The 72,089-nt window shown below is 35.2% G+C and overlaps 2 protein-coding genes across 2 annotated transcripts; one reads left to right on the forward strand and one right to left on the reverse strand.

Annotated features, from left to right (window-relative positions):
• Window positions 1–13,104: 13,104 nt before the first annotated feature.
• LOC127850876 (uncharacterized) lies at window positions 13,105–28,979 on the forward strand. The gene is made up of 20 exons (XM_052384266.1): window positions 13,105–13,153; window positions 13,563–13,705; window positions 14,047–14,284; window positions 14,734–14,967; window positions 15,328–15,492; window positions 16,227–16,355; window positions 16,630–16,809; window positions 18,019–18,158; window positions 18,826–19,006; window positions 19,500–19,673; window positions 20,629–20,772; window positions 21,099–21,239; window positions 21,597–21,782; window positions 22,029–22,216; window positions 22,535–22,638; window positions 22,851–23,085; window positions 24,000–24,245; window positions 25,536–25,753; window positions 26,069–26,377; window positions 27,098–28,979. The coding sequence occupies exons 2-20, from the start codon at window positions 13,676–13,678 to the stop codon at window positions 27,342–27,344; spliced, it is 3,489 nt and encodes a 1,162-aa protein (XP_052240226.1). The 5' UTR covers window positions 13,105–13,153; window positions 13,563–13,675; the 3' UTR covers window positions 27,345–28,979.
• An 11,487-nt stretch (window positions 28,980–40,466) lies between these two features.
• LOC127849892 (protocadherin gamma-A5-like) lies at window positions 40,467–50,899 on the reverse strand. Its single transcript, XM_052382643.1, has 12 exons — window positions 50,857–50,899; window positions 49,798–49,971; window positions 48,638–48,781; window positions 48,022–48,162; window positions 46,602–46,787; window positions 46,168–46,355; window positions 45,818–45,921; window positions 45,401–45,635; window positions 43,963–44,208; window positions 43,207–43,424; window positions 42,590–42,868; window positions 40,467–41,361 (listed from the first exon to the last, which is right to left on the reverse strand). The coding sequence occupies exons 1-12, from the start codon at window positions 50,897–50,899 to the stop codon at window positions 41,184–41,186; spliced, it is 2,136 nt and encodes a 711-aa protein (XP_052238603.1). The 3' UTR covers window positions 40,467–41,183.
• Between the last annotated feature and the right edge of the window lie 21,190 nt (window positions 50,900–72,089).

Here is a 72,089-nt window from a genome sequence, read left to right on the forward strand (position 1 = left end):
AAAGACATTCATATTGAAAAGAAACAGATATTATTAACATGTATATATATATATATATATGTTTAACACTGTTTACCGTTACGTACTAATTTAAGGTAGGTATATTATATGCATATTGTAGAGTCGTATCTTATTCAAATAACATTGAATGTTCTAAGAATGTGTAAACATAGAGCGTTTATTGCTATTACTACAAATAGACAGTAATATAGAGAGAAACTATTGATAATACAATTTAGTACGGAATCCGGATAGTGCCATCTATAATCTCGCACTTCTAACATCAAGGGCGACACTAGACACGCGAAGCGATACTTGATATTTTTCTGACAGTCGCGGCGACGCACGATATTTTCTTGACAGTCGCGGCGACGCACGATATTTTTCTTGACAGTTGCGGCGACGCACGATATATTTAACACAATTATATTTATCTACCATTCCAACAATACCAGCAACAAAAATACCGTGTAATTAATGTATCAATAGACTGGACATTAATGGTGCTCGTCAATAATCTGGATAACCTATACATAATCATTACACATGTACTGAAAAGAAATCTTCTGGTTTCATATTGATGTCTTACTTGAAGTAAAACGTTATCTATAAATTGGAAGTGATACAGATTAAAATGATATATTATCTTAAAATCGATAGAAATTTTACGTCATTGATCAAATTTCTAAATAGTTTTAAACATATATCCTTGTCAATATATATCAAAATGATTACTAATGCCAGAATAATCTTTTATAAGTGCGCCGATGGCAGCAATATTAATAATAAATGGTTAACAAGAGCACCGCATAACGGGTTCCACGCTCGGCTGCGGGTGCAGTTTTGAATAAACGAAAGCTTGTCAGATTTTTTTTAGAGGTCACAGTGACCTTGACCTTTGACCTAGAGACCCAAAAATGGGTGTGGCGTGTAGAACTCATCAAGGTGCAGCTACACATGAAGTTTTAAAGTTGTAGGTTGAAGCACTTTGATTTTAGACAAATGTCATGGTTTTAGAGGACGGCGGACACGACACGACGAGCTGGCTATGACAATACCACGGGTTTTCTTCGAAAACAGCCGAGCTAAAAATTACTGTAACACCGTTTAAGAAAAACCTGACAGTGGACAGGCGATATTATTACAGCCATATTTGAACAGTACAAATATCGTGCGTCGCCGCGATTGTCGCGCAAAATATTGTGTATCGCTTCGTGTGTATAGTGTCACCCTTTGAACGCGCCACTAGACACACGAAGCGATACTTGATATTTGTCTTTACAGTCGCGGCGACGCACGATATTTTGCTTGACAGTCGCGGCGACGCACGATAGTTTTCATGACAGTCGCGTCGACGCACGATATATTTAACACGATATATCGCCTTTTGGGCTACCTACACAAGTGCGATATATCGTGTTAAATATATCGTGCGTCGCCGCCTAGCCGCAAATAAATGTTGCAAGATTTTTAATTGTTTTTGCGTTGTTAGTTTGTAATAGTTCGATACATTTTAACATATTTGTTTGATTCCAATAATATCTTTGTATATATATATTCTTTTCTAAGACTATTTAAAACTGGACATTCGAGAAAGAAATGGGACTCATCTTCGAAACGTTACAGTGCTTACATTTTCTGTTATCATACGGTGTCTTTGCAGGCTATTACATCGCCCTGCTTCGACTTCCAGTCTACGAGCAGATACTCTTAATCGCGTAAACTCAAATCTAAATTTTGAAATATTTACAACATTGAGATAAGGCTGAAATCTAAAATTTTCGTAAATGCAATAGCTTTTACCCCTCGGTTATCTAATTGTGAACGTTTATATCATATACGCGTTGTTTTACAATAGATATAAAACAATATTTACGTCTTCTTCTCCCTGAAAATACCATGCCTCACAGAAAGCTAGAGTATTTAATATATGTTTAACAGATTTTACCCAAGAATTGTTTTTGGGATAAAGTTCAAGATCATGCAATACGATATTATAAACAAGTTTAATAATATTTAACACCATCAGATTGTTATATTTTTAAACAATATTTTAAAACATAAACGATCCGTTTATTTATTAGGGGTTTACGCCCAAGTGTCCTGTAAATCAAATTATTTTGTGTTTGAGATCGGACACCAAGCACCTGTTTACAATAACGTAGGTGCATTCTTTCAATTTGGATGCTATTGTTTTATCCCCAAATTTTACAGCAATAACTTGGTTCAATAAGCTTATCGAATAATTCTAGACTTTGGCTAACTGAGATTATAATATTTGTAAATTTTATCAACTTGAAATTTGATTTTAACTTAAACAGTGCTTTTAGGGCTAGCCCTAAAAGCTCATCATATGTTGCTGAAAAAGATCCGCCCGTTGTGAATTCTATACCAAGATATGTAAATTTATTTACAATTTCTAGCTCATTTCCTTGATATATAAACTTCAAATTTCTTCTATTTTGTCTCCACTTAAAAAAACATTATTTTTGTGTTATGTATATTTATACAGAGTTTCTTTTTCGCAAAATACTCATTTAACAAATCTAAACCATGTTGTAAACCAGCTTCCGTTTCTTTAAAAAGAACAATGCCGTCAGCATACAACAATAAATATAATTTTAACATGACAATATCAACGCCTTCGGCTTTGTTTAGAAGAAAGTGTTCCTCGATATCGTTAAGATACATTGACAATAAAAAGGGCGATAATGATTCCCCTTTCCTTACCCCTAAAATCATGTAAATAATTCATCACTGATTTCGTTCTTATATTTTAATTTGGATTTAAACACAGTTTACATTTATAATACTATATTTTATATTTTATCTCTTTTGCCTAGTTTGATTAGTTTGTAGCATATAATATCTCACACAACAAAATCAAATGCCTTTGTAAAATCAATAAATGCCGTGTAACGTTTCTTATTTTGATTCAAAATATGAGAAATTATACCTTGCACGACAAATATATTTTAAACTGTTCTCATACTTTTCCGAAATCCGGAATTTGGCTTCTATGTAAACATTATACCCCCCCCCACAGACACTTAATCGATTGCTAATAATTTTACAAAATATTTTTCTTATAGTGCATAACAATGTTATAACTCTACAATTGGCCGTGTCGTCTAAATCGCCTTTCCTATGTATAGAGACAATTAACCCTTTGCTCCATGGCTCTTGAAAGTAACTTAAGTTCAACATTTTATTAAAAAGTACATACAAAACCTCCATAAAATGAATTTCGGAAACACCATGTTTTAAAAACTCATTAAATACATAATCCGGACAGCAGACTTACCAGTTTTTATGCCCCCGATAGGGTGGCATATAGCAGTTGAACTGTCTGTCTGTCTATCTGTCTGTCTGTCTGTCTGTCTGTCTGTCTGTCTGTCCGAAAACTTTAACATTGGCCATATATTTTGCAATATTGAAGATAGCAACTTGATATTTGGCATGCATGTGTATCTCATGAAGCTGCACATTTTGAGTGGTGAAAGGTCAAGGTCATCCTTCAAGGTCAAAAGGAAAAAATACAATCCAAGGAAATTAATAAGATTTGAAAGGGAGATAATTTCCAAACCTGCCAAATGATATATTGAAATTTTATTTCAAAGCGGCGCAATAGGGGGTATTGTGTTTCTGACAAACACACCGCTTGTTAAACATCTTTTTTAATTTCTTCACGTGTAATCTCAATATTTAACTATTTAAACATTACGTGTAATTCGTCATTAACGACAGCTCCTTAAAATAAACTATGTCTTCGTCTGGTTGCTCGAAGTGTGAATTTGGATAATTTAGTTATTTAAAATATCTTACAAAGTCATCTGTATGCAATGTGCTTGACTTAATAGGATTAACATGTTCTTTTAACATAGTCCAATATCTCTTTGCATATGATTATCTATTTTATTCTATAAATTTTGTCTGTTCAGTATCATATTTTTATATTTATTGTCTAGCAAGACATTTTTATAAACTACGTGCACTGGTCTATATTGAATAGTTTATAGAACTCCGTTTTTGTTGATTGACACTCATCACTGTAACATTTCTTATTTTGAACATATTGATATTTTTCATTTTTGGCCGTTTTTATATTTTTTTATGATAATGATGAACATGCCTAATAAATAATGGAACAAAATATTATAAGCTTTGGTCTACATACGACAAAATGTTAGAGGTATTAATATCATTGCACACCTCAATTGAAGAAGGTATAATACTTTCATTTTAGAGTGACAATATATAAAAATAGGTTTGAGTTTTATCCCATGTGTACATGAATGTTGCATAAGCTTTTTTTAACATAACCTTTGTATCAATATCATCAAAAGTATCCTCATTATTGTAGGCAGTTATACAAAACTGTACTTCACAGTGATCCGATATTAAATTAGGATCAAAGACCTCAAACTGATAAATACATTTGAATAAAGAAGGTGAACACATAACAAGATCGATCACACTAGACCCTTTACTGGTTAAACAAGTGAATTTTCCAATTGTACCATCTACACCTACTCTACCATTCAACACTTTTAACCCAGTCATCTTGCAAAACTCAAGTAGACAATTAACATGCTCATTTACAACTTTATCTTGACTTAATATTGATTAACAACTATCTGCGATATAATCTTCTGGTATCACATTAAATAATTGAAATCGTTATTTTCAACATAATTGGCTTTAATGCCAAATATTGAATTAAAAACTCAGCAAATATATACTGCTACTACACTTCCACCATGACCACCACCACCGCCGCCACCACCACCACTACCGCCGCCGCCACCACCACCTACACCACCGCCGCCGCCGCCACCACCACTACCACCAATTAAAATGCTTATAATAACCATATTTAACATTAAACAACACATGAAGTTTGTTTATACCATTGGCATGTTTTCGAATATATATTTGCATGTGTGTGGTTCTGCTATGATTCAATAACTATAGCGTGCAGTATAAGTAACCTCGTTTATAACGAAATGTCGAATCGTACTCAAATGTGCCAAATGCTGCTGACAATAGATTCCAACTTTAAAAATGAGTGTCTTTTTGTAATATATTAATATGTACATATTTTATGAGATACCGGTTACTCGTACTTCTGATCAAACATATGGAATAATTGACGATGTGATATATTGACATTAACAATTAACCTCAGTATATTAGCTCTTATCTTCACCATTCGACAGAAAATCAGATCTCGAGTTTAAATTTTCGACTCTCTCCGGCAAGCTAGTCTTTGTCGCCGTCTTCTTTATCCTACAAAAATCGAAACAACACAATCAATGCTATCAGTTTACGCGAAACCGCACATGTTATTATGATACCAATCATACCATGCAAACAAAACGTTTATATAAATAGGCTCCTTGGCGTAATAGCCCATTTAATTCTGATTTATTACACCGTTGCTTTGATTTGATAAATGCGCCAAATTCATAATTGTTTGGTAGTTTGCCTGTACAGAAACCTTTAAAAATGCATTATTTAATTTGAGTTTTGCACTCGGCCGTTAACTTATTTTTCGGTCGACCGTTATCTCAAAAAGTTGGATATTTTTATTAATTTTTCTTCAGACTGTAGCTCGATCTCGTCAAATCCCCACGCGACCTCTATCCACGAGAACATGAACGGAGTCAAGTCCTTGTGGACCCTCGCGACGAGTTGCGACTACAACTATCTGTGTTCATACACTTACAATTACGAATGCAACTGTGGAGGGGATGGCTGCGGGTGAGTACGCATCGTCTCTCGTCCGGCACCGTTTGTCTTCTATCGATTTTTCCGCTTTGCCGGCCACAATAACAATTTTTCTTTTTCATTAAGGTTATTCAATTTTCAAGCAATATCCATTTAAAAAGTTTATACTTATGTTTGTATTTTTTTTCCATTGCCATCGTAGTTTAACCGTTTGTACTTTGTCTCCCTCAATATTATTGGTTATGGGTTTTATTATATTCTGTTTTTATATAATGATCATCAATTAGTGTCGTCTATTTAATTGTCACAAAAATCAAAACATTCTTCTTTTTACATTCTTTTTTTACTTTATATTATAAATAATCATTTTTTTCATGTTGATATTCTTATGTTTACTTTTTATTCAATCAAATAGAACTCTTTTCTAACAAGCAGCCCGTGCCAAGGCACGGCTTACTAAACGTGCTACGATACTTCGAGCTGTAACACATGCAAGATAACCTCAGTCTCGAACGGAGGAGGAAACCTGTTTTTCTTATCTGGTAAGCATATAGTTGGTCTATTACCTATAATTATAATAATAATAATAATAATAATAATAATAATAATAATAATAATAATAATAATGATAATAATAATAATAATAATACAAATAATAATAATAATAATAATAATAATTACTTTATTTCATGAAGAATTAACATTAAGAAATAATTTCTTTTTTACAATGTGGTCTTCAGTAACATAACACAAGTGTATATTTGAAAATGCATACGAACCTACAAGGGATAATACAAAATATGCAAAATATGATACAACAAGAGATGTGTTCGTCAGAAACACATTGCCCCCTACTGCGCCGCTTTGAAATAAAATTTATATTTATCATTTGGCAGGTATAGAAATCATCTCCCTTTAAAGCTTATTACTTTGCTTGAATATGTATTTTCGACCTTAGACCTTGAAGGATGACCTTGACCTTTTACCACGATGTGTTTGTCAGAAACACAATGCCCCCTTCTGCGCCGCTTTGATTAAATTTAAAAAATATATATTATTTGGCAGGTCAGATAATTATCTCCATTCAAAAGTTATAACATCCCTTGGATTTGTAATTTCGACACTAGACCTTGAAGGATGATCTTGACCTTGAAATTTTGCGGCTCAAAATATGCAGCTCCATGAGATACACATGCATCGCAAATATCAAGTTGCTATCTTCAATATTGCAAATATTATGGCCAATGTAAAAGTTTTCGAACGGACACACGGACTGACAGACAGAGAGACAGACGGACTGGCAGTTCAACTGCTATATGCCACCCTATCGGGGGCATGAAATTCAAAATTTTCAAAATAAATCACATTAGACACATCACAACAAAGTATTAACATAAAGAAAACCAATGATTTGTTTGTATAGATTCTTTAAATTTTATTTTGAATGTAGTATTCGAAGACACGTGTCAGATGCTTATTTGAATGAAATTCCATACGGTTGGTGCACGAAACGAAAACGCTCGCTTTCCATAATTTGCTCTAAACGGAATAGATGATATATCAGTGTGGGTGGTGGATCTAAGAGCGTACATATTGTTATTTACGATATGAATAATATAAGTAAAATAAGAAGGCATTGCGCCTATTACAAACTTATGAACAAAAGATCCACTTAGGAAAGTACTGTTATTAAATGTCAACCAACCAAGTTCTTTGAATAAGGGAGCTGAAGGAGTTGAATATGGTTTATTCAGTATTATTTTAGCAGCTCGTTTTTATTTCGAATTTATTTTACGTAAGTGTGACTGTGTTGCTGAACACCATAATGCGCAACAATAATACATAGTCGTTAATATATATGCGTTGTAAAATAGTTTCTTTGTTTCATAGTTAATAAAAGAGTTAATTCGTTTTAATAAGGTCTGTTAAAAGTTGAGTTTACGACATACACTGTTTATGTGCGATTGCCATGTAAGATGCTCATCAATCGTAACTTAAATTCTTTGATTTGTTCAAGGATAATGCCATTAATATTAAGTCTAAGAGTGTCAGTAGAACTACGAGCTTTTGATAAAATCAACATGTTTGTTTGTTTGAATGAACTGACATGTTATTAATGGAGCACCATGTTGCATTGCTGTCCAAATCGTTTTGCAAATTTAATTTTATCCCACTTTTACAGAGAAATCGGTTGATTAAAGCCCCGTTTATTAAATTTCATCTATAATCAACGGCAAGGCTATAATCAATGGCACTAAATGACGTCATCAACTGCCGAACCGGGACTACTTTTTCCCACGCACCTCGTCACCTGTGTTTGCCAAGTGCATCAATAATAAAAACAATCTCAAATGTTTGTCAATCTTAATGACCATAAAACAAAGGAAAGTAGCAAAAAAACGTGTTTTTTTTGTCATTTATTTTTATTAAAACCTCAAGTATTAGGTAAATGTAACACTATGCAAATAGGTTCTGTCGTTGTTGCTCCCCTTTGAAGAAGTCAGTGCGAGTTGCTCCCCTTTGACCGTAGAAAACAATCGTCTGGACCAAGAAATCCTGTGTTAATTTACAAGCTGTACTCGGATATGCATCCATCTGATTTTTCTTCAAAGCATCTTTTCTACCTGGCAATACGCACAAATGACACTGCATCCCGGTGATTCTTGCGTCAACAATTGGGTGTCAACAAGTTAGGTCAGATGCTGAAGGCCATGGCAAAAGACTCCGGCTTTCTCAAGCACAAGAGAATAACGAACCACTCAGTTCGCAAATTCCTGGTCCAAAAATTTCGAAATACAAATATCCACCCACTGAAACCTTGGCAATAACAGGGCACAAAAATGTCCAGTCCTTAACCAATTATTCCAACATATCTGTTGAACAGCTGCAAAAGTGTTCATTCTTGCTCAGTCCAGTAAATGTAACAATCCAACAGTTCCTCTTGTACACCTTCACGCACCGAAACTATGGCCGAAATGCAGCCTAGACAACCACTGTCTACCGTCGAACAAGTTGATCTTGATGTTCGCCCCACCCAGTCACTTCACGGTTCACCAGCGTTCGAACAACTTTGCCTCACAATTCTTTGGTGCCACTTTCAACATTCAAAATGTTAATGTATATAATTAGCTTAAATCCAAGTAATCTTTGTTATTTCGTCACGAAATAACCACATATTATAACAAAGAAGCAAATAATGTGCACCTCGTGATCGACTCGATAGTTTGATATCGAAAGTGAATTGTGTGTGGTGTTAGGCTACGTTGTAAACAAATGTAGTTCATTGTATATAACAACTTAATGTCATATTGATATCATAAAACTTAAAGATTTGCAATTCAATATGATTAAAATTGTAATTAATAACGCTCGACACTTTTTTACAGAACGATATTCTGATTAAAAAAAATGATTATTTGATCAGCGGTTATTTTTGGAACGCGGAGTAATACACTGACCTTGGTTACACTACAGTCATTATCAAAGTACGACAAACACTCGTGAAAACTTATTTTGTTTAAATAAAAAAAGTTTACTGAATAAAAAGTGGGATAAATAGAATAATAGGTCAGTGTTGATTATAGATCAGGTTTATCATGCTTGGCACGAAAACGAAAAAGCACTCGCCAAGGCTCTAGCTTTTTGTTTTCTAAGCCTCGCATGATAAATTTGATCTATAATCAACACTAACCTATTATTCTCTATGTACATTTTGAATATTATAATCCGATAGTGTAATGTTGAATCGTCTGCGTAAAGATCAATTGTTGAGATTTTAACGAAGGATGGGATGTCATTAATGTAAATAAGAAATAAAATAGGCCCAAGTATAGAGCCTTGTGGTACACCGGTTTTGATATATTGAAACGATGATTTTCTGGAACCTATTTTTATACAGAAAATCATCGTTTTGATGTATCAAAACCGGTGTACCACAAGGCTCTATACATGATATACTAGTTAATATTGTATGTTTATGAAAATGAATCCATAAGAAAAGTTTTATTCCTATGAATACCTCCGTCATCATAATAATTTTAAATCATAAATCTTTAACGACAGAAGCATATTTGTACAGCAGGAACCGACAATAGTGCCATTTACCCTTCGTTGTGCGCCTGGAAATTAGGGCTTTTTTGGGTTAATCTAAAAAAAACGTCACAATTGATTTCATGTGTCTGAACTTAATCTTTGAGTTGTGACCGGGACCTTTGGTCAGAGACCTGGTTTGTACGTGCGCAACTCAGGATGTTAAGGTCTGCTACCAAGCAGATGGAACATTTTCTTCATGCTTAAGACTGTGTTTTGACCTTTGATCCCTTGGTTTTGACCTTAACTGAGGGGATTATTTCATGTGCGTGATCCTGTAACCATACAAATGTGGCAATTCTTCAAAGGTATTTGAAACTAAATCCATATTGGACAATGCTTCGTTCGAAAAATCAGTGTCAGTGGCTGAATTGTAATATTTGCTATAGAACCTCAAGTGTGACCTTGATATGAAATTGACACACCGACTCAGAGTGCTTTTCAATTGTTTTTTTGTATACCAAATTTTTGCTATGGACAAAGTATTGACCTTTCACATAGAACAAACTCTTATATTACTTCCCTATCAATCTATAAGCGCGCATTGTCAGCTAATATATGCGAAGCGAATGCAGCGCATGTGTAGCGATTGTGTCTCGTTTTGGGTTCCGTCAAATCGCGGAACGAAGAATCACTCATCCGTCATTCAGGCGCGGAATAATACTCAGGAAAAAAAGTATTATATTCATTGGACGTAAGGGAATATATCGCTTGCAGCTAGGGGCTTTAACATCTATTATGTTTCGTTGAGTATTATAACAAAGTGGATGACAGGAACGTTGTTTCTTACTAGATAATAACTAAATATGTGAAAACGTGTCAGACACAATATTCGCACTTACTAATTTGATAAGTAAAGGCAGAAATATTCCATCATTGTCGATGTGCCTTTCAGGATATTTAAATAGAAAATATCTTGTTAATCATAAATTTAACTGATAAATTGAAAACAAAAGCGTAATATCTAGTTACCGTTAGTGAACATGAAGTGGCAAACAACTGCATTATTTTTTCCTGTTAAGATAATTACCGGTAAATGGATAAGGCAAAAGCTTTTACGTGCCATCAAATGACATAATATGAGTCAATTTCAGAAAACATTCGACCCTACTAAATCGATAAGCGAATGGTAGAAATATGCCACCATAAGATCCAGCTTTATCCGCTGTTTAAGAAGAGTCAAATTGTTTTATTGGATAGGCTTTACGCTGTACAAACAAGCTTGTCCGGATATTACGTGCGACAATTGTGACATATTGCGAGGATGCGCAAACGCAGGAGAGTCGTATGACGTCACTATCCAATGCTGGAGAACAAACGTCAACTCATACAGTGATTACAACACCGGGTATCCATCTGCGACAAAAACGTTTACCTTCTATGCGAACACGCCGCCGACATTCTACTTTACAGGTATGGCTCTAACAACTTTGTATAGAACGGAACGGACTCTTGTTTATACAACTTTATATATTACTTTACATTCTGACCCTACTACAGTATACAGTTTTGTTATGAATTTATAATTGTGTTCACCAAGCAATAATGAACGGTTTGTTCGACCACTTTAAACAATCTAAAATTATATACTTCATATTGGATTCAACGTACAATTTATGTTTCAATTCATTGGGGACAATGTCATATTTATGCATTTGAAAGCAGGAGTGTGTAATGTTATAATCTTACAGTAACTATTTTTACTTATATATTGAAAATAAAATCTTTACTGGGGGACATATTTGCCAGTGTATTTCCCTTCATGTTGTACCCTTTACCATTCAAGCCGATTGTATTTGTACGCCATATCTGTTTTTAATTTCATATAAATATTTACAGCTGGACAAAGCATCAAGATTTTCCAGAACAACACGTATGAGGGCAAAGTTATCAACCAGATCATTCCGAAGTTCATTGACGAAACCGAGGATAATGACGTCATATCATATTATGTCAGCAGCGAACCTAGGCGTTCATGGATTCATGACAACGACCTCTTTGATTTTAACACAGGTTTTTATATTTCGGAACACATAAGATCTTGTTTGCTACATCAGAAGGTTAACATTTATTTCATAATGACCAGTCGTATATTTATATAAGTTGGATCAGCATGCCGGTTCACATAGCTTTGTATATTTCTATAAATCAAATATATGAATATAGTATGATGCTTTGGAGTCATCGGAGAAGTCATTAAATTCGTCGTTTATTCAACTGTGTGTTGAAAAGAAAAAGGAATAATGTTAAGCGAACACACGATTGATTTCACTTAAAACAAACATAAAAAATGACTGATACACGTATGTGTTTTTCGTAGAAAACGGAGAGATTTACCTGAGCAAGACCCTTGAGTATGAGTTCTCGTACACGTTCGACATGGGCCTGTGTATTGTAGATCGAAGAAGAGACACTGCTTGTCATACTCTCCACATCGAAATGTGTAAGTTCTAATAAAGTACTGCGATTTATGAATTCTGTTCAAAAATCCGATGATATCGAAAACTGTTTTACACATTAACAATATGGTTTAAAACTCTGGGTATATAGATTGACAGGTACTTCTTTTGAAACACTTATCGACTGAAGAGTTCTTTAAAGGAATAGTAAACAATACACTGGGAATGTAAACACGCACAAACACAATGCTTGATGGTAGCATACTGACAATTTTCCAGGGGCCTGCTACCAGACCCCGAATTGCACCGACCAAGAGATCCTTGACCTCAAGGACACCCACGGTATTTTGGAACACAACTCCAATAACTCCCTCTTCGGAATGATTTACCCAACTCCCTCTGACCACTTTCCGTATTTCAGGTAAGTACACAGCCTAAAGCTAAGTTTGTTTCTCATCTGACCTTAATTTCCGACTTATCACTAGTTGTCTGTTACATTTTTTATTAAATTATTAGATTAAAATTTAACAAGCCTTTGCTTTAATTATAAAAAGAGCATGTTGTTACATCCAAAACATTAATTTAAGATACGTTTCTTTCTAACCATATTTCATATGAACAATAAATGTGTTGTTGAACTCGTTAGCAACGTTATAATGTTTGTTTGAGAAATTTCTTGTACTTACTTACCACCACCTCCCCCCAAAAAACAACAACAACACGCACATACAAAAATCACAAAAACAAACAAACACACACAAAAATAACAACAAACACCCCCCTCCCAAAACAACAACAACAACAAACAAACTAGGTTTATTCAATATCAGATATATTATCTTACATCATTGCTCTTCTTTAATAGAAACACGTGGTCTAAACTTGGTCTCTAGACGACGGTGGATTTTCTGAGTCGACCATCGATGCAGACTCGGGTACTGTCTTACGAATGCTGTATCGCTTGTTTCGATTTAAACATGTAGAATGCATACACCTTTCATGCAAAACCCATCTTATTAATGATAACATGATTACAAATTAATAAACGAACGTTACATTTCTTTTGACAATACAAACCTTAATAATTGTCTTATCACTAAGGAAGGGGAAGTTGCATAAAGGGAATTCAAACATACATGTTCATTATTCATTTTATCAGAGATAAATCTTAAGAATGATTTTATTTTACTTTACTTTATTTCTAAGGACATAGATAACATTACTGAAAAATTGTTTTTTAATAAGGTCATAAAAATTGCCAAGCGATGTATTTGAACAAAGTAGGTTATTGGAAAACACACCCATTGCAACATTATCGATGCAAAGTTGTTTTATACTTATTAGGTCACATCTACCTTACTAAGAACATCAGTATCTGGCCCGCCTGGCCGACCAAGTCGTACTTAGAAACGGTCACGGTGAGCAACTCTGAGTCCTGCAATACAACAACGTGTAAAATGAGGGTCACCATCCACTATACAAACTGGGTAAACAGCGCAAAGCAATTTTACAATCGTTTAATATATTATTAAATATCAAAAATATACTACATTGTTTATCCAAATATCAGTTAACATGTACATTCAACTTATAGATACCTTATATACCTTAAACAATTAATACAATGACAAAATGCTATCTCATTTTTGCTTGGTTATTTACACCGCAAAGTCCTATATAAATTCCCAAACTATTTAATATGTCATATATGGTAAATGGGCTATGAATGTTTGTTATCTTAGAAATTAACATTTCTGCCTTATGAATTATTTATTTGTTTCATTTATTAGTTGTTGTAACAATGAAGCATTTTTTACAACTCCTTCAGCCCCCGCACATTATTAGTCTCCCCGCCCAAACCTCGCTACACGAGGACAACGACACTGAGACGTTGCTTCACAACCTCAAGGTGTACGATTACAACTACGATGCGCCTGAGGACGGTCACGACATCGAAGATAACATCACGTGCTGGATTAAGTACGTGCACGACCAGTGGGGAGAGAATGACATGGAGCTGTTTGATCTTCGTCTGGATGACCCCAACGACCAAATAAGATGGGACTGTAAGCGTCATCTGATGAAACAAATGTTCATGTAATGTTAAATAGTGAAGGCATAGAATTGGTAAAGACACCACTTATGTTTTCCATCAACTTTAAGAGACAGAGTCATCCAAAATGAGCTCAAGTTGGATTTTATCTAACATCAAATTTTCGTTAATTGTTTTTCTCAGTTAGTCAAATAGCGTTGTCTTAAGTCATTTAAGTACGACATTCTATGTATTTTTGAGTATTTAGGAATTTATACTTATATTGAATTTAAACAATTACTGTGGTACTGATATCTGTAACATAGGTATAACGTATTTTGCCGTAATATGATCATTGTCTGTTTAAGCTCATGTGCCTTTTCAGACAATTTAAAAAAATTTCAATTTCTTATTCATAGCATCAAAACATTCAATACGGTTAATATTTGAGCTTTGTCGAATCACGGTATATCTATTTTGTAGCATATAAATTATACAAGAAAGAATGCACCGTCCCTACATCCCAGTACTCTCCCCCATGCGGATACAAACGCGAGAATTACACGTGTCCGAAGCATAGCGGTTGTATGACGCACAACGTGACGCAATGGTACAACGTGTCAATCATGTGTAAAGACGGATACGGAGCCATTGACAACAGGAACTTTACGTTTTATCCCACACGCAACCAGGCCCCAACGTGGAGGAATCTACCCAGTAAGTTGACGTTTCTCTACGTAATGGGCTGAATAACAAAGCATGCGTTTAGTGATAATGTAAAAGTTGCAGCTCGCGCAGTTGCATCACATGGAATTTATCAACTATTAATGTTTGACGTACACAATTTGATTTTACTAATTATTCAGAATTTGGAGAATACAGTTAATCATTGTACATAAAAAGGCTAAATTAAGTATCTTGTCTGTCAGCCTCGTAAAATACATGTCTTTTATGTACGTGTGCATCACCATGTATCCCCATTGTGTTAAGAACACCTGTTTTCCAGTCCGCCAGGTACAATTATTGTTTAAAAATGTTTAATACAAATGACCCAATATATGTTATCATTCTGTTCAGAACACCTGGACTTGGATCTCAAGCAAGGCAGTGAGGAGGACATTATATTCTCCATAATGTACCAGGATGAAGAGAACGAGAATCTCACCTACGAGTACAAGTTCATGAAGAACGACGGCACCGTTACCGCGTACTTCCGGGGTGATCCTAGCGGCAACTACTTCAGTAGGTTTCACTTTTTGCCATCTCGTTCATTTATAGTCAAACTTGCCCTCTCAGCGATGGAATCTGAGCAAAAAATGGCGCCGTCTTGCTATTAAATACCGAGAGTAAACCTTAAGTATGGTTCTAGCACAACAATCTCAACCTCATCCTGTTTTTCTTTATTCACGAGTATATTTGAATGTGTAAGAATTTCATGGGTTATAAAAACAGGTAAATTAGGCCGATTATAAATAAGATTGCCGTCGAAGTTTCATCAAAAGCGGATTAGTCATATAAGTTATCTTATGCGGGACGAACAAAATTGTGATCAAGACAAAGTAACGATTTCATAGATATTTTACAGTTTATTACAATATTATTATATACGCCGTCACGAATATATTATAAATGTGTTTAAAATAGATTTGACCATTTTCATATAATTAAATGTAATTCATACGCTTGTTATAGTTTTGGGAATGTCAACATCCCAACTGGTGTTTGACTAAACGATAAGCAGTTTTAACGGTTACACCTTTTCACCAATTGTTTTCGTGGATTTCTTACAAACCATAACTATCCCTTTCTGTGTGAATAGCATATCTAGTAGTTTCGCAGAAAAGGTGTCATGAAATCGCGGTTCCAAAAAATAAAAAGGAAATTCGCGCAAAAATGGACTTTTCGACAAAACGTCGACGGAAATGCTAAAGAAGTAATTGTATTTAGTAAAACGACCTTTTTCTTTATTCTATTAGACCAGCTCGGTAACATTTCACTCACGACGTACCTCTATGATGTTCCCAAAAACACGTCATATACCATCGAGATTTGTGGACACGAGAGACGTAACGAGATATGCGAACTTCTCACTATTGACCTAGAGGGTAATTATATAGATTTACTAAAAGTGATGGATGCGGTATGATGTTTGATTTTCTAAGATTTTTTCTTTTTTTTTAATACTATTTTAAGTTTTTGAAAAAAGCTCTATGATAAAATTACTTAAATATTATTTTAGATTTGGTGCAAGTTGTCTACAATAATCGATAAAAAACAGACTTAATATATTTTTGTGTTCTTTTGCATGTTGTACTTGCTGCTACTCATTGTATTACACTATATGTTGTGCGCACTACGTGGATATGTTTCTATTAAAAGATTATTGTGGCCCTGTTCCAACCTGTTCATCTTTGGAGAAGACAGTAACCACAGAGGAACCGGTTCCGAGTACTTTGTTTGACGTCAAAACTGCCGTTGCGAATTACGCGAGCTACTCTAACATCACATTCACTCTGACGTCACGTTCAGCTAACACGTTTGAAATTGACGAAAACACAGGTATGTTTGGAGTTTTGTAAATATAAGAAAGTAGTTAACATATTCAATTTAAGTATTTTCATTAAAAAGTTTTTCTGATTTATACCGGAATATTGATATTGTAAGCTTGGATTTGAATGCGAATTGTATTCTTATCAAGTGAACAAAAATACCGAAACAATCTTCCGAACTCGATGATTTGTTTGGTTATTGAAAAATGTTCTGAAAATTACTAATTATTTTATGAGATCCTGTCCACTTCTAATAAAGAGGCGTCAGATTGGTGATGATTTTAATGATATTTATGCACTGTGTAGATGTAAGCACGAAAGGATAAGATAAACTCAAAGTTGTGATGTGAATGAAATAATTTTAGAAACGGCAACCAAACAAACAAATCCATGTCGACATGTGCAGAAAGCGTTAACAGATTCTTGTATGACGAGTCGTTAACACATTGTTGTATTGATAATATATGCTTTAAAAAGGCTTCATTTGAATCAACAACCTTCAGTTGCTACGGAAAATGCAATACTAGAGTCTATTGGCTAGCAAACGTAAATATATGTCACCTTCTAAAAGATTAAATACTAACATTTTTGTCGGGAAATACAATACACTGTCGGCTTTTATGGCATGTTTTTTTTTTCAAATATAAGTTTTGATCTAATAATTATGAAAAACAAACGAACCTATTTTTATTTTAAATAAAAATGTGTCGTTGTTTAGCGTGGGTATGTTTTCTTACCGATTCGTGACAAGATTATTGCAGGCAACTTAGTTTTACATTTTAATAATGTTGATTAGGAATCCTGTACAAGCGTTTCACATTAGATTTTTACGTTTACTTGTTTTAATTGTTATTTATATGAGTCGCGTTCTGAGAAAATTTGGCATATTGCATGTTCGTAAAGTGTCATCCCAGATTAGCCTTTGCAGTCCGCACAGGCTAATCAGGTACGACACTTTCCGCCTTAATTGGATTTTTGCTAAGAAGAGACTTTATTTAAGCGAAAAATGTCATAAAAGCGGAAAGTGTCGTCTCTGATTAGCCTGTGCGGATTGCACAGGCTAATCCGGGACGACACTTGACGCACATGCATTAAGTCCAGTTTTCTTAGGACAAGGCTCATATTATCATATTGCCTACATATCATACACAGTATGCCCATTATTTTTTTTTAATTTAATTCACGAACACCTGTGTGCGGTATATTCAAACAATTCCAGGAATTGTAACGCTACTCTCGACGCTAACTGCCAGCTACCCGTCTAGTACGTACGTCCTGAACGCATTTGTGAGAGACGCCCAGTCGTGTCACTATTACTCAGTGTGCCCATTGACGTTACACGTGACCTACGTCAACCATGTAAGTAAAGAAAGTTTGTCAATTGACGTTACACGTGACTTACGTTAACAATGTAAGTAAAGAAGATTAGTCCATTGACGTTACACGAGAACGACGTAAAAAAAGTCAGTAAATATAATTATTGCCTATTAAAATATAAATTAAGTGCAGCATATGTTGATGATTGTTGTTTAAGTTCATACCATTTACGCATATAAATTGAATACACGTTTTAGAATAATGCTGCTATTTGAATACCCTAATTAGCTTGTATTATAATGTGTTGAGGTTATGATATGTCATAAGCGTTTTGCGCATTTTTAAGAGTGTCATTAAATTCCTACAATGCCTTAATGGAATTCAATCAAAGGACTAAAGAGCTTTATGTAAATAGAGTGTCTCTAGCAGTGCCCCAACACGTGTCATCAATTTCAAATGATGCTTTGTTTATTAGCGAAGCTGTATTTTAAGTATGAGTTCACGGCAAAAGTTTAATTTCTCTAACTGATTGACAGTTTACAAATATTTTTAAATATATGACAACAAAGTTGTCTTTTTGACAATCTGTAAACAAGCTCCTTTAAACTAAAGTGTATAGTCCAAACTATTCACATTAATTGTGTATCGTTAAAGATGCATTACCATGTTGGCAACACTGGGAATAATTTCAAAATTTTATTGTATTTAGGCGCTGAAGATAATTAACTCTGTGACGACAACAGCTATACATGAAGATGAAGCCAAAACCCTCACATTGTTCACCATAGAAACGAGTGATCTTAACGATGACGACGACGTCACATGTGCAATGACAAACCCTTCAGTCAACAAACCATTCTATGTTACGGAAACATTTTCGACATCGCAAGGTGAGTGCCCAAAGGGGACAAGGAAATAAAAATGCATAACCAATGCATAGTTTTTGTTTTGTGATAGTGATAGAAACATAGCTGAAGCGTAGAATGGACATATCATGTAACACAAATTTTTACTAGCAACAAAGGCAAATCAGGGCTGTGTTACATGATGTACAAAACATTATTTTATACAAAATTCACCGGTTATACTATGTTAAACCAACACACGGGACTAGGCTTCGGTTATGCTTATAAAGCGAGCACTGCTTGAAGTTTTTGTTTCCGCTTTACATATGTATCTAGTATAGTGCACATAACTTTCACTATATACTTTACTAACGATGTACTAGCGTAATGTTTCAGCCCATCTTATCGTAGTATGTGTACGCTTACATTTTGTTTAACTATGCATGAACTCTGACAATGTTTTTTTTAAATGATATTCGGGTCACATTACTTACAATTTATACTTGCGGTAGTGTGAAGCGTATAAATGTCCTTTAAGTGTACGTGGTCAAGAACTACATCGCTGGAACGGATGTAACCAAGAAACTGTCGTCTGCCAAGACGGTCTACACACTTGACGTCAATTGCACGGACCGATACGGTGCCGGAGAAGTGAAAACGTTCACTATAAATGTGGCGCTGAACCAACCACCAGTACTTCAACAGCTTCATGGTAATGTGGGATAATACACGCAGGACATAATTGAGCATTCCAAGAGTAAATACATTTTAAGGTCTGTCACACTAACACAAAAATGGAAAAAAGCAGCAAATTACGTAAATAGTCCATAAGCGTCGTGTATCATTATCGTTTTAACGTATTTTCTTAGACCATTTAAAAAGCATGGTCATTATAAATGCTATTTACTCAACTTGTATATGCAGTGATATGGGATTTTGTTTTTGAATAAAATGTGGTATTTATTTGAAATGACTATTCGAGTGTAAGGTCATTCTTTTTTATCTCATTCTCTAATCAACATATGCATATGAAAAAGGAAGATTAAACATACTTGATTATCTTTCTTTAATGGTACAATCCATTAAATGTTGTTAACATCAATAAAATAAACGACCAATATTACGCCTGCTGACACGTTAACTCGTATTTGTTACAGAACCTTACATTCGTCCATGTGTCGTAAATCCTAACAACATTGATGTCAGTTCTAAACAACTGTTGCAATTACTGTAAAAACGTATTTTTCGTTGGTGTTCTGATGTAGTTACGCAGAGCTTTTATTTGACTTTAATACATGTTTTAACTGTTTGGAAAAAGTCATATCGTATATAGATGTACCCGCTTTAGTTTAAATACTGCTACGTGGATAGTTTCTGTGTCTTTAACATCTTTCAGTGCGGGAACCGAATTTTAAAGGCCTTTGCAAACAGTTTGGATCCAGATGAGACGCCACATAACGTGGCGTCTCATCTGGATCCAAACTGTTTGCTATTCTGATAGTATTCTTTGAAAAAAATCGAAGAAAATGCTAATTTTAGAAATTCGGCAGACGACATTTTAGCAGACGACAAATTTCCCAGCATGCAAAGGGTTTAAGAGGCACGCTCTATTCAAACTTTCTTACGCCGATCCACCTTAGCCAATGGTTTTGCGACGTGACTTTCAGGTTTGGTCTCTCGTAATGTTGATCAGTCCACGATGTTCAGTGGAAGCACGCTGATTACGGAGCAAGCATTCGACGAGGAAAGGGATACCTTGGTGTACACTTGTTATGTGAACAACTCCAATGTACCGCTGAAATGCGACGTCGGTAAATTGCTAATCAATTCAAATAGCTTTCAATTTAATGTACATTTAACCGTTACAGTTGGAAGCACACGACGCTAACTTCAATTCAAATAAAGGAATCAAATTAGGCAGTTGAAATCTTTAAAACATTTACTTCCTTTTAAGCATTGATATCCATACATATCACGCTATGTGCAATTATTTTTCCACAGTTTGTTTCTCCTCAAACGACTTAACTATCACCAAATATAAATATGATATTTATCATAATTTTAAACGTTGGTTTAACATCATTTGATGGTTAACTCTGATACTGATTGTTAGCCAACATTGGGTATGTCATTTCAGTGTCGGATACCCTCCAGGTGAAGCTACGGCGCAACGTTAGCATATCCAGTGAAATCGGAGACGTTTACAGCATGAAAGTGTGTGTTGGTGACGCTAAACATCCCCTTGCTGACTGCGGGACCCTTCAATTAAACTTCACAAGTACTTTTACGCTTATTAACGAGTTATATTTGATATATTTCAGACCTTTTATATATTTCACAAAAGCAAGGTTCTTCACAGTAAAGTTGTGGTAATAAAAACAACCTTATTCTGCATAGAATTGGTAAGACATTTATGAAATACTTTGCAATTATTGAAGTTTTATGTGTGTTTATTTTGGATATTTCTTAAGTGTGTGTGTTGTGCTTCGTTCGGAAATTAATTCAAATTTTCTATTGAAAAGATTTATAATTTTGTCCCAGCGATACATGCAACCACCGGTAAGATGATAAACATTGTTCGCTCGCCTTTAAGTTTTAAGCATTTGATAAGTTATACACGTGCACTTCGTTACAGCACAGCATTCCTATCCATCCATCAGCAATCTTCCTGCTGAAGTCGAAGTACCGGAAGACGCTGCCATTGGCTACACGGTGTTCACAGCCACTGTGTCAGACACAGACATTCCGGCGGAAATTCATACGTTGTTCTTGAATAATAGATCAAATGACACAATTGGCTATTTTGAATTAGATAGATACGGTTAGTTGTCACGTGGTTTTACACCCTTATACTGCAATACCTTTGTTATTAAGAGAGTACGGACAGACACACTTTTTTTACGGAGGTTTCTACGAATAGTATTACTGGCGGACGTATAATACCTAACGCATAAAATGTATGGCATTCTTTGTTTCTTCTTTGCTTTACTCGAATATACTTGGGATGACATTGCCTAACTTGTAATTAGACGTGACCTTTCGCTGCAATCATTTATCATATTTATAGCGGGAAGTATAACGCTGTTGAAGGCGCTCGACTACGAGACCAAGAAGAGGTATACATTGCGGCTAACAGTGCAAGACCCCTTCCTTGTCAGTCCCGAGTTGTACAAGCTGGTGATCAAGGTCAAGGACGTAAACGAGCAGAACTACTTAACGGCGAAGAATCGAAGCATCACTTTCAAGGAGAACGCGGTATGATAACTTTACCCGGTCAGACGAAGTAGAAGCAAACAATGTCGGAGTAGTAATAGTTGTACTTATAGGAGTAGCTTTTGTTATTTACAGGGGTGTTAGTTACATGTTGATCTCGAATTAAAAGTCTTCATTCACGGAGTTGCGGTATTTCCGTAAGAATGTTTCGCGGAAATTCAGAGGCTGAAAACATGCATCTTCAGATTGTTTACTAGATTTATTATATCTGTCGTAAGTCTTTTAAAATTGTTACTCAACACTATATAATATGGATCGCTTAGATTACTGAGATAATATTTTGCATATTTTGTTCTAAAGAAAGTTGGCAGAATATTTCATATCGGACTGGAATGCACGGACTTTGATGAGGAAGATACCCAAACCATAACGATTGCCGGAGGGGACCATGTGGAATATTTTCTGTAAGTTGAATTAAATATATAAACCGAATATATTTGTCCTTAATATGCCAAGACACGATTCATTCATTAATAACATTAACGTCCTGATGTCAGAATAACGGATCTCATGAGTATACTTTTATACGTATTTATCTGCGACGTAAGTTACATACGTTTAGTCTTAAATATTATTAATATTTAACTGAAATAAACACTTTACATGAATATTTAAGCTATAACATAACAACTAGAAAAATCCACCTGGCCAAAGAGTGGGACCTTGATGACAGCATCTCAAATCTTCCTAGCACTACGACGTTAACCATACGTTGCACGGACAGCGCAATGCACACGTCTGATGTCGACATAGTGTTCAATATCGAGGACGTCAATGATCAGAAACCCTCGTTTATACTTGACAAATCAATCAGCAACAATACTCTGTCTGACGGATCCGTTGCTATCAAGGTAAGAAATTAACGCTGATGTGTGATATTATTCAAGCCAACATCAATTTAACTTCCGGTTTTGACTTTCGCTAGATTAGAATACCTCTATTTGTTCCTTACACAAAGAACGATAAGTATTGCAATTTATATTTGATGTAAAACAAACCATGTGCTTAATTGGGAAACTAATATGTTATGTGATGCCATGTGTTGCATTATTTTTATATATTGTTACACCGATAATGGTTTATGAGCACATATTAAACGATGTGTAAGCAATGGGATGAGTATTAAATGAATTTAAATTAAGTATATCATTAAAATAAAAACGATCAAACGTGTGTTTATCGGTGTTGAACATAGTGTGCTTATAGTTTAAAGACGTCTTATTAAACGCCAATTGACACAAACGTATTACTATGATAAGCACGTGTCCATTATGATAAGTATTTGTCGTATAACGTATATTAAATTTATCCCAGTGTTCATTGATTAGCAAGTACATGTATATACAAATGTACTGAAAAAAGTATGGATGTTGGAGTTGCCAATGAGCTAATGAGGCTATGTTCAGCATGATGCACATTTGATCTCTCTAAATTGACACCGTTTAGTTTACACACGTTATCAGTTTTGTTATTATTAATATCTTTGCAAGTCATCCAAAATGATTTCCAAGTGTATTTTACTTGCATTTTCTGTCTTTGAATCAAAACATGGCTTTGTAAAGAATTCAGTGTATATTGATTGTTTTCATGTATGGTTTCTATGTATGTGAAAGTCGTTGCATTTTTTGTGTGAACGCAATGCTAACTTTATCAATTTAATGTATACCGAAAACTTTCTAAAGTAGCTAAGATTAACGCGCCTTGTAGGAGAATTCAATGAGAGTACATACATGAAGTCTATTATGTCGCCTTTTTTACAATCCAGGTTGATTCTTCAACAAGTCCCAGCGAGCCGCTTTTAACAGTGACATGCGTAGATGGCGAAAAGGGTAACCACGGCGCATGCGCATTCAGTATCCTTGGCAACGGTCTAGGCAGACGATACTTCGAGTTGCGATCTGTGACGACCGCGGGGCGACGAAAGAGAGCTGGAGTGAAAAATTCGGCTGTTTTGTATCTGAGGGAGGAGATGAAATTGAATTACAACAAGAATTTTCAATTCTATGTCAAAGTATGTGCATTCGTATTATTATAAACAATACATGTTTAAAATGTGATTTAACGTGAATAAAATTCTTTACATTATAAAAGCACAATTATGCTTGAATAGAACTTTAATAACTTTGTAAAATGGAAATTTTTGTTAATATACATAAATTAAAAATATGTTTATTAAATGCGTCCATGTGCCACACATTGAATTAAACTTGTGGCGAATATTACAGCAATAACATAAAATCAACAACAATTAATACCTTAAGAATTTACCAAATGAAAGTTTTTATCCTAGACATGCTACGTCACGCATATGATGACTTCTAGCCTGACATTACTATGTAACTCATATGATGACTTCTAGCCTGACATTGCTACGTCACTCATATGATGTCTTCTAGCCTGACATTGCTACGTCACTCATATGATGACTTATAGCCTGACATTGCTACGTCACTCATATGATGACTTCTAGCCTGACATTGCTACGTCACTTATATGATGACTTCTAGCCTGACATTGCTACGTCACTCATATGATGACTTCTAGCCTGACATTTCCACGTCACTCATATGAGGTCTTCTTGCCTGACATTACTACGTCACTCATATGATGACTTCTAGCCTGACATTGTTACGTCACTCATATGATGACTTCTAGCCTGACATGCTACGTCACTCATATAATGACTTCTAGCCTGACATTTCTACGTCACTCATATGATGACTTCTAGCCTGACATTGCTACGTCACTCATATGATGACTTCTGTCCTGTTATTGCTATGTCACGCATATGATGATTTCTATCTTAACATTGCTGCGTCACGCATATGATGACTTCTATCTTGACATTGCTACGTCACGCATATCATGACTCCTATCTTAGATTGTTGATTTTTTCTTGGTTGAGAGAGAAATATTAAACCTATGTAATATGAACGGATCAAATCAACGCAATTCATAAACATATCGAAACATGCTACAAACATTTTATGATAAATCATGAATCAAAAAGCACATTGCACAGATATATAAGCTTCGAATCGGAAGTTTATCGGCGTCACATAATTTCCGCAGTGCTAAGCTTGCTTCAACTGCAGTTTTACCATTGAATACAATTCAATAAGCTCGCGTCTAAATCAGAGAACACCGTGTGAACATAATGTACGCCACATATTGAAGCGTACGCTTCGAGGTATGCTTTGTCCACCAATTCACTAATCTTGAGTGCACGGTTTCAATATTATTGAATGCCGTACAACTAGCACAATCTCAGAAATATGGCATACTTGTATTTTGTTGCCAGGTTTCCGACGGCGGTACGCCTGCCCAATTCACCACCGTGATGTTGACAGCTAACTTCACGGCCACGGTTGACCCTCCAAAGGCTGCGAAAAGCACCACGTGTTCGGGATCTTCCGCCTGCTCAACCCTATATGCGATACTCGCCATAGAGCTGGCGATGGTTGCGGGTCTGAGCGTCTACACCGTGTACTCTTTGTTCTGTAAGAACAAGAATAAGATGTAAGTTGAGAGCCAGTTTACTTACTTCTACTTGAGATCAGTTAAAATGTTCGTTTGTATGAATTTGAAAATGGCCATGTTATAATACTATTTTATAGTGGAAAGTCAGCATTTATATAGAAAACTTGACTATTTAGGAATGTTTTACGCTATTAATCCGTAGAACATTAACTTTAATATTGCCAACTTAATGATTCGGTAATTACATTGACACGAACATCGTACCGTCATCGCATGACCTGTAAATTACTGTATTGATGTTGTTAAGTTACTACAATTCCAACACAATATGTGTAAGTTTTTTATTGTTCGCAGCGACAACTTGGCACTACAAGAGGCTGTATCAAAAGACGTAAAAAGGAGACAATTTTCCAACTCGAAACATCGGACGACTACGTTCTTGTACGGGGAAACCATTCCGGGGAAGGGGAAGGCTGGACTAGGAACTTTCCTACACGGACCTGATTCAATGCCTGGGATGAGCACAAGCATCATGGCTAGACGGGAGTACAGAACAAGTAGCAGCAGCAGTGAGAGTAGTTCAGATGAGGATGATTGGATAACTCCGACACCTCGCGAAATGCCTTCACGACCACAAGTTAGAAGGATTGGAGAGTCCACTAGGTGAATTATATTTGGTTTGGCGATACATATTATTAGCGATATCATTCATTATTGGCGCCGTATTTATGGTTAGATGGAACTGTTTGAAAACTTGTTTTCTGCTTAGATACGTTAAGTACAAACAAGTTTCGCCCTCACGTCACCTTTTGTGACATTCTTCTTTTTTAGTTGATAAAACTAAGTGTAATAAACCCTATATATCGTCTCGGGAGATTTCCGCGATTGCGGAAAGTGTCACTGGGACGAAAATCATTAGGAAAACGAATTTTGTACTGAGCTTTTATATGTGTCGCGCACTGAGAAAAAGGGGGTTCAATTCATGGGCGTAAAAAGTCCTTTAAAATTAATGTTTGCAGACCACACAGGCTTATCAGGGACGACATTTTCCAATTTTATTATATTTTCTGTTTAAAGAAAGTCTCTTTTTAGCAAAAATAAAGTTTATGCGGAAGGTGTTGTCCCTGATTAGCCTGTGCGAACTGCACAGGCTAATCTGGGACGACACTTGACGCACATGCATTTAACCCCCTTTTCACAGAGCACAGCTTATATAAATGAAACCTTGGTGTTGAGCAGCTATTTCATAAAGTCTTATATATTTATTAGTCAATAAATTATATTATTATGATTGAAAATACAATACCGTAAATATCATCGATATGCCTTATTTTTGAGCTAACTTTCAATTTGAAGTGCATCTAAGTTTTATTTATTATTCAGGTTTGAAGCACCATTTAGCTCCAATAGAGACCCTACGCTAATGCGACACATTTATTCAAGCAACACGTTTCTTAACGGCAGACTTGCGGAAAACTCCAACACCCGCAGGAGCCAATCGTTCTCACAGTCACGTGATCCTGTGACTGGTGCCAATCTGGTGAAAGCATCCTCTTCGTTATCCAACACGGATTACGAAACCGGCCTTCCTGCTCCTATCTATTCTTCGGATATGAGTTTTAGAATATGAGAAGGACTCGCTAGGCATAAATGGGTTAATAATCTTCGAAACTTTTCACACGAAGATATATGTTTTTTATTTTATTTTTAGATTTTGAACATTATTATACAAGTTTTCATGTCTCATCATGTATGACTGGAATACGTGTAAGTTGATTATTTATAATGAAAAAATGATAAACTTGTGATTGTTTGCAATACGCGTTTGTTTAATACAAATAAATAACTTACACGCCCTTTTTATTAAAAATATTTATAATTGGATTGTTTGCAATACGCGTTTGTTTAATACAAATAAATAACTTACACGCCCTTTTTATTAAAAATATTTATAATTGGATTTAATATTTGTCATGTATGTTTGTTTTCGAATGTGATTAAGTACCATGCAGGCCGTATCGTTGTAGATGTTGTTTTTGTAGTGTTGTATGCGTTGTGTTGTTATTTTGTGTCACATGCTGATAGATTGATAATTTGTTTTATGTTTTTGCAGAAATTCATGCGTTACGTTGTTATTGGCTCTTGCCAAACGTTATTCTAGTTTTCATTTATTTACATTATGGTTGGTACACAAGTATCTTTTTAAATCCGGAGCACAACGAAACCTGCACAACTCAAATGTATTGCTGTATTGCAAATTAACTTCGATAAATTAAAGGATAGCAGCAAAATACATTTATTTTGACAAACACACAATTCTACACCCCACCAAATATTTTTGTTTGTTTTAATTTGAAAACAAAACCGTTATGCCAGGGTATCGTATAAAAACCGTCTATGTTGATATTTCTAAAATATATGTTGCATTAAATACACAATAACCGGAAACATTCAATTATACAATATTGAATAACTAAAATTGTAAAAAAAACAACAACGAACAAACACATATTAATGTTTATAGCTGAAAAATAACCCATTTATGCCTAGCGTCTAGAAAAAAAGGCATTGGCAAACAGCGTACACCCAGACGAGACGCCGCATGATCAGGGTCTTCGCTGTTTGCTTAAAGGAATTTCTGGTAGAAATATTCTAGATATAGAAATAAATATACTAGACATCCCTAATTTCGGAAATAAATTGATCCAATTTTGAAGGAGGGGAGAGTCCACTAGGCATAAATGGGTTAATCACTTGATTATAACGTTTGTTAGGCAACTACAGACTATACGTCTCAAGTCAATCTATCGAGTTTCTTTTGATCAAGGAAGGAAACTCATACAGATCTCGATACTCACTCCTCATAACGTTATCTCAAATTTAACGCTGTTTGCCAAGGCCTTTAATTCTAGACGCTAGGCAGAAATAGGTTAACTGTTAATTTAACGGCATACACTGCATTCACACGTACAATCTTTGTTTCTTTGAACTAGTGTTGTTTGTACATCTTCGTTTTTTATGCAAACAATTGTTTTATGTAACATATTACAACTTTGTACATATGGTTTGGAGTCGAAAATGTGGAATACATACAATAAAACAGAAATGTCTAACAAAAAGATTAAATGATGTTAAGCTAACAGATTGAATATTACTTTCTTAATGATTATAATGTAAACCACTTTAAATTTGTTGTACTTGCTTATTTCACCTTTAAGTCGCTTGATTTTTTTATGTAGCGTATTGCATATGTTTGTAAACAATGTTTCATTCGTGTAAGGACAGTTGATTCATCAATAAATAGTACGTATCACATGTTCTATGCTTTGTATTCACGTATATATGCCTTTGTTGTAGAATACGATGTAACACACGATGAAACTCAAGGAATTTTTACAGGAGAGAAAGTCTTGCTCCTATTCACTTTTTATATGTAACCGAACACCAACAATAAGCATGAACTTATTTTAACTGTAATAACTATCTCCAAACATACACTACATATACGACATATATGAAATACTCATTACGCATACGTGTATTCAAACTGAAAACATGTGCACGTAGAGATAATTTATACTGCATAATATCATATGCCCTCACATGGCACAAAATGTTTTGATCATTCGTTTGTTTATCGCCATGGAGATAAATAGTATGTTAGCAATTTATCATGACGAAGTTCCTACCCTATCATTCAGATCATAAGTTTTTACTTTATTGCGCCTTTGAAATGATTTATATTCTAACAACAATAATTTTCGATAGAAAATCGATGTCACTGTGAAATTTATGAGAACGTCGGTTGCCTATTCTGGCTGTCAGTGCTAAATATCAGACAAGCTGAAAGAGCACAATTTTCTGGAATGTTTGTAAAAAATGCAAAACCTTATAATGTATCCTCTTTTGTCCTGGACTATTTGCAAATGCGAAACCCAATTAAAAAATATTTTTAGAATGCCAATATAAAACTATATAACATGACTTTGTATAATAATGCTCATCAGGGTGCAATATCAAATAATTTTAAAATGTAATAGCACAGCCTGGCTATCATAAAGGTAGGCGTAAAATATATTAATTTGGCAAGTTGAGTGTAAAAATGACATACCAGCACATCATTTCTATACGAGATACGATAAGAAACATACGATAAGATATCTTCATGCTTAACATTCGCCGAGCAAAACAAGATTCCTCACAATTTTACCAACGCGGCAGTAGCATTGTTTTTATTTGTGTCTATTGACGGGAAAGTACCAAGCTTAACCCATGTATGCCTTGCGTCTAGAAAAAAGGTTTTGGCAAACAGTATAGACCCAGATGAGACGCCGCATGTTGCGGCGTCTCATCAGGGTTTGCGCTGTTTGCTTAAAGGAATTTCTGTAAGAAATATTCTAAATATAGAAATACATATACATGACATCCCTAATTTTGGAAATAAATTGATCCAATTTAGAAGGACGGGAGAGTCCACTAGGCATAAATAGGTTAATTGCTGTCGATAATAATCCATGTAGGTCAAAATATTGTTTAGAAAGATTAACCGAACAAACAAACAAATCAAATACAAAAGAATTATATTTGAATCGAACATCACTCATTGTGTATCATGTCGAAATGGATAAAATAGCACTATTTTTGGAACAAATTATTCTCCCTTCCAGTAATATCTCGCGGAGATTTCCCCCGTCATCGAGAATGTTCAAAGTGCTATAAAGGGGCTCCAGTTGGAAGTGTCATTACTTTGTCACCCGTTTCGACAAGAACTAAAACTGAATGATTGCAAATTAAAATATATACGAACTTAATTATTGTGCACTGGCAACGACGAACGTTTGCGCTTGTTAGTCGGTTCAACGCGATTATACGAGTACTACGGTGCATTTGGAAGACTTATGGAACGCCATAGCTGCCTTAATATGAAATCGTATATTTCATGACTCTATATATATAATTATATGATGTTGAATATATATTATATGATGTTACTTTGGCATTAAACGTTGTTAATTAACGATAGAATGAGGATATATTACCATTATATGATGCTCATGGTCCATTATATGATTCTTATTGTCCATTATATGCTGCTCATTGTCCATTATATGATGCTCATAGTCCGTTATATGATGCTCACTCTCAATTATATGTTGCTCATTGTCCATTATATGATGCTCACTCTCTATTATATGTTGCTCACTCTCCAGCATATGATGCCCATTTTCCATTATATGCTGCTCACTCTCAATTATATGATGCTCACTCTCCATTATATGATTTTCACTCTCCATTATATGATGCTCACTCTCAATTATATGATGCTCACTCTCAATTATATGATTCTCACTCTCAATTATATGATGCTCACTCTCCATCATATGATGCTCACTCTCCATTATATGATGCTCACTCTCCATTTTATGATGCTCACTCTCAAATATATGATTCTAACTCTCAATTGTATGATGCTCAATCTCAATTTTAAGATGCTTACTCTCAATTATACGATGCTTATCATCCATTACATGATGCTCACTCTCCATTATACGATGCTCATTGTTCATTATACGATGGTCACAGTCCATTATATTATGCCGATTGTCCATTATATGAATATCATTGCCCATTATATGATGCTCACTGTCCATAATATGATGCCCATTGTTCAATGTATGATTGATTATGATGTCTGGTCCGTTTGCTATATTCTGATGCTAGTTCTTTATTGTATGCTTATTATTTATTATTATGCAGTGCTCAGATTCTATTTTAGGATGACCAATATTAAAAAAATGATTGGGGGACTGGAGGCTATTTTAATTTCCATTTTGATGAATTTTCATTGTTAAGGCTAAATTGTTCATGGTGATGTGAAAGTTTTAATCGATAGGATAGATACATGTGGGTGAGTTCATTGTCTGACAATTGTGTCAACGATTCAAACTCGATTCCCTGGCTAACAAAAATGCTTACAGTGCATGGAGGCCAATTTCTTTCAACACTTTTCGACCGTTTTGCGGACGGCCATGCTTCTTTAGTTAGCTAACAAGAAAGGGAGGCAACCGTGCAGATATGCTCATGTTCATTAGACGGCTAATATAAACATGATGCCGCGAATTTAAATCTTAGATCAATTCAACATTTATATTGGTGTTTAGAAATATTTAAAAATACGTTTCTTTTCTACTAATCTTTTCTACATAGAATCCTCACCTTATATATTTATGTATTATACATAGGAGATCTGAGACGCTTGATAAACAGCATGCGCTTGTTCGCGCTACTAGTACAGTAAATGATTCACTTTGCCGAGAAATACACTTGTTCTACGTTAGATTATCGTATAATGAAATTTGCACATCATATATTGAACAGTGAAGATCAGATAATGGGGAGTGAGCTTCATATACTGAATAGTTAGCATCAAATACTGAAAAGTGAGCACCATATAATGCACAATGAGCATCATATAATTGAAAGTGAGCATCGCATAATTGAGAGTGAGCAACATATAATGGAGAGTGAGCATCATATAATGGAGAGTGATCATCATATAATGGAGAGTGAGCATCATATAATGGAGAGTGAGAATCATATAATGGAGAGTGAGCATCATATAATGGAGAGTGAGCATCATATAATGGAGAGTGAGCATCACATAATGGAGAGAGAACATCGTATAATGGAGAGTGAGCATCATATAATGGAGATTGAGCATCATATAATGGAGATTGAGCATCATATAATTGAGTGGAAGCATCATATAATGTACAATAAGCATCATATAATTGAGAGGGAGCATCACATAATGGAGAGTGAGCATCATATGCTGGAGAGTGAGCATCATATAATGGAGAGTGATCATCATATAATGTACAATGAGCATCATATAATTGAGAGTGAGCATCATATAATTGAGAGTGAGCATCATAAAATGGAGAGTGAGCATCATATAACGTACACTTAGCATCATATGGAAAGTGAGCATCATATAATTAAGAGTGAGCATCATATAATGGAGAGTGAGCATCATATAATGGAGAGTGAGCATCATATAATGAGCATCATATAATTGAGAGTGAGCATCATACAATGGAGAGTGAGCATCATATAATGGAGAGTGAGCATCATATAATTGAGAGTGAGCATCATAAAATGGAGAGTGAGCATCATATAACGTACACTTAGCATCATATGGAAAGTGAGCATCATATAATTAAGAGTGAGCATCATATAATTAAGAGAGAGCATCATATAATGTACAATGAGCATCATATAATGGACACTAATCATTATATAGTGTACAGTGAGCATCATATAATGAACAAAGAGCATTATATAATGGACCGTTAGCATCATATCATGTTAAATAATCAGCATGCTATCATTTATTATTGACGTATAATGCCAAAGTAACATTATTTCATTTAAAATCAACATCATATACTGATAAAGATAGTTTTTGTAATATTATTTGTCATGTTAAGGCAGTTATGGCGTTCCATAAGAATTATACTATTTGAAGAATGACGATACCGATTGCGCAACGGACTGATATACACATATACAAATGTATTGACTTTTGTAATTGTATTTTGACAAAGACGATGTTTAGCAGAGTAATTGCCAACGACATGTTAAACCATAAAAGTATAACGCTGTGCAATTAAATGACTGAGTGAACATTTCATTGTGAACATTAGACTCATTGTAATAACTGCTTTCGCTGTCAGTTTTTTATATTTATCTTTTAATTCTTTGTTCTCAATGAATGTTGTTTTAATGAGTATATGTACGAAATCACGTTAATTACAATTGCAGCATATAATAACCGCTTATATATAGATATTTGATCGTTTTAAGGAAATCAAATGTTTTATGCATGTGTTTTCTTCCCCGTTTTTCTTAATGGGAAATGTGTGGATATTTCTAATGAAAGCTATGTTAAATATCAAGAAAAATACATAATCGCCTTTAAACAAATAAACGCATGTTTATGTTTCTATTGGTGTTAAAACCCTTTTCATGATATTTCAAACTTTAAAAATTGCATATATGTGTCAGCGCACGGTCTCAAACCGATGGTTATATAAAGACAAAAGAAGCCGAACACATAGTGTATGCATTGATAGTCATTAATTTGTTTTAATAACTGCGTACTTTATTATGCAAAAATGTCTTAATGCTATGCTTACCACTTCTTAAATATGTGTGTCAAACAATTCGGTTGATTTATAAACATACTCATTTAAATAGGCCGCACTCTGAGAAAAGGGAGTTTACAGTCCGCACAGGCTAATCAGGGACGACACTTTCCGCTTTTAAGATATTTTTCGTTTAAAGAAATTCTCTTCTTAGTAAAAATACAGTTGAGGCGGAAAGTGTCGTCCCTGAGTAGCCTGTGCGGACTGCACAGGCTAGTCTGGGACGACACTTTACGCATATGCATTAAACCCCCTTTTCACAGAGCTCGGTCGAAATCTTTTTGTGACGAGGTGAAAAAATGAAAAAGGGGTGTCCCTGACTTAGTGACTTTAGTGACTTAGCATACTGAGTTCAACTATCGATTAAGATAATAAAGTTTTTCATGCAATATTAATTAATTGTCTTCACCGACACAGCGTAAAATGAACAGTCAGTCGAGGTCAATATTCATGTCACTTAATTCTTTTCAGTGCCATTCTACCAGAAACGCGATCATAACGTGTTGTCTTGTAATGGTGTCAAACCGGGTCAACCAGATACCTTGAACGCCTATTTACAATCAATCAAAGAACAAGGGTAAGGGCAATATGAAGTTTTGCATGACTTCACAATGTAGGGTAGCGGGTCAATTCATTATTAGTAGAACAATGACGATTACGCGTCATTTATTTGCTGTAGAAATAATTTTTGTATGACAAACGGGTATCGCTTTCATTATCTCAATGACAACTGGCAACAAATACAGAATACATATGAGTACTAGGTTGCGCTGTTATTCAATAAAATCAACTTGTGGTTATCTGCCTGATCAGTAGCACGGTATTAAGGAACGGTTCACAAATTCAGTTTAGTCAAAAAAAAGGTTACGTGTATATTCTCTATTAAAAAACTTTACACAATACACAAACAGAAACTTAAGTGATTGAAATACAGTAAAAAAGCAAGAAGGAGAATTTCAAATAAAACATTATGCAAAAGTGCATTTTTTTACAATAAAGGCGAATTTGAAATAATTAAACAATACATAAACTCTTCTCTTGTTTAATTGTCTGATACTGCTACAGCATTTTTTCTTAGCAACATAATTGTCTTAAAAATATCAATAAATAAATTAACATCTATAAATATATAAATGACACAAAATAACATCAAACTGAAACAAACATTGTATTTACATCTTCTCTTATACGACCGGCATGGAAAATCATCAAGTTTAAAAATAAAATCGACCTTATAAATGTATGGAATCATAAATATATGTAATGCTAATATTTATTAAGATTACATAAATGTGTATCGCAAACAGTCACAATCTCTTTTCTTCCCAACTTACACATTTACATAACATTTTGAGCAAAAATTATATGTTCACATTATGTAATAATACATATATCTTCATGTATAAATTTACGCGATTTTAAAGTCTGAAGTTCAATCAAGTCTTTGTCAGTTTTTAAAACTCATATCCGAGGAATAGATCGGCGAAGGTAGGCCGGTTGCGCTATCCCTCGGAAACAGGGCAGCTGACGCAGAGATTGCATTCACCAGATTTGCACGAGTGTTGTTTGAATAAACGTGTCTTATTTGCGTGGGGTCTCTATTGGGGCCGATTGGTGCTTGAATCCTGAAATAAGTATGATAAATTTTACTAAATTAGCATTATTGTAAATCTTTTTCAAAATTATCCTTGAAACACGTCTACTAAACAATATCTCTTCTTAAATTCTACAACATTAACGACTTTTCTGAAACATGCTATATAGATTGTGCTAGTTCAGTTATATTGGGTAAAACTTAACAAACACTTTGCTTCAAAATATATGAGCCGCGTTCTGTGAAAACTGGGCTTAATGCATATGCGTAAAGTGTCGTCCCAGATTAGTCTGTGCAGTCCGACCACGCTAATCAGGGACGACACTTTCCGCTTTTATGGTATTTTTAGTTTCAAGGAAGTCCCTCCTTACCGAAAATCAAGTTTAGGCGGAAAGTGTCGTCCCTAATTAGCCTGAATGGACTGCACAGGCTAATCTGGGACGACACTTTGCGCACATTTAAACATGATAACAAGACAATCGTTTGATAGTCACCTATAACTATTGTAAGTAAAATCATGAAATTATATCTAATATAGGCTTTTCAATTCCATAAATAAACATTGCGTCAACAAACAAACCCATGCACAGGCTACTCTGGGATGTCACTTGACGCACATGCATTAAACCCCTTTTTCACAATGCACTGCTTATATAAATGAAACCTTGGTGTTGAGCAGCTAATTCATAAAGTCTAATATATTTATCAGTCAATAAATTACATTATTTAGATTGCAAATACTATATCGTAAATATCATCGATATGCCCCATCAGCAGAGGCTTTATTTCATGTTTACGTTTTCTTTTTTGAGATAACTTTCAATATGAAGTGCATCTGAGTTGTATTTATTAGTCAGGTTTGAAGCACCATTTAACTCTAATAAGAGACCCAGCGCTAATGCGACACATTTTTTCAAGCAACACTTTCCTTTCCGGCAGACGTGCGGAAAACTCCAACACCCGCAGGAGCCAATCGTTCTCACAGTCACGTGATCCTGTGACTGGTGCCAATCTGGTGAAAGCATCCTCGTCGTTATCCAACACGGATAGCGGAACCGGCCTTCCTGCTCCTATCTATACTTCGGATATGAGTTTTAGAATATCAGAAGGACTCGATTAAAAATCTGACTAAAATTTCTGCATAATGCGGCGCCTCATCTGGGTCTTCGCTGTTTGCCAAGCCCTTTAAGTCTAGACGCTAGGCATAAATAGGTCAACGGCATACACTGCATTCACGCGTACAATTTTCATAGCTTTGAACTAGTGTTGTTTGTACATCTTCATTTTTTATGCAAACAATTGTTTTATGTAACATATTACAACTTTTTACATATGGTTTGGAGTCGAAAATGTGGACATACATGCAATAAAACAGAAATGTCTAACAAAAAGATTAAATGATGTTAAGCTAATATATTGAACATTACTTTCTTAATGATTATAATGTAAGCCACTTTAAACTTGTTGTACTTGCTTTTTTCACCTTTAAGTCGCTTGATTTTTTTTAATGTAACGTATTGCATATGTGTGTAAACAATGTTTCATTCGTGTTAGGACAGTTTATTCATCAATAAATAGTACGTATCACATGTTCTATGCTTTGTATTCACGTATATATGCTGTTGTTGCAGAAAAACACACGAAGAAAGTCCAAAAAAATTAACAGGAGAGAAATTCTTGCTCCTATTCGCTTTTTATATATAACCGAACACCAACAATAAGCATGAATTTATTTTAACTGTTATAACTGTCTGTCTCCAAACATACACTACACATAAGGGGCCTTTTCACAGATTTTTGCATGCATTGAGGCTTGTCATTAAATGCTTTATATTGATAAATTTAAACATTGGACCTTAAAAATCTCCAATAAAAACAAAAGACTACAATAAAAAAAAATATTAAAAAATAACCTTCAACAGGGCTCGAACCACTGACCCCTAGCGTCCTGGAGTAAAAAGTCCCCCGCTTAGACCATTCGACCATCTGTGCTCATGCTATCAGCGTATGTATTTTTTACCTATATAAACAATCCTTGTAGTTTCCCAAAATATAGCGACAACAACAGAACTTTCCAAATTATTCAATCGTTTCGCGTTGCAACGCTTTATAATTTTCAGGTTTTCAAATCGCCAAAAGATGCATATAATGGATATTTTAGAGCATGGTAAATGTTCAGTATTACTATTTCCTCAGAAATATCACAACGAAAACGAAAATTTGCAAATCCGTAACTTTTTTTTTTATTTTGTCAATTTACCAAAACTTGAAAAGGCCCCCTTTTTTTACATGAAATACTCATTACATTCACGTGTATTCAAACTGAAAACATGTGCACGAAGATATACTTACCCTGCATAAGACCATATGATAAATGCCCTCACGTGGCGCATAATGTATTAATCATTCGTTTGTTCATCGCCATGGAAATAAATGGTATGTTAGCATTTTATCACGACGATGTTCATCACATATCATTCAGAGCATAAGTATTTACTTTGTTGCGTCTTCGAAACGATTAACATTCTAACAAAAATAATTTTCGGTAGAAAATCGATGTCAACTGTGATATTAATAAGCACACGGTCATATGGCGGTTTCCTATTCTGGTTGTCACTGCTAAATATCAGACAAGCTGAAGTGCACAATGTGTTGGAATGTTTGTAAAAAATGCAAAACCAAATGACGTATCCTCTTTTGTGCTGGGCTGTTAGCAAATGCGAAACCCAAATAAAAATATTTTAGAATGACATTATAAAACTATGTAACATGACTTTGTTCAAGTATGCTCTTGATATCAAGGTGCAATATCAAATAATCTTAATGTAAAAGCACAACTATCATAAAGGTAGGCGTAAAATATATTAATTTGGCGAGTTGAGTGCAGAAATATAATACCAGCACATTATTTCTATACGAGATACGATAAGAAACATGTACGATATCTTCACGCTTAACATTCGCCGAGCAAAACATGACTCCTCACAATTTTACCAACGCAGCAGTAGAATTGTTTTTATTCGTGTCTGGCGACGGGAAAGTACCAAGCTTAACCCATTTATGACCAGCGAAGGAAAAAATAGCATTGGCAAACAGCGTAGACCCAGATGAGACACCGCATGATGCGGCGTCTCATCAGGGTCTGCGTTGTTTGCTTAAAGGAATTTCGGTAAAAAATATTCGGACTGCTCAGGCTAATCTGGGACGACACTTTACGCACATGCATTGAACCCCCTTTTCATAGATCGCGGCCGAAATCTTTTTGTGACGAGTCGAAAACAGGTGTTTCCCTGACTAAGTGACTTTAGTGACTTAGTATACTGAGTTCAACTATCGATTAAGATAATTTAGTCCTTCATGCGATATAAATTAATTGTCTTTACCGACTTAGCGTAAAATGAACAGTCAGTCGAGGACAATATTCATGTCACTTAATTCTTTTCAATGCCATTCTACTAGCAACGCGGTTTTTTTGTGTTGCATTGTAATGGTGTCAAATCGTGACAAAAGAATATGATACGGGCAGACTAAATAAGTTTACTAACAAAAAACATTATTTACGTAGACAAAATGTAGGTGTTGATTTAACTTTTGAAAGAATCAATAATGCTGATTAATTTGTTTAATACTTTGTAGCAGGCATCAAGCAACACAACTATGGGGTATGCTGTCAACCAGATACGCTTATTTATCCTGCCACATGCCTTTAAATCAGCCCGATAACCAGGTAACTTAATATCCCAAAAGATATTAGGCTAGTTGACCACGTGACCTCGAATATCCGTCAGTTGCTCTCCGCGCTTGCGCATGCCTTTACTATTTTCTTTTAATAAAATATACTTTTTTTTTTTTCTATTAAAAAATACCACATACATGTAAAGTACTGTTTGTTTAAACAATTTTCTTTAAACAGCATAATTTTGTCTTTGTATTTTGAACTTATAACGATTTATTCGATTTCTGTGTTGTTTAACAAGATGGGAGCTAGTCTAAGCGCTTTGTATGACGTGACATTATAATGTTTTTGTCCACGCGTGGTTTTTCCCATATTAAATATTTAAACACAAAATACTGTAAAACTAGATATATTAGAAACATTTCAACGAATGTTGTAATTGTGACAGGATAAATAGAATAATAGGTTGGTGACGTGGATGGAGATTGGTTATCTGGCTCGTCTGAGGATCTTATCGGGTGAGCCGAACATTCCTCCGGCTTGCCAGATAACCATTCTCCATCCACGTCAACAACCTATTATTCTCTATTTACGTTGTTTGTTTGTGTAAGAGTAAAACAATCAAAACACAATGGTAAGGGCAATATGAAGTTTTGCATGACCTCACAATGTAGGGTAGCGGGTCAGTGTGTTATTTGTAGAACAATGACGATAACGCGTAGTTTATTTGCTACATAGAAATATCTATTGTATGCCAAACGGGTTTCGCTTTCATTAACTCAAGGACAATTGGTAACAATTACAGAAACCATATGAGACGCGTTTTGAAAAAAGCTGGGTTTAATGCATGTGCGTAAAGTGTTGTCCCAAATCAGCCTGTGCAGTTCGCACAGGCTAATCAGGGACGACACTTTCCGCTTTTATGTTATTTTTCATTTAAAGGAAGTCTCTTCTACACAAAAATCTAGTTAAGGCGGAAAGTGTCGTCCCTGATTACCCCATGCGGACTGCACAAGCTAATCTGGGACGACACTTTACGCACATGCATTAAGCCCAGTTTTCTCTGAACGTGTCTCATATGATCACTAGGTTGCGTTGTTATTCAATAAAATCAAATTGTGGTTATCTGCCTAATCAGTAGCGCGGTATTTAGGAACGGTTCACAAATGCAGTTTAGTCAAAATAAAGGTTAAGTGTATATTCTTTATTAAAAGCTTAACACAATACACAAACAGAAACTTAAGTGATTGAAATACAGTAAAAAAACAAGGAGGATTTCAAATAAAACATTATGCAAAAGTGCATTATTTACAATAAAGACTAATTTGTAATAATTAAACAATACATTAACTCTTCTCGTGTTTAATTGTCTGATACTGCTACAGCATTTTTTCTTAGCAACATTATTGTCTTAAAAATATTAATAAATAAATTTACAATCTATAAATATATAAATGACATAAAATAACATCAAACTGAAACAAACATTTTATTTACATCTACACTTATACGACCGGCATGGAAAATCATCAAGTTTAAAAATAAAATCGACCTTATAAATGTATCATGGAATCATTAATATAGTTAATGCTTATATTTTTAAGATTACATAAATTTATATCAATCACAATGTCTTGTCTTCTCAACTTACACATTTACATAACATTTTGAGCAATGATTCTATGTACAAATTATATTATATTACATATATCTTCATGTATAAATTTACGCGATTGTAACCCATTTAAGCCTAGTTGACTCTCCCATCCTTTTAAATTGGATCAATTTATTTCCAAAATCAGTGCTGTCTAGTATAAATATTTCAATATTTAGAATATTTATTACAGAAATTCCTTTAAGCAAACAGCGCAGACCCTGATGAGACGCCGCATCATGCGGCGTCTCATCTGGGTCTACGCTGTTTGCAAAGGCCTTTTTGTCTAGACGCTAGGCATTAATAGGATTAAAGTCCGTAGTTCAATCAAGTCCTGTTCAGTTTCTAAAGCTCATATCCGAGGAATAGATCGGCGAGGGAAGGCCGGTTGCGCTATCCCTCGGAAACAGGGCAGCTGACGCAGAGGTTGCATTCACCAGATTGGCACGAGTGTTGTTTGAATAAACGTGTCTCATCTGCATGGGGTCTCTATTGGGGCCGAGTGGTGCTTGCATCCTGAAATAAGTATGATAAGTGTTAGTAAGATAGAATGATTGTAAATCTTTTTCAACATTATCCTTGAAACACGTCTACGCAACGCTCTCTCCTAAAAACCTACAACAATAACGACTTTTCTGAAACATTCTATATAGATTGTGCTAGTTCAGTTATATTGGGTAAAACTTAACAAACACTTGGCTTCAAAATATATGAGCCGCGTTCTGTGAAAACTTGGCTTAATGCATGTGCGAAAAGTGTCGTCCCAGATTAGCCTGTGCAGTCCGCACAGGCTAATCAGGGACGACATTTTCTGCGTGTATGGTATTTTTAGTTTCAAAGACGCCCCTCTTTACCGAAAATCAAGTTTAGGCGGAAAGTGTCGTTTCTGATGAGCCTGTGCGTATTGCACAGGCTAATCTGGGACGACACTTTACGCGCATGCATTATGTACAGTTTTCTCAGAACGCGATTCATATATATTGCTGACACGATGATAATGTATAAAAGGATACTATATGCTATTATAGCATCGGGGCAAAAGTTTAAGTTGTCAAATATAATAAAATGATTTTTTTTAATCGTATTAATATAATTGCCACAAGTCTTTGATACTTATATAAATACACATATTAATATCTTTATCATAATAACGTTCCATGTATGTTATTAATTGTTATTATACTTAACATGGAAACATGACAATCGTCTGAGATTCACCTATAACTATTGTAAGTAGAATCATGAAATTATATCAAACATAGGCTTTTCAGTCCAGAAATAAACATTGCGTCAACAAACAAACCCATGAACTGTTTATACAACAAAACTGTTATACATAATATACGTAATTTAGTTATCAGATTAACAACCTAAACATATTGAATAACTATGTTCATAATAACATTAGATATGGATTAACACCGTCTTAAAAAAGAAAGGCATACTTTTGGCAACGATTTACATAGACAGTGTTCCGAAGTATTCTCACATAAAAGCACTATTTCATGGTTCTATGAACTTGTGCCACATGAATACATCTATTCACATATTGGCAAGTGATTAAAGAGCTCTTTTATTTGAATACCAAATAAATTACCCCATAGATTCATAATATAGTTTGTGGCCTATGTAATTTGTGGAAAACCAGTTTTCACTAAAGCCTAACTATTGGGATAGACAATTTCTTTAAATACTTCGATTATATATACTGATACTAAGAGCCCCTTAACGAAGTGGTATTTACCTGAACTGTGATCGCGAAGGCACTTGGCGAGGTGCTGGACGTATCCTTTCATCTTCATCAGAACTAGTTTCGCTGCTGCTGCTACTTATGCTGTACTCCCGTCTAGTCATGCTGCTAGTGCTAGGGCCAGGCATAACAGTGTTCTGTCCATTAAAGCTCTTTCCTTGTTGTGGCTTCCCCGGAATGGTTTTCCCGTACATGAACGTAGTCATCTGCTGTTTGGATTTGAAAGCTGTTCTCCAGTTTATGTCTTTAGATAAGGCTTCTTGCAAGTGGTCGCTGTGAACAGTAAAATACTTTAAAACAATTTGTTGTAATCGAAGTACCTTGAAAACAATACTCAAGTACCTTACAACACATGCGTCAATTGTACGATTATCGTGTTAAGTTAAACACCAATTTAGCAAGTTGGCCTTAATAAATACGAGTATATACTTGTACAAATAAACACAACAGATTACATCTTTCTTCAATTCTTGCATATTTAATGCTTAAATTAGTTATTATCAATGTATGCTCATTTCCTTTATTCGTTGCGTACTATAACTACTTGGCCATTTTTCAGAATAAAAACACATATTTAAAAATTAGTCAAGTATAACTGGCTCTGAACTTACATCTTATTCTTGTTGGAGAAGAAACAGGCATACACGGCGTGGACGCTCAAACCCGCAACCATCGCCAGCTCTATGGCGAGTATCGCATAGAGGGTGGTGCAGCCCGATGACCCTGGGCACGTGGTGCTATTTGCAGCCTTTGGAGGGTTAACCGTAGCCGTGTAGTTGGCTGTCAACATCACGGTGGTGAACTGGGGAGGCGAGCCGCCGTCTGTAATCTGGCAACAAATGAATGGAGGCCATATGTACGAGATTGACCTAGTTGTACGCTTTTATCCTCCGCCATAGGCGGAGGGATATTGTTTTGGCGTTCTCTGTCCATCCGTCCGTCCGACTCTCCGTCCGTCATTCCTATCGTCCGTCCGGCACTTTTGTGTCCGGAACCATATCTTGGAAGTGCTTTGGCGGATTACATTGAAACTTGGTAGAGTATATGAATGGATACGAGGATGATTCACGCCAAATGACATTGTGCACAATCTGTTAATAACGGAGTTATGGCCCTTTGTATCTTGAAAAAATGCTTTTTTTGAGTGTCAAATATAACACTTATTTTGTCCAGAAGCGTGATGTAGCATGGTCTATAGTAACGTTATCAATGGCGTCAAGTAGCATGGTCAAGACAAATAGCCATTCAACAAGGTAATTGATATTTAATTAAAGCCAAATCGCACAAAAGCTATATACAAATGAAATAGATTCTGATTAAATCAAATTCTAAGCATATATCTTTCATGAAGAAACGTATGCACAAACTTTGACATAGAATTGAAAATTCTTGTTGTAATTCAACTTCATCTCCTCCCTCAGATACAATGTGGCCGAATTTTTCACTCCAGCTCGTTTACGTCGCCCCGCGGTCGTCACAGATCGCAACTCGAAGTATCGTCTGCCTAGACCGTTGCCAAGGATACTGAATGCGCATTCGCCGTGGTCACCCGATTCGTCATCTGCACATGTCACTGTTAAAAGAGGCTCACTTGGACCTTTTGACGAGTCAATCTGTTTAACAAAATAGACAAATTTTCCAGTGTGAATTCATATGCCCAATGCATTTATCCTCATTACTCTTAGAATGGATTCGTTACAGTTGAAATTAAAAAAAATAATGGGAAATTATATTACTTTCATACACAGTTGTCAGAAAAAGTAAACAAAACGTTTGTATCTCTACAAAGGCATGCGTTTGTGATATTTCAAAGAGAAAATACACTTATATTTGTGGGCATCATTTCGAAATAATTGCCAAAATATTGCGAATACGCTTCTTTAAATTGGGAAAGTGAGGTTTTGAATTATATTTTATTAAAGAAACACAGCGAGGCGAGACCCAACTTTTTCTTGATTCCGTGTATTAATTGAAAGTTTGTTTTTAAGACAGATTAAATGTTTTATATTCTGCTGAACAGGATCACTTGTTACCTTATTGACAAAAACTAAACTCAACATTCCTTAATAAATGTGCATACAAATGAACAAACTAAGTGGTAAACATTGGGGTATATGCATCCGACTTTACTATTAAAAGGAAAATATTTTTGTCAGAACGTGTTGCTTGTTGTTACAATGTACCTGTGTTAACCCATTTATGCCCAGTGGACTCTCCCATCCTTCTAAATTGGATCAATTTATTTCCAAAAGTAGGGGTGTCTGGTATATTTATTTCTATATTTAGAATATTTCTTACAGAAATTTCTTTAAGCAAACAGCGCAGACCCGGATGAGACGCCGCATCATGCGGCGTCTCATCTGGGTCTACGCTGTTTGCAATGTCCTTTTTTCAGGACGCTAAGCATGAATGTGTTAATGTGCGTTTGATTATACGCCTTTGAACAAAAACCGCAATAAGCGGAACATGTATGAACACAGTTTGATCTCTTTTAAATACTCGACTTCATTTAAATTCATTCAATATTCAATCTAATAGTTGAGATATCATGTTATGTTGGGCTCATAAACATGTCAACAGTGTAAAAATACTTAAAAAAATGTAACAAGTGTCAACACAAAACAATCTTTGTTTTTAAATTGAGGTTTCGTTTACATCAAATGTCCAATTTCAATACATAAAGTTCTAAATGTACGGAACAAATGAATGTGTGTAAATCTAGCGGCAGTATACAATACTATACATCAAATGTTTGATTGGTGTTGGCTTGAATAATTGGACAAATTCATTCGTCGTGATTCTTACCTTGATAGGAACCGATCCGTCTGACAGAGTATTGTTGCTGATTGATGGGTCAAGTATAAATGACGGTTTCTGATCATTGACGTCCTCGATATTGAAAACTATATCGACGTCAGACGTGTGCATAGCGTTGTCCGTGCAACGTACGGTTAAAGTCGTAGTGCTAGGAAGATTTGCGACGCTGTCGTCAAGGTCCCATTCTTTGGCAAGGTATATTTTTTTATTTGTTGAGTTATATCTGTAAATTAAACATTTGTGTGAAAAGTGTTCATTTCTCTTGACATTTAATCATATTGAATAATAGTATATACGCAGAAAATCCGTTATTCTTCACATGGCGTTTATTCCATGTACTTTTTACAGCGTTTCTGTTTGATATTACGGAAACAACTATTCTGTTATTTATAACATTTTACTTACTGAAAATATTCTGCATGGATGCCTCCGGCTATTGTGATGGTTTGGGTATCTTTCTCATCTAGGTCAGTGCATTCCAGCCCCGCATGAAAGATTCGGCCAACTTTCTTCAAAACAAAAAGTGCCAAAATGTTACATCATTAATCTAGAGATATAGATGCGCGAGATCCGATTCTGATGTCGCGGAAAAGTCTTGCGCTTACATTTGTAACAATATGAATAAAAAAGTAATATGGAAGATTAACAAGTACCTAACATGAATGTTTATAATGAAAGTTTCTTTCACAACTAAATATATTACTACTCCCACAAGGTTTACTTCGACTTTGTATAGTCAGTTAACTTTATCGTACCGCGGTCTCCTTGAAAGTGATGCTACGATTCTTCGCCGTCAAGTAGTTCTGCTCATTCACGTCCTTCACGTTGATAATCAGCTTGAACAACTCTGGATTGACAAGGTAAGGGTCTTGTACTGTCAGCCGCAACGTGTACCTCTTCTCGGTCTCATAGTCGAGCGTCTTCAGCAGCGTTATAGTTCCCGCTATAAATATGATAAATGCCTGAGGCTAAAAGTCAATTTGAATTACAGGTAAGTCTATATCATCCCATTTATATTCGAGTAAAGCAGAGACGAAACAAAGGATGTCATACAATTAATGTGTTAAGCATAATACCTCCGCCAGCCCTACTATTTGTATTGACATCCGTATAAAAGTGTGTCTGTCCGCACTCACTTAATCTTCGAGATAATTGCAGTAAAGGGGTGTAAAACCACGTGTAAACTTACCGTTTCTATCTAATTCAAAATAGCCCTTGGTGTCAGCAGATGTATTGTTTAAGAACAACGTATGGACTTCAGCTGGAATGTCTGCGTCGGCCACAGTGGCTGTGAACACCGTGTAGCCAATGGCAGCGTCTTCCGGTACTTCGACTTCCGCCGGAAGATTGCTGATGGACGGGTAGGAGTGATGTGCTGTAACAATGTGCACGTGTTTATATAATAATAATAATAATAATAATAAAAATAACGTTATTTCATAATAATTCACAATAAGAAATAATTTCTTTTCCAATGTGGTCTTCAGTTACATAACGCAAGTATATATTTTGAAACATGCATACGAACATACAAGGGATAATACGAAATATGATTCATATGATACAAAAATCAATCTAAAAAAATGCTAAAAATTTCAGGTGATAAACCATGGTTTCTCACCTTCCGATGGCTGCATATAGCGTTAGGAGACAATGTTACGACCTTTTGTAAAAACATTTCCGAACTAAGCACAACACACGCAGTTAAGAAATTGCAAACGAAACACTTATAGAAAAAAGAATGTTTAGTATTACATATATTTCTTTACAATCGTATGCCCAATAAGGATGCTTTTATTTAAACAACTTTATTATCAATTGCCTTGCGCTTTTTAAATATATATATAGAATACTAAGTCGTTGCCGAATAAAGCGAAATTTATTTTACGAGGCTTAGAAAATCTGAACTACGAGCCTTGGCGAGTGGTTCAGATTTTCGGGCCACGCAAAATAAACTTCGCTTTATTCGGCACCGACCTTGTATTCGATTTATCCCATCAATTTTCTTAGTCGTAAATTATTTCTTTTAAAATCTGAAAATAGAATAGGGAAATAGAACTACACGGAACACCCCAAAGTTATTTTAAGTAAACATTCTTTTATTGTTTCATTCGTGCCGAGCCTAATATATTACAAAAAGATCAGTAACTAACCTGTTTTTCTGTTTATCATACCTCTACGTCACCGATTTGAAAAAAATAATGAAAACTAAATACTAAACAACTGCAGCTTTAGCGGGAAAGAATATTACTTTTGTCGTTTGACGTGTAAATAATGACGTCATGAGTACGCACACTTAATATTTGTAAATAATGTTTTTTGCTTTTTGTGTTGCATTTTGTGTCTAAAATATATTACACCTTAGCATCAAATTGTTTGTTTTGTTGAATCTGATTCGATTTTACTAAAAATGATTACTTTTTTTCCCTAAAAATTGATTCCGAGTAATATGACCATCTTCCGCCCCGCGTGACAGCTATATTTCAGCATTGCCGAATAAAAGGAAAATATATTCCACAGTGGTTTATTTCGACAATACACGTCTGATGATGGGGTAAATTAAATGTCTGACATTCACCAATTATTACAATTAAAATTTGCTTCATTACTTGTGAAGGTCAATTGAAGGGTCCCGCAATCAGCAAGGGGATGTTTAGCGTCACCAACACAAACTTGCATGCTGTATACAGCTCCGTTTTCCCCGGAAATGCTGACGTTACGCCGTAGCTTAACCAGGAGGGTGTCCGATTCTGAAATTAAAGACTCAATATTGGGAAGCCAAACGTTTATGAGTATTGTATCGAGGATTGTTTTACCTACAATTTAATTTGTGTTTATTATATAATAATATGGTCGTTTTGAAGTCATTTGATGAGAAACTAACTGTGGGAAATAAATTGCAAATAGCTGAACAACAATACTGCTTAACAGAAATTTACAGTTGAAAGGTTTGTAATAATAGGATTCCTTCCTTTGGATTGAAGAACGCGTCGTATGAGTCAATCCACATCGATGAACAGTATATTAACCCATTTATGCCTAGTGGACTCTCCCATCCTTCTAAATTGGATCAATTTATTTGCAAAATTAGGGATGTCTAGAGTATTTATTTCTATATTTAGAATATTTCTTACAGAAATTCCTTTAAGTTAGGCTTTTTTCTAGACGCTAGGCATAAATGGGTTAATATCCATAGAAAGAAAGTGGAAATGATAAGCAATTTACCGACGAAGCATTTCAGCGGTACATTGGAGTTGTTCACATAACAAGTGTACGTCAGGGTATCACCTTCCGCGTCGAGCGCTTGTTCCGTAATCAGCGTGCTTCCACTGAACATCGACGACTGATCAACACTGCGAGAGACCATGCCTGAAAGTCACGTGGTCCAAGTATTGGCTAAGGTCACTGCGTACACACCGGTCATATTGACCTCTGTACTAACGCGAAAGGAATTGTGGGTAGCACTTATTTTACGAGTGAAAAGTGAAAGCGAAAGTAGGTCAGATAATCGTCCTTCTGATAATCGTTATCAGTCATAATAGAGATTCATAATTTTGATGACTACGAGGTACGCGTTTAAATCATTTTATGTCACTTTAAAGAAATATAAAGATATCAAGGGAAAATATCTAAACGTGTGTCGATCAGTATTAAGTCAAGCTTGATTTAATTGATTTCAATCAAGTACATGTATATACAGTGGTGCTACATAAGGCGTAAGAGGAATCCAAATATTTTGCATCAAATCCTACGATATAACTTAGGCAAGACTAGTTCCAATACATTTACGAAATTAGGCATGAGTTTAAAAGAAAATGCTGTTTGTTTTAACGGCCAACAACTACTTAATGATACATAGACTGTTATTACTTTTGGGATTTCCCTTTTTTTTCATTGCAGTATTTTTCATTAGACACACTGATACATGTTTGTTCTTCACACTATAACGTGTCAGTAGACGTGAAAAACATTGTTGTCAAATATGTCATACATCAAATATCTGGTACCGTTTTAGAATATATAATATACAATGTATTGTATTTATCTTGGTCTGTCCCTATGCACTTCGTGTTTTAAGATGTGATGAAAAGATTGACAAAATTGCGATAAAATCGAATATGCTCACTTTAAACTAATAACACATATGATTTTTGAAATGAATCTCAAATAACTGCATTCACAACATTAGTTAAACCAATTTGAAAAATACTTGCATTTAGACAAGTATTCCCATGAAACACGTGTAGCGATATTTATAACAATACAAGGGCCGATTGTTTTCCCTTTTTGTGTAAGTTTGTCAAACGTTGAAACTTCTTTGGAATTAAAATGCTTAATTGACTAGTTAAGAACACTACATGTTTTCATTTAACAATTCCTATTACCGTGGAGCTGCTGAAGTACTGGTGGTTGGTTCAGCGCAACATTGATAGTGAACGTTTTCACTTCTCCCGCACCGTATCGGTCCGTGCAATTGACGTCAAGAGTGTAGACCGTCTTGGCAGAAGACAGTTTCTTAGTAACATCCGTTCCAGCAATGTAGTTCTTGATCACGTACACTTTAACGTTAAAAGTAAACTTAGTAAACTTAGTAAGTCGTTAGCACGTTCCACAAAAGCGGAACTATACATATAGTATACACGTACACGTTAGGTAATGCGACTAAACAACCACACAAACGCTTTATAAGATTTCAGGCATTGTTATACAAATAAATAACGTACAAAGACTACGGTAAAAGAAGAATAGAAAATTGTTAGCAAAACCACAAACTAGCCTAAACAAGTAGTGAAGGTTATATTGCGCAAACATGATAAATATTTAATGAAGAATCAGAAACTTAAAGCAATGCTCTCTGTACGCGTCAAACCTTCAACTGTAGCGTAGTCGCATATGTTGGAAAAAGATAATAAAAGCGGTGTTTTTGATATCACGTTATGTAAAGTCCATAATGTCGCAGATACCTGATTAGCACGTGGTGCTGATAACGGTGGTGCATAATATAATATAACTATTTTACGTTTCAGCTATTATTTTATCAACATCCTAAAACAAGTTTTAGATACAACCAGGCTGTATTGTACGCTGGCATAGAGGTGACATTCCCTCCTCTTTTTTAAATTACACTCCTCTTTTTTCTATCTCGTGGCCACGACTTACTATGTCGTGGCCTCGAGTTACTAAGTCGAGGTCACGAGATAGAAAAAAGAGGAGTGCAAAACTAAATAAAAAAGTGGTGCACTTTAGAAAGAGCGGTGCAGTAAATAAAGGAAGGGTGCCTTAAAGAAAAGAGGAGAGAATTTTAGCTAACTCGTGGCCACGAGTTAGTCAGCCAATCAAATTTGTGCATACTTTTCAAAGGGAGAGGTTGCCGCCAACTAATATCGTCCATTTTTAGTCATACTTTTTAAGTACCATTTGAACACACCGTGCAATCGACTAACGCATCGGCTGCGGTTTATCCATCGGCTGCGGTACTATATACATGTCGTGTAAAAGCGGAGTGTAAGTATTTTCCTATTCTTTATATTTTACGTATTGAATTGAGCAGATTTGCGTGTGTTCTTTGAGAGCCTAAGTTAGAATGACTTTGTGAACGTAATCCTTACCTTCCTAGCTGCTTACCTTTAAAGAAATCCGTTAGAATGTGGTCAAAAATCAAACGAAATTCACCACTTTCTCTATCAAACTCTAATTACGCAGGATTAAGATCAAAGATAAATATGAACAAGACTTTATTGAAATATTGAATAGTTTCTCTTCGGTTATTCCAAATTACAGTATCCCACATAAACACACAACATTTTTATCAACGTTTAAATTCGAGTGGGGATTGAAAAACGGCTCAAGACAACCGCCGCGGCCACTTATTAGATGGTCATGACATCGGCTGCGGAAATAAAATTATGCTCAAGCCATCGGCTGAGGCAAATAAAATTGGCATGATGAGATGTGGACGTTACTCATTGACCATATTCGATAGAATTATCAGATATTTTGAGCAGCCGATGTAGAGAAAGTGGTGAATTTTGTTTAATTTTTGACCAAATTCTAACGGATTTCTTTAAAAGTAAGCAGCTAGGACGGTAAGGATTACTTTCACAAAGTCATTCTTACTTAGGCTCTCAAAGAACACATGCAAATCTGCTCAATTCAATACGTAAAATATAAATAATAGGGAAATACTTACACTCTGCTTTTACCCGACTTGTAATAAACCTCAGCCGATGCGTTAGTCGATTGCACGGTGTGTTGAAGGTGCATACTGTGACAATACACTAAAAAAAGATTGGTTATGAATGTTTATTTCGTTGTTCCATTTGGACACTTACCTTGCGAGGCAGAAAATGTTTCCGTAACATAGAATGGTTTGTTGACTGAAGGGTTTGTCATTGCACATGTGACGTCGTCGTCATCGTTAAGATCACTCGTTTCTATGGTGAACAATGTGAGGGATTTGGCTTCATCTTCATGTATAGCTGTTGTCGTCACAGAGTTACTAATTTTCAGCGCCTAAATAAAATGAAATCATAAAATTACAACAGTATTGCCAAATATTTATTGCTTATTAAACGTACACAAATGATACACACAAGTGTCCTCTACCGACACTTTTCAAACAATGCGCCAGTCCCTAAACTAGCCCCTTAAATCATCCCATATAAGCGCACAGTCCAAGCTTTCAACAAATCTTAACCTTACAACATTTCTATGCATGGCAATCCGTACATTACAAAACAGCATGATTCTAAAGACATGTACTACATTCACATGCTCAACTTCAATTGTGTTAACCTAGTCAATAATCATAAACATTGTGCACACTTACAAAATATTTTATTAGGCAAAAATCATATTTACTGACTTTATTTACGTATTTGTTGTGTAACTTACAGAGACTAAAGTGTAACCAAAATGGAAAAAAAATCATTTACTTATATGTTTCACGTCTTTCACGTGCTACGTCAATGCATAAATCCAATGCAATCATGTGGTATACGCAGGTCACGTGTAACGTCCATGGACAAATCTTCTTTACTTACGTGGTTCACGTAGGTCACGTGTAACGTCAATGGACACACTTTCTTTACTTATGTGGTTCACGTAGGTTACGTGTAACGTCAATAGACAAACTGTCTTTACTTACGTGGTTCACGTAGGTCACGTGCAAGGTCAATGGACACACTGAGTAATATTGACACGACTCGGCGTCCTCCACAAATGCGTTCAGGACGTACGTGCTAGACGGGTAGCTGGCAGTGAGCGTTGAGAGTAGCGTTACTATTCCTGTAAATGTTTGGATATGCCGCATAAGTGTATGCGTCAATTCATTTAAATGAATCTTGTTAGTAAGATGACAATATTAATAACACTTTAAAACTAAGCATTGCAATTCAAATATCTCAATTGCTCACATGTAAGAAATTCCTAATTTAAATAATTAGATCTTACCTGTAAGTTGTCCGAAATTAAAGATCTTGCCGTGAATACGTCAAATGTTAGCAAATATACCAAAAACACAGTTTTATTTTAAAATCAAAATCGATGCTTATGTATCGTTTATCAATATATGAAATTTATTATTTAAAGACATGTCCTAAAAATCTTTCATTTTCCGACCAACCATTTATTAGATACATCTGTAAGAAGGTAAAATTGATAAAACGGATGATTTTATTTAAATTAATTAGAATAAATAGTAGAAATGCTTAACGACTCGTTACTTATGAATATGTTCACGTTGTCTGTAAATGGCGACGAGTATATGGTTGTGTGAACACCGTTTGTAACAGTATCTCAGTCATTTTACTACAGTCACTTAACGTATCACGTGTTGTTCTGATACGTACACAATGCACAGATATCATTAAATTCATCGACCAGCTGAGCTTCTATAATAGTAGCTGACTTAATCTAATAACATAACGAATCTAGATGAGCTTTCAATATCCAAACAAATCATAGCATTCAATTTTTTTTTCAGCCGATAAGAATAAAATTTACATACAGCGATATCTCTATTTCCCGTATAAATCAGTATTACTATTGTAATTAACATAATTAAGTTGATTATAGTAACTAGTTTTTTACAATTTAAAACATATGAAGCTCCTCATATACCTGTTTTTTTGTTGATTTCAAACGTGTTTGCAAGACGTGACGTTAAGGTAAACGTGATGTTAGAATAGCTCGCGTAATTTGCGACGGCAGTTTTGACGTCAAACAAAGTGCTAGGAACCGGTTCCTCTGTGTTTACTGTCTTCTCCAAGGATGAACAGGTCGGGACAGGGCCACAATAATCTGTCAATAGATTAAAACGCTGATTTTCACCCAACGGATAGTTTACTACACAAGGAATAACTTCAAGTACGACGCAAAAGGGAAGGAAATATATTTTGTCTGTATTACAGTGATGATTGCAGACAACTTTCACCATTTCTGAATTATTACTTTGGCAAGTTCATTATAGAGTAATGTGAAAAACTTAAATAAATCATATCGCTCTGCAGGAATAAGAAGTAAGACAAGCATACATTAGAGCGAATCAGTTATTTTGAGAAATTGTACGATTACCCTCTAGGTCAATAGTGAGAAGTTCGCATATCTCGTTACGTCTCTCATGTCCACAAATCTCGATGGTATATGACGTGTTTTTGGGAACGTCATAGAGGTACGTCGTGAGTGAAATGTTACCGAGCTGGTCTAATAAAATATAGAAAGAGTAAATTTTACAAAATACCTTAACTCTTGAGCATAATCGTCGAGGCTCTTCGCAAACTGCGAAATAAATTTTTGCGCGATTTTCTTGTGTATTGTAATTGAACGACGGCTTCATGACTCATTTTCAGCGAAAATATTAGATATGTTTTTAAAAGAAGGTTTAGTTATTGTCTATGATTACAACAGTATTAATTACATTTTATAACATACAAATAGGCAAGTATGTTATAAAATATACACATTTATAATCATATCATAAAGCATGTATATAATAATCAACATCTGGAAAAACATGTATGTTATACTTTTTTGGGGATATTTTTTTGTACCATTAAAATGGCTAAATATGACTCACGAGATATTCGAACAACACCAACGGCATTAAAATCTTATAGCCTGTCGATCGTACTTCTCTTTTATACCCCATTGAGCTGTTAAGCATCTAAAATCACTCTTGAAAATAAATCACTTCACATAGTTTAAATAATCATTTCGAAACGACGTTATTGCTATTCACGAGCCTTACTGAAGACTTTTAGTAGCCATTAGGGAAATTGCACCGTTTTGGCGCAAATGTTTATGAAATACTGAACACGACGCCGAAACGAGATTCCAACGACAGCGGCTACAAGTATTATTGATATAAGGTTCTAGCACATATGCCAGTTGCATGAGATATTGTTTAACTAATATAATTAGGATCCCAACGGGGAGACACACATTACGTACTGAAATAGTTGCCACTAGGATCGCCCTGGAAGTACGTTGTAACGGTGCCGTCGTTCTTCATGAACTTGTACTCGTAGGTGAGATTCTCGTTTTCGGCGTCCCGGTACATTATTGAGAATATGATGTCCTCCTCGCTGCCTTGCCTGATATCCAAGTCCAGGTGTTCTGAAAACAAAAGGACTCCATTGCTAGCCGTCTATATATATATATATATATATATATATATATATATATATATATATATATATATATATATATATATATATTGACGATTACAAGTGATTCGTGAATGCTGATAATAATGCTGGCGGTGAGACTTAAATACACGTATTTTACCTGGCTGACTGACAAACATAATACATTTAGCTTTTTTTGCACTATGATTAATTATTACCTGCATATTAAAAAATAAAAATAAAACGAATTTATTTAACGTCAAACTTTAATTATATTAAATATGTGGTACAACTTCGCGTGATGCATCACACGCATGCTTTGTAAACAATCACCTTACATAGAACACGTAAACTTACTGGGTAGATTCCTCCAGGTTGGTGCCTGGTTGCGTAAGGGATAAAACGTGAAGTTTCTATTGTCAATGGCCCCGTATCCGTCTCTACACATGATTGACACGTCGTACCGTTGCGTCACGTTGTGCGTCATACAGCCGCTATGCTTCGGACACGTGTAATTTTCGCGTTTGTATCCGCACGGGGGTGAGTACACGGATTCCGGGACGATACATTGTTTCTTGTATAATTTATATGCTATAAAATAGCAAGCACATGCTTTGAACAACCCCAAATATCATCAGTTTGTCTGGTTGTTATGAATAACTAATGGAAACTATGGTGAATGTGCTGCAAACATACAAAGAGAATATAAAGACACTATACGTTATTTGTGTGATGTTCTATTTTTACGTACATATTTTTGTAAAATCAGGAATGATCTATTCCTAAATACTCAATAACACTATTAATGTTGTACTTAAATGACTTAAGACAACGTTATTTAACTTACTGGAATAAAGTCACGTGAAACTGAGATTAGAGAATATCTAACGTGTGTTCATTTTTTATGACATGGTCTCTTTAAGTAATTAGGAACAATGAATAGGGTCTCTTCCAATTCTATGCATTCACTATTTCACATTTCATTTACATGAACACTTGTTCGATCAGATGGCGCTTACAGTCCCATCTTATTTGGTCGTTGGGGTCATCCAGACGAAGATCAAACAGCTCCATGTCATTCTCTCCCCACTGGTCGTGCACGTACTTAATCCAGCACGTTATGTTATCTTCGATGACGTGACCGTCCTCAGGCGCATCGTAGTTGTAATCGTACACCTTGAGGTTGTGAAGCAACGTCTCAGCGTCCGTGTCCTCGTGTAGCGAGGTTTGGGCGGGGAGACTAATAATGTGCGGGGGCTGTAGAATTTGAAACACAAGTGTTAAGATGCTTCATAAACTAACAAAAGAAACGAAAGAATAATACATAAGTCAATAGTTGAATATTTTAAATATAATAATAAGTAAGACATAAATAAATAAATATAATAAATAACTAAATAACTATATATATATATATATATATATATGTCACAATGGAAAGTATTGTGCTATTGTTTTATTAATATAGAGTGTTTACGGTATCTACAAGTTAAATATACCTCTTCACTGATATTCGGATATACGGTACTTGAACCTTCTTAATGTATCTACAGATTGTAAGAAACTGCGCTATTTACCCAGTTAGTATAGGAGATTGTGACCCTCATTTGACACGTTGTTGTGTAGCAGGATTCCGAGTTGCTCACCGTGACCGTTTCTAAGTACGACCTGGTCGGCCAGGAGGGCCAGATACTGATGTTCTTAGTAAGGTAGATGTGACCTAATAGTGAAAAAAACTGTACATCGATCATGTAGTGGTTTAGTTTTTGTCAATAACATACGTTGTATAAATGCACTGCTTGGCTTTTTCTTAGAACTTATATATTTGCAAAACAGTTCATCCGTCATTTTCTCCATGTCTTTAGCAACATAGCCGCGTTGGATGCTGGATATATTGCTGGATATATCTTTATTTTAAAAGAAAACAAATGAATGAACGTTTTCCAAACGATTATTTTCAATTCATTGAGTAATAAACATATATGTCTATATCCCCTTAATACAACATCCCCTCCTTTTGCGAGCACTTCAATCATTTAATCATTTTTGAGATGGGTTTAGCATGCACATCGTACGGCTTCTGTATGTTCAGCGCAAGGAGAGTCCAAGGCAGCAGTCTTAAGAACGTACCTGAGTCTGGATCGATGGTCGACTCAGAAAATCCACCGTTGTCAAGAGACCAGGTAAGTTTAGACCACGTGTTTCTACAATATAAGAGATGTTGCAAACTAATGTGAAAATGTATCTGATATTGTATAAACGAGTGCTTATTAAGTTTTAATTCAGATTTTTTCCAAGATTACAGTAAAACATAAGTGGAAAATTAACATCAGATAGACACATTTTGTAGCTTTAAGATGTGTACATACCTGAAATACGGAAAGTGGGTAGATGGTTGTGGGTAAATCATTCGGAAGAGGGAGTTATTGGGGTTGTGATGTGTTATACCGTGGGTGTCCTTGAGGTCGAGGATTTGTTGGTCGGTGCAATTAGGGGTCTGGTAGCAGGCCCCTACAAAAGTAAACGTATGCTACGCTTAAAAATGGTGTTTTTATTCCCAATTTAGTGTGGACTATTCATTTAAGAACATATCAGTCAAAACATGTTTAAAAAGTAATGCCCGCCCATAAACACATCCAGATGTTTCAAACATACTGTAAATGTTTATTATCTATATCAACGGACACATGAACAGAACTCACAAATCACCGTACTTTAATAGTACTTACACATTTCGATGTGGAGAGTTTTACAAGCGGTGTCTCTTCTGCGGTCTACAATACACAGGCCCATGTCGAACGTGTACGAGAACTCCAATGCTAGGGTCTTGGTCAGGTAAATCTGTCCGTTTCCTAACAACAACAAATACTTTTATAAATCATTTTCTCTGATCGTTGATCTGTTTCTTTTATGCCCCTTTTTTAAGAAAAAAATTAACAGCTGTTTCCCTTTCGCTGAAAAGTTACCCTTTCTCGGAGTTTCTCCCTTGGCGTGTCTCAATACATTTCAAAACACAAAATGACGTCATAAGTGTGACGAAATGACGTCATTATACCACCGAAATTCTCCAGTTAATCTTTTTTACAATGTAAATAAACGGTGAAAAAGCGTAAAATAAAAAGAAAATGTGTTGGATTCGGTGGAATGTTGATTTTAATTCAAATGTGATCATAGAAAATATACATAAAATTATTTATGATAATCTAAATATAGAAAAAGGAGTTCCGAATATTTTTTTTTTCACCGGTGAAAATAACAATTTGTTTATTTTCACTGCTGTTCATTCACTGCAGAAATGTCATATTTTAATCATTAGGTATAAAAAAAGGTATTCTAGGTTGGCCTAATACAAATAAACGAGTGGTCATTATGAATGTTGACCTACATTTGAAGTAAACAAAATTGTGTTTTGTTAAAAATATACAGACCCGTGTTTAGGTCAAAGAGGTCGTTGTCATGAATCCATGAACGCCTCGGTTCGCTGCTGACGTAATATGATATTACGTCATTATCCTCGTTTTCGTCGATGTATGTCGGCATAATCTGGTTGATTACTTTGCCCGACCACGTGTTGTTCTGGAAAATCTTGATGCTTTGTCCAGCTGTAAATATCGGTATGAATCAAAACTCAGATATCGTTGAACGATTATCAACGGGAATGATAAAGAGATCAACTTTTTGGCATATGCGCAGGCAAACATATCTCCCATATTAGTCATCGTGATCATTTGGTTGAATTAAGTTTCCTTTTGGATATCCATTTTAAGCAGGAAACTGCAAATGCTCATCGTTACAATATCTTTTTCCCATGTATTGTTTGAAATAGTTTAATTACAATTTAAACTAGAAATGGCGCGGCAGAGGCCGACGCGTATCCCCACGCCGCATGTTTGACCCAGGGGCGCCCCAGGGTTGGTAATGGGGCCATGCATAGTTGAGATTGACCGTATTGTCATAAGAGAAGTTCAGTATCAATTAGAAGTGAATCGTTGTAGAAATGAAGAAATTATAGTAAAAGAAAATTTTGGGTGGGTGTGGCCTCTAATGGGCGGGGCGCCCCAGGGTTGGTAATGGGGCCATACATAGTTGAGATTGACCGTATTGTCATAAGAGATGTTCAGTATCAATTTGAAGTAAATCGGTGTAGAAATGAAGAAATTATAGTAAAAGGCAATTTTGGGTGGGCGTGGCCTATGTGGGCGGGGCGCCCCAGGGTTGTTAATGGCGCCATACATAGTTGAGATTGACTGTATTGTCATGAGAGAGGTTCAGTATCAATTTGAAGTGAATCGGTGTAGAAATGAAGAAATAATAGTAAAAGGCAATTTTGGGTGGGCGTGGCCTATGTGGGCGGGGCGCCCCAGGGCTGGTAATGGGGCCATGCATAGTTGAGATTAACTGTATTGTCATAAGAGAGGTTCAGTATCAATTTGAAGTGAATCGTTGTAGAAATGAAGAAATTATAGTAAAAGGCAATTTTGGGTTAGCGTGGCCTATGTGGGCGTGGCCTATGTGGGCGGGGTGCCCTAGGGTTGGTAATGGGGCCATGCATAGCTGGGATTGATCATATTGTCATAAGAGAGGTTCAGTATAAATTTGAAGTGAATCGGTGTAGAAATGAAGAAATTATAGTAAAAGGCAATTTTGGGTGGGCGTGGCCTATGTGGCCGGGCGCCCCAGGATTGGTTATGGGGGCATGTATAGTTGAGATTGACCGTATTGTCATAAGAGAGGCTCAGTATCAATTTGAAGTAAATCGGGGCAGAAATGAAGAAGTTAATGTAAAATAACATAAAAAATGAGTGAAAATCTCTTACCCGGCCCCGCCCCAACCCCCATAACTTTTGACCCAGGGGTCAGATCAAAATTCCGTCACTGTCACCGTCGCACATATGCTCATAGCTACCATGTTTGTAAGTTTCAAGGTTCTAGTGCTAATAGTGTAGGAGGAGCAGGTGGCCAGGACGGACGGACGGACGGACGCACATCACCACAAAATCCCCACTTTTTCTCCGAATAACGTGGGGATAAAAATACCAATCTTCGAAAGGGACTACAATGAAGATGAAGATATTACATGATCGAATGGGTTATATGTGACTCCATCCAATTTTGAAATAGAATTACTAAACACTGTATGATTCAACCGAAATATTGAAGAAACAAATTTTGCATTCATAAGGTTTCTTTCAAACGCTCAGATGTATGGAAGCGTATATGGTACACCCTGATGCTGTGATAATGTCAACTTTCTATGACGGCATGATATGAAAAAGGTGTCATGGCGTAAAACATAACTCATCGTGTCGACTAAAACTAAGATGGCAAGTCATTTTCACAAGAGCATGACGCAAACAATTATGTTGATTTGTCGACTTAGATTATGACGACCAAATATTTTTCGTGAAAAACCGGAAACATTTACGTCGAGACTTGAACATAATGTCGTTATGGCGAGTAAAATTAAGAGGGAAAAACCTACAAAACTATGACGGCATACCATGTTATTTTACAGTAAGTCGATATAAACTAATCCGGCAAGACCATATTGTTGGGGTGTACCATAATCTATGACGGCATGATATGAAAAAGGTGTCATGGCGTAAAAAATAACTCATCGTGTCGACTAAAACTATGATGGCAAGTCATTTTCACAAGATCATGACGCCAAAAATTACGTTTATTTGTCGACTTAGATCATGTCGACCAAATATTTTTTCGGGAAAAGTCGGAAACATTTACGTCGAGACTTTAACTTAATGTCGTTATGGCGAGTAAAATTAAATGGGAAAAAGTTACAAAACTTTGTCGACATACCATGTTTTTTCACAGTAAGTCTATATAAATTAATCCGACATGACCATATTATTGAGTGTACCATATCACTTCCGTACAGATGTCCCATTGTTCGTACTAAATTAAAACATAAAGTGTACAAAATCATCCAAACATTGAATTGAATTTTGATTTTTACATTTTACCGCATACTTAATGGATAATATATACATATATATATATATAATAGCAATATCTTTAAAAAAAAGATATACGGCGTTGATTGTGGTTGGTTTCGATGAAAGATCAAACGTTATATTAATAAGATCAAGCAATAGCGAATGCCCTTTTCTGCGCAATTATAAGCTAATCAATTACGGGTTGTTGCGCTTAATTTTGTGTCTTATTTCGCTTAATGAACTATTATTGATCATATATCTATAGCTACATAATATACAAACACAAGAAGAATGAAAATAAATGAAAGCATATCGGTCAGCCGGCAACACACGAATCATCCATACATATTTGAAATATTTTAACGCGCGTTCTTTTAACAGACCTGTTTTAGTGGTTTGTCCGATATTGTTATTTGATTCGATTATTTATACTATCGCGAATCATCGCGCTAATGCTTAACAAATTGGTCTTTATGGTGCAATATTTCTAATTAAATTAATCAAAACTTGTACTTATCATTGTTGAAAACACATTAAGAATCTATGATTGACATACCATACTTTTATCGCTTATCTTTAAATATAAAGACATTCTGGTCAAAATAAACTTTAAGTCTTCTAGTTAACGCGGTTTCGTTTATATAACGAGGATGTTAATGCCCGCGAATTGACCTTGAAACCTTGCGGGTTGGAATGCAATGCATTAAAGTGAGGTAACGTTTCCACTGCTGGAGCGACGTTTTGTTTAAAGCTTTATACATTAACATGTTTTCGAAAACAATTTAGACAATTTAAAATATTTTCGTCATAGCGTTTATCACGCTAGGGAACAACTCTACGATACATGATCTAAAATAAACGAGTGCACAGAATGCAATACGGCAGTAATTACTAAATATGAGAACAAAGTCTGATACTGAAATCTTCTAAATATAAAGAGGCACACACAAACTGCATTGCTTTTCTAGATTTATGTGTGAAACTGTTCTATCGCTCAAGCCATTTTATTAGTTGGTCGCGTAGCGACCAGCTAATGTTGTTACTCAAAATTTCAAGTCGGTTCGGCTTATCTACGGAGGGCCTACTACCTGCCACATCCGCGCGAGAAAGAGTTGTATAATTTATGCAACAGGTTTGAGTTCTCCAACAATATTCATTCACAAATGGAAACATTATATGAATATCGTGTTAAATGTAATAGTTTCGAACGAAGCTTATATAGAAAATAATCAATAAACAATTATTGTATTATACATGTCGCGGAAGAGATTCTTTATGAATGATTAAGATTGTTTATGAATGATTAAAATAGTCCACTTTCTGCTGCGTCTTCATGATGTAGTATTTTTGCTCAGCCCATTCATAATAGATGCGGCTGCTGATAAACAAGGGAGAGTCCAATTGCACGGGTGATAACAACACAACAGTATCTGGTTACGCTTGTTAATCTGAGGCTATTAATATATTCGGGAAAACAACGCAATTGTATAAGGTTACGCTTGTTTATATTCTCTATTTATAAAACGTTGAACATGAGTTCAACAATAACATCATTGATACGATAGACAACAACAAAAATTCTTCATAATTGCTAAAACCGAATATAACAAACGATTAAATATAACACAAATGATCTGTTTCGTAACCTCGTTCATGCTTCTACAACGGGGATATCTTGGAAACGTTCTTTTGTTCTTAACAGATAGCGGCGATCTTTTGTATTTACGGGTGCTAACAACGCAATAGTAGAAGGTTAAGCTTGTTTATATTCACAGTTCTCAATTTACAAAACGTTGGACATGAGTTCACCAATTACTACAAGTATAATATAGACAACCTCAAAAATGCTTTATAATCGCTAAAACCGAAAACGACTAAATAGAACAAGAAATATCTTTTTAAAATGTAGTCGGCGTAAACGCTGACTTTGAAATGAAGTTTGCAATTTACTGTTCTAAATAAATAAATAAAATGAAAACAAAAGTTTATGTATTGTGTTTTTTTTAATCTTATAAGTTGCATATTCACCGCATGAAATGTTTGTTGTTAGTGTCAAACCACACATTAGTGTAAGAAAATAAAAAATATACTACAGGAGTGCACATCATATGTGTCTTAACATGCCTTATTATGAGTATATTTCTTCACTATCGAAATATATCGTATGGTAATGTTTGATTTAAACGCAGTTTTCTTTCGCCACATTTAAATCACAATTTAATAGCCGCGTCATGCGAAAATGGGTCTTATGCGTTTCGACCAGCGTTTCTTAAACTCAACATGTGCATTTGCGCAGTCTGGTCAGAGGCTATGCTATTCGCTATAAAATATAAAATAACTCAATATGTTATGGTCTCATTATGTATCTCCTGACCAGACTGAGAGATGAGCAGGCTGAGTGGGCTATATATATATATATGATGGGCGCATATGGAATAAGACCCACTTTCGCATGACGAGGGTCATTAAAAATCTCATTGCGAATTGTAAATGGCACATTTAAGCACAATGCTTTTCGATACAAAATTGAATTCAAAATAGCAATCTTGTAAATAAGGGCAGCCAATCCTGGCGTTCAGGAACGATTTCAAGACGTGCTGAAGGAGTACGGCAAACATTGTGGTTGGATAATTAAACGATTTTCTTCTTATCGTGACACTATACTATTTTGGTAATATTTGTTTTCTCATCTTGAAAGCAAAACTGAAATTCTGCGAAATAGATTTTAATGCGTAATTGTAACTGGGTCACAATTTGTGTCGTTTGAACATTCAGAGAGTAGTCCGGAATTCCTTACACTGAACAGTGCTACATCTTTTGCGCTGAGCACAGACACAGTGATGTAGCCAAAGTTCAGAGGTTTTATCTCAAATTAGCCTTTGAAATATTCAAAAATATTCATGCGTGTCTGCTGGCGTTATGTAAAAGTCATTAAGATGTAAAGCTGAGTAAAACAGCTACGCCGAAAAATCGCACGAGTGCTCTATACCTATGTTTAGGTAAGAGTTGTAAACACCGTGTGAACTGCTAGGGTTACAAGTAATGCATAAACAACAATGTACGGTTCAACAGGGCTGTCTTGATTACTACCTAATTCGTGAATAAAAATTATTGCTCGCAGATTTATTATTTATTTATTTTCATCAATGATCTTTTTGTATATTTTGAATTTGTATATGGTGTTACAAATCAAAAGTTGTGTAAAGTGAATTTTCATCATGAAACTATATTCTTAGTGAGATAGGTATTCGATATTTCAACAATATTCATTTAATATGATGTTGAATGCAAATTGTCTTTATATTCCGTTCTCACTGCCATTTTCATCATACTTTCTATGCTTTCAGAACGTCCAAAAAAGGCCATGTTGTTTTTATTTTGTCTAAGTTATCTCTATGCAATAAATGGGATGATAAACGTGCACACAAAGCTCGACCCGTGCGTTATGACACACTCTTCATAAATGTGAATGGCGTGTGTTCATTTCAAACTTGCGATTAATTTTGAAAAATGAATTGCGTCTTAAATTATGCAATAGCGAACAACTTCAGTGCCTTCAGCGCTTTAATTAGAGATGTAATTGTTTCATGCTGAACAAGCAGATAACGTGGTTGCAAAACGCATTGAAGTATCACTCTTCGATCATAACCTTTACTTTCGAAAAAATAGAAAGTCAATTGAATAACACATTAATGTTATGTAAATTTGAAAACTGTTTGTAGATTGCACGTTTCTATTTAGAGAAGTTTCAGGCCTACCGGCGGAAAATATTATATTAAAATTCATTGGACGCTTAAAAAAATCAGTTAAGGTAAAAAGCTGGATTAAACAGCTTTGCCGAAAAAATTGTATTACGGTTGAAGAGGCAATATGTATATACATCATGAAGTTGAATTGCCAGGATTAGCCTTACCTGAGAAGTAGTATGTGGGCGGGGTGTTCGCGTAAAAGCTAAACGTTTTTGTCGCAGATGGATACCCGGTGTTGTAATCACTGTATCCGTTGACATTTGTTCTCCAGCATTGGATTGTGACGTCATACGACTCCCCAGCGTTTGCGCATCCTCGCGATCTGTCACAATTGTCGCACGTTGTATCAGGACATGAATTTTTGTACAACGTCATTCCTGTGGAGAGAAAACGTTAAAAATTTGGCTAAAATAGCGCATACAGCTGGATCTTATAATGGCGTATTTCTGTTTGTTTTTTAATTATCCATCTAGTTACGTCGATTTTTCAATAAAAAATTAGATACATCTTCACTTATAACATTGACAGTAGAAACCTATTGCGTTTTCCTCAGGCCCCTTAGTCAAACGTCCAGGTCATAACTCGAGGGCTTAGTTCAGATACATGGAATACATTTGGACGTGTTGCAAATAGTTACAAGGTCTTTATGGACTGGTGGAGCTTATGGATAACGTCAGTACTTTCGGTTCATGTTTGTATGACACGTTTCTGTCGTAAAATATTTTTTTTAATAATATTGATTACAATAGTTTAAAACAAAAACACAAAAACTTAACGTCACGGATGTATATTGCATAAAAGATGCAATAATAACGAGTATTTTGAAGTCATAGACCGACTGTAGGCTCTATAAATGTCGCCGCGGCGAAATGTATATTGTGTTCCCGTAGAGGCCGGGAGGTCATGTGTTCGATCCCCAATGTGGGAGCGTTCTTTGGATCTCTCTCATAGACATTAATAACTGGATGTGCCCATGAAACGGAGTCAAGAGCGTTTCAAAAAGCCGTAGGCTTTCGATGCAATCGAGCTTAAATAAATAGGTTTACACTAACTACAGGCTTACCAGACAAGAAAAACAGGTTTCCTCCTCCATTCGAGATTGAAGTTATCTGGCACGTGTTACAGCTCCTTGTGTCGTAGCACGTATAGTAGCACGTGTATGAACACGTGCTGGTTGTAAACAGAGTGAAATACATTATTGAAATCAATAAGAGGTGAACATATCAAGATGAGAAACTTTATTAGGATATTGCAGAAGATGAAGAAAGAAACAAATGAATATAGTGCTGTAGAAGAAGATTCAAAATAAAAAGATAAATAGTATTGTAACAAAATGATTTTTTTCTTAATTGATGATGATAAAATAAACGACTGAATTGTGATAATTGTTAAAAAAGGAATATAATCAAACCAAGGATTAATAAAAGAGATATAATTCCAACGTTAAAACAACGATGGATACGGGAATAAAAGAAGTTAAGAATGGGCATGTTTAATGTATTTTGCATTAAAATTTAATAACCTAGCGAAGAAGAAAATGTACTTACTCGCAACCATAATCACACACATCACCATCCCACGACCAACGCCAACGACAACCGCAGTCGCATTCGTAATAGCAAGTGGTCGCGCACAGATAGTTGATGTCGCAACTCGTCCCGAGGTTCCACAATGACTTGACACCGTTCATGTTCTCGTGGATAGAGGGTGCATGGGGATTTGAATAGATGGAGCTACAGTCTGAATAATTGATGAATAATATTTGTATGCGGTGTTATACATTAAATAGTTTATTCACAGTTAAATATTACGTGTTTTGCATATTATTCGAATCACAATCGCGGGTGAGTTTGACGACTAAACTATTAGCTTTTTTAAATTTGCGTCGATAATAGGATGAACAAGACGGCGAGGATTAAGGTGTCAGTCAACTGGTGCAAATATGAGCAAAGATACTGATGTAATGTTGATGTAATATTGATTTCAATTAATCAGATTATCAAAGGTAATATTTATCGTCAGAAGTCCGAGTGACCGTTATCTCATAAAGTATATGGATATAAATTAAAAAAATCCCTTTAATAGCCGCAATTGATTGTCAATAATGTTTTGTACATTTAAGTAACGATTCAAAATTACGTTGCATATTAACAAATAAATATACGCGTAAGTTAAGACCATCTAACATGTACTGTATGCCATATTTATAATAATAATAATAATAATAATAATAATAATAATAATAATAATAATAATAATAATAATAATAATAAGTATTATTATTATATGCATTAGTATTATTACTATTATTATTATTATTATTATTATTATTATTATTATTATTATTATTAGCATTATTATTATTATTATAAGCTTTATTATTATTATTATAATTACAATGATTATTATTAGTAGTAATATTATCCACCTATTTAATAAAATATAAATATTGTGGTATGTTTATTGCAGAAATATCAAACTGTTTGTATATGTGAACAATTGAACCTTGAAAACTGAATATTAAGACAATTATGAAACTCAATTTTTTTTTACAATAAGCCTTTACACGAGAATAAATATGCAAACACAACATGAGGCATAAACATGATTTGAGGTAGAGTCACCGTATGTACCTATATATTTCAAAAAGAAAAAAAAGCGCTTTCAGTAATAATAAATCTTCTAGTTTAGACATTACTTTCACAAGTTTAAATACTTCAATTATATTTATAATTGAATAATTTACTTATTCCTACATTACCAATGAATCCAGCCCCATACAAAATTACCACAAACAGAAAACACTCCGTTCGCATTGTTAGACGTTTTGAAATACACTGACAGCGTAGCTAGTCAAATCAATCGTTTAAGACGTCAATACCTGTGATCTGTAAACCATAACAAAGACCTTGGCCGCTTGGTAAACCTGCCAAACTTATCTATCGTTATGTAGATTAGTTTAAGAAACATATCCAGTAGTCACCAACAATAAGATAACTACTACTACTACTACTACTACTACTACTACTACTACTACTACTACTACTACTACTACTACTACTACTACTACTACTACTACTACTACTACTACTACTACTACTACTACTACTACTACTACTACTACTACTGCTACTACTACTACTACTGCTACTACTACTACTACTACTACTACTACTACTACTACTACTACTACTACTACTACTACTACTACTACTACTACTACTACTACTACTACTACTACTACTACTACTACTACTACTACTACTACTACTACTACTACTACTTCTACTACTACTACTACTACAACTACTAAATACAAATACAAATACAAATACATAGCATTTATATAGCGCAAAAATTATTTACATATTCTATTGCGCTTCACAATATTACATATTCAGCATTAAAACCAAAACGTATTAATGATATACATTTATGTTCGAGAACGTTAAAACAATCAACAAACAATTACTATTTTGGTTAGTAAAAATGCAGATCTCATATTAATCCTACAAGTACACTCATTGTTTGTAAAATTGTCCAAAGAGATGTGTTTTCAGCCTTGATCTAAAACTGGCTTCAGATTGACAAGCTTTAAGATACTCAGGTAGATTGTTCCACCATTTTGGACCGACGACGGCAAGAGATCTGTCAGCAAGTTTTGTTCGTCTTCTAGGGATGTTGAATTTTGTGTCATTGTTTGACCTTAATTTGTATTGTCCTCGAGCAGGTACAAACAATTCTCTTATGTAAACTGGAGCTGTTTCATTGATTACTCGAAATACTACAACTAAAACTTTAAACATCACCCTGGCCTCTACAGGGAGCCAGTGTAACTTTTTTAGGAGATCAGTGATAGGTTCTTCACAAGATGCGTTCAGGACTACTCTTGCGGCATGATTTTGAACTTGCTGTAGCTTCTTGATTTGGTAAGCGGGAATTTCCGTAAAAAGACCATTGCAAAAGTCAATATGCGAATGAACTAATCCATGTGCTAATGATGCAGTAGACTTTTTTGTAAGATTTTTTCGTATAGCTTTGATATTGCGTAGTTGTGCATGTGCGATCTGACACTTCTTCTGGATGTGTTTGTCAAAGTTTAGTGTGTTGGTCATGATTACACCAAGATCTCTTAGATGATTGACAAATTTCACTTCGCAACCACCGACAACCGTGCTTGAAGTACTCAATTTCGCCAACTGTTGCCTGGTTCCATATACATTTGTACAATAATTTTAGTTTTTGATTCATTCATTTTTAGTTTGAAGGTTGACATCCACTTAATTACGTCATCCAGGCAACTATTAAGTTGCTGAAAAACGATCGACTCAGTTTCGGAATTTCATGTTTGAATTTTGAAAGCTAGCTTATGGTCATCCGCATATCCATAAAGATCAACTGGGTATTTTCGAACCACTCTGTTAAGAGCCGATATATACAAGGTAAATATAACCGGCCCGGCACAGGAACCCTGAGGAACACCGAAAAGTAATTGCTCAGTTTCAGATGTTGACTGTTCGACTAATACTTTCATTGTTCTGTTGGTGAGATAGGAGTTTATCCATTTTAAGGGAATGCCATGAATACCAAACTCGTCTTGAAGAATACGAATAAGTATTGGGATGTCAATGGTGTCGAACGCTGCACTCAAGTCAAGCATGACCACGATGGTGACTTTACCTTCATCAATATTTTCTAGAAGGTCATCATACATCCTGAGCATTGCCGTTTCGACTCCGTGATATTTTCTATAGGCACTTTGGTAAGGTGGAAGGAGATTATTAGCCTCAATGTGATCATTTATTTGGTTTAATGCAGCTTTTTCAAGAATTTTGGAAAGAAATGTCAAATTTGAAACCGGACGATAGTTCGGTAATTCCAAAGGGAGACCTTTCTTCTTCAACAATGGTTTAATCACAGCGCTTTTCCATGTGTCAGGGAATACACCATATAGCAACGATCTATTTACTATTTCTGTCAATACAGGTGTCAATTCTGAAAGATGTCCTTTTAGTCTCACAGTCGGGATTGCATCAAGTTCACATGTTGTAGGTTTGGATGCATTTACAAGTTTAAGAATATCTCTTTGGGAGAGTGGTTTAAAAACAGTAATTGGATTTCTGATCACAGGTGGGCATGAGCAGAACAAATTACTGTTGCATGCTGTTTCAATTGGCAAATTGTCAAGTTGATTTCTTATTTTAATAATCTTATCTGAAAAGTATCGCATGAAGTCATTAGCTAAGGATACTGCACTTGTATGTAATGGGAGTGGGTTTTCCTTCGATCTACCCAGTAAATCTGATGTTATAGCATATAACTTCATTGTATTCCCTTCTGCGTCCCCAATTTTGTCTTTGTAGTATTCATCCTTGACTCTGGAAAGTTCCGCACTATAAATGTTTGCCACATCTTTGTAGATTTTTCTAGACAGGTCAGATTTGTTAAATATACCAAATAATCACGGCCGAGTGGAGAACGGAGGTAAAAAGAGCGACGGGTATTATGTTTATGTAGAAACGGAACGGAAATGAATGATCATCTGTTCGGGTCCGTGCGCAAGGATCGAGTCTAGCGTTAGGCCCATAACGTATGAACGAGCGAATAAGTGTATGAAAAGAACAAATGACACCAGCGAACGAAAGTTATTTGTCCACATGGGCTTATGGGAAACGCGATTGAGAATGTTATACTAGGTAATGTGTTTTTGATGTTTAGAGGCGAATAGCGGCAAGACGTATGAGAAGAGTGTAAGAAGTAAGATGAGGATAGGAATAGACGAAAGGCGTATGGAAATTGTGTAAAAATAAGGTGTAAGAGGTAAGGTGTATTTTTAGGATAAACGTTTAAAACCGGAAAGGCTTGGTAGAAGGATGTAAGAAGTAAGGTGTGAAGGGGAAAAGCGGAAATGCATTTGAAAATTTTGTTAGAGGTTATTTGTGTTCCGGGAGTAAAAGTGATAGTAGGGGTAAATGAGAATGTTATCATATTTTACGGTGTGAGAATGAGAATAGAAGTATACTAGTGTCTTCCGCGGAACGAAAAAAAAGATTGTTTTGTATCAGAACGTTTTCTTTCTGTGTGGTTTTGAGCAGAGATAAAGATTGTTGGGATAGAAACAAAGGTTGACTGGTGTGAAGAGGTCAAGGGTATGAAGAGGTCAAGGTTGTGCAGAGGTCAAGGGTGTGCAGAGGTCAAGGGTGTGCAGAGGTCCAGCGTGTGCAGATGTCAAGGATGTGCAGAGGTCAAGCGTGTGCAGAGGTCAAATGTGTGCAGAGTTTCCATAGAAAGAAAATCATCAAAGCTCGTTATGAGGTTTATAAGTCACAATGTGACTTTCTTGCCAGCTCCCCCTATTTTATGTCAAATTCAAGCCAATCGCGCAGTGCCCACAAAGGCATCGCCTTTTGTCCGCAAAGACACTGTTCGTTTCGGTGGGCATTTATCCTTGATAGATGTTGTAATTGTATATGTAGCTTACCGTTTACGTTTGGCAAGATTATTGCGTGAATTTCCTGAAAATATTTGGTTTCGTGCTCTTGTTTTCATAATTAGTTTGTTAGCTTTTGTCTTTAAATAAGTTAAAATCTTTCTCGGAATATATGAATGCATATTTTATATTAACTTTTGAATACGTTTGTATTCATCCGTCCATGCGGATAGCAATGTCAAGTTATGTTAGTGCATTTGAACAATGCATACAGAAGATAAACATACATCATTAAAGGATAAAAAAATTCAGATTCTCTAGGCAGTTGTTAATATTCATCCGAACTATGCCGTTTTTTATATTATCATTGCGTTTTTTTGCATCATGTATTAATATTTTATTTTTTGTTCAGAGTATCAAGTAAATTTTTAATATTTATCCGGACTAAAAGCAATTAGGAGTCGTTTAAAAAAAATTCAATTTAACTACAAAATACCATAGTATTGGAATTGCTATTTAACCTTTTAGCACTTTTATTTTCTTACGACAATGGATTCAGATTACAGGAATAAACGCTCTATTACACTTAAATGACTGAAACATAAAACAATTTAAGGAAACTATATTTATAGCGCCAAGTAATTAATATAACTATATTACAAGACTGAACGCTCTATTAAACTGTTGTGTCCGACATTAAAAAACAATTAACGAAAACGATATTTATAGAAACTTGCATTGACTTTAAATAGGGCAGGGTTGATCTGAAAGACAATATGGTTTGCTGTTAATTCAATCAAAACGCTTATCAGCCGATAGTTCAATTTAAAACTATCTTACAACCGTTAGCCGATTTAAGATCAGCGTTAACCGATTTAAGATGATCCGAAGTTTGCTATGTTAACGAATAAATGGGCA

Source organism: Dreissena polymorpha, chromosome 11, assembly GCF_020536995.1.
Source record: "Dreissena polymorpha isolate Duluth1 chromosome 11, UMN_Dpol_1.0, whole genome shotgun sequence".
Classification (NCBI taxonomy): domain Eukaryota; kingdom Metazoa; phylum Mollusca; class Bivalvia; order Myida; family Dreissenidae; genus Dreissena; species Dreissena polymorpha.

Bases quoted from the DNA above. Each gene is read 5' to 3' on its own strand.
- LOC127850876 (XM_052384266.1), top strand. From the start codon at position 13,676: ATGAGGGTCACCATCCACTATACAAACTGG. The intron at 15,493-16,226 runs GTAGGTTTCACT...TTATTCTATTAG, and splicing joins TCCTAGCGGCAACTACTTCA to ACCAGCTCGGTAACATTTCA. The intron at 16,356-16,629 runs GTAATTATATAG...TTCTATTAAAAG, and splicing joins TCTCACTATTGACCTAGAGG to ATTATTGTGGCCCTGTTCCA.
- LOC127849892 (XM_052382643.1), bottom strand. From the start codon at position 50,899: ATGTATATAGTACCGCAGCCGATGGATAAACCGCAGCCGATGC. The intron at 48,163-48,637 runs GTAAATTGCTTA...CTTTAATTTCAG, and splicing joins ACCGCTGAAATGCTTCGTCG to AATCGGACACCCTCCTGGTT. The intron at 42,869-43,206 runs GTAAGTTCAGAG...TACTGTTCACAG, and splicing joins TTCTCCAACAAGAATAAGAT to CGACCACTTGCAAGAAGCCT.